This window comes from Acipenser ruthenus, chromosome 8 (genome assembly GCF_902713425.1).
Source record: "Acipenser ruthenus chromosome 8, fAciRut3.2 maternal haplotype, whole genome shotgun sequence".
Taxonomy (NCBI): Eukaryota; Metazoa; Chordata; class Actinopteri; order Acipenseriformes; family Acipenseridae; genus Acipenser; species Acipenser ruthenus.
The window spans coordinates 32,464,981-32,534,901 of NC_081196.1; the positions used below are offsets into that span (position 1 = coordinate 32,464,981).

The 69,921-nt window shown below is 41.0% G+C and overlaps 1 protein-coding gene and 2 long non-coding RNA genes across 4 annotated transcripts in view; all 3 read right to left on the reverse strand.

Annotated features, from left to right (window-relative positions):
- Window positions 1-10,260: 10,260 nt before the first annotated feature.
- On the reverse strand, window positions 10,261-11,743 carry LOC131737760 (uncharacterized). 2 transcript variants are annotated; one of them, XR_009329359.1, is made up of 3 exons: window positions 11,653-11,743; window positions 11,116-11,227; window positions 10,261-10,629 (listed from the first exon to the last, which is right to left on the reverse strand). It is a non-coding gene; the product is annotated as an uncharacterized LOC131737760 (long non-coding RNA). The 2 variants fall into 2 exon arrangements; XR_009329360.1 differs by lacking the exon at window positions 11,653-11,743 and adding an exon at window positions 11,477-11,590.
- A 1,276-nt stretch (window positions 11,744-13,019) lies between these two features.
- On the reverse strand, window positions 13,020-13,889 carry LOC131737864 (uncharacterized). The gene is made up of 3 exons (XR_009329441.1): window positions 13,733-13,889; window positions 13,418-13,458; window positions 13,020-13,179 (listed from the first exon to the last, which is right to left on the reverse strand). It is a non-coding gene; the product is annotated as an uncharacterized LOC131737864 (long non-coding RNA).
- Window positions 13,890-66,290: 52,401 nt separating this feature from the next.
- LOC117406685 (large ribosomal subunit protein mL39-like) overlaps window positions 66,291-69,921 on the reverse strand; it is an 11,587-nt gene continuing 7,956 nt past the window's right edge. The window contains exons 8-10 of the mRNA XM_034010944.3: window positions 68,456-68,609; window positions 66,603-66,650; window positions 66,291-66,479 (exon numbers count right to left, since the gene is read on the reverse strand). Coding sequence (XP_033866835.3) covers window positions 66,399-66,479; window positions 66,603-66,650; window positions 68,456-68,609 — 283 coding nt within the window. The 3' untranslated portion in view covers window positions 66,291-66,398. The remainder of the gene's footprint in view (window positions 66,480-66,602; window positions 66,651-68,455; window positions 68,610-69,921) is intronic.

Here is a 69,921-nt window from a genome sequence, read left to right on the forward strand (position 1 = left end):
TGGCTCTGCCCCGCAGAAAAATCGGGCCAGGAAGTGGCCTAGCTGATTAACTTTGAACAGTTCACAAGCGTGATGGGGGCAGAGACCTGGAATTGGATTGCACAGCACCGGACCACCATGCTGGAGGCGGCCATCGACCTGGCCGAGGCCTTTGAAAACGCGGTGTCGCCCTCCTCAGGATCAACCCCTCCCCCTCCCAAGAGTCGGATCCAGCTCCCCAGCCCACCTCCGCCTTCACCGAGACCATCCTTGACACCCGTTCTGGTACATGCCCCGATGGGCCACCTCCCTCCCAAACAGTGGAGGCCGAGGTTGGCCCCTAGCTGGGGTATAACAGGGGGTTCTTCCCCCCTGCTTGCTCAAGGGCATCGGGATAGGTCGGCTCCCTTGGCGTCCTCGCCCCTGGTCTGCTGGAGATGCCACGAGCCAGGTCACATTCAGCGATTCTGTCCTGCAGCGATGGAGTGTGATGTGGCTTCCCACTACCTGGCTCTCGAAGCAGGTAAGTCCTGGGGAAAGGGTCGGGTGGGGCCTTGTGTCATTGATTAAAGATTGGCAATAAGAGTACCCACGCCTTAGTGGACTCAGGGTGTGGGCAAACTATGATTCGGTCTGCTCTCATGGAGGGTACATCTTGGCAGCCGCATGCCCAGGTGGCTATTTCCTGTGTTCATGGAAAAACCAAGGTATATCCGACCACAAAATTATACATGACTGTGGGAAGTCGGACAGACCGCGTAGTCGTGGCTGTCGTGGATAGTCTGCCCTATACCGTCATTTTGGGGAGGGACTGGCCATGTTTCAAACAGCTGTTATTGGGTGAAATAGGGCCAGCCCTGAGTAAGGTAGTAGTTGCAAAGGAGGATCGTATTGGCCAGATCTTTCCGATGCAAGCTGAAGTGTTCTCGTCTCGCTTCCGGCCCTGAAAATTACAATAGGACTGCACCACTCACTCCTCGAAGGTTCAATCACCCCAAGCTCGAGCATGTCCCATACCTCTTTGCGAACGCCACTCCGTTGACTTTCTGGGATCCGGTAAGGTCTCTCTCGTACTGTGACATCTGGTGGAGAGATCATATTCAACAAAGTTATTTATTTATTTATTTATTTATTTATGTATGTATTTATTTTTTAAAAAGGACAACTGCTGTGTGCCAAAAGAATCAAAATAAAGAAGAAAAATGTAATATAGGTACTGTGACAGAGAGCGAATGAATCCTAGTCAACAATCTCCCTCCCGATCTGAGAGAGCGCTGTATAACAAGAACAGAGTGCCTCGTACTGGTTTGTCTGGCAGTTCATTCCAGGGTCAGTCGGAAGCTAGCCATCCAGGAAGGGGGCGGAGACAAAATGCCCGAAGTCTTCGTCTAAAGCGGTACGCTATATGTCAGTCATGGATTGGAGGAGACGTGACTGAACTAGCTATCGCAGGAGGCGTGACTAAGGGTATAATGGGGATGTGGGGATGTGGCGATGTAATCTGTTCCCTTGATGTGGTTTCTGATGGACCCGTTTAGAAAACTGACGTAATTAATTATCGTGAGTGTTTCGTGTTTTGTTTATTTGCTTGTGCTAACTGTTTGTCTTTTGTCACTGTTAGATGGCTAACACAAACCGCGAACTGTCGCTACTAGCCAGCACCAAAACCCTGACTGCACTGCACCCCTATTTCATGAACAGTTGTCTTTCACCCCACCTGCACTCAAGCACTCACTGTCTGGAGAAGTGATCGTGTCTGTGTTGGGTATAATTATAAAGTCGTTATTCTGGGACTAAAACCTTTGTTTTGCACGGAGCGATACACATGGCTGTGTAGAGCCTGTGCTTATTATTTAAGTGTTGTTGACATGCAACCCAGCCAAATAAAGGAGCTGTTTTATTGAACTTTCACTGTCTTCTGTGTTATTCCTGAGCACTGCACCAACTACACCTGCATATGGCAAGCCGCTTTGCTACAGGTACATACAAATGTGAATAATTAATAGAAAATCAATTATCAGTATGTTTCAGACAATAGGTCCTTCATCAGCTAGCTTGTTTTTTTTCTGTTTTATATATATATATATATATATATATATATATATATATATATATATAAAATTGATGGTCTTCAGTGAGTTAAAGGCAAATAATTCCATCTAGGGTTTATGTGACGTCATAAACTACGGGACCATTAGGTCAAGTTGTTTATAAACTCACACAATTAGTATTAGTATCTGTAATAAAAAAGACATTAAATGGGTGTTAAGGTTCAAATTGCAAGTGAATTTAATGAACAATAATAACTTACATTAAGTCATGATAATTCAGGAACAGTGAATTAAACTGGTAGATTAAACTGGTAGATAATGAACTGCAAACAATAACGTATTTTGAAGGAAAATGTGTTTTTTTTTTCAACTCTGTCGCTGTCAGATCTTTACAGAGACAGATTTGTTAAAAGTGTCTAAAAACACAAATTCTGGGTGTTGTCGAGTGATTTAATTTTTGAAAGTCATTGACAGGAATGTCTTAAATTACCTGTTCCTCTCCAGTTTCTCTGAGATACGAATGTACCAGCTTTACATATATATTTTTTTTTTTTATTAACGTATTCTCATTGTGTTGCTTATTAAATCAACATTTCTCTACTGTGGGTGTTGTTGAGTGATTGAAAATGAGAAATTTTGTGTTTGAATTGAAAGTGGTCTTGAGGAGCTGAATGGGTCAAAGTTCAAGTAAATTTTCCTCTAGAGGAATTATAACATTTTGACACCACTACTGTGCTATTATGCCTTTTTTTCGAATGGCTTAGGATGCAAATATAGCCTTCATCCATATATATATATATATATATATATATATATATATATATATATATATATATATATATATATAGTGACAGGGAGCGTGAGGATCTGGGCTGCAAATCTCCCACCCGACCCAAGAGGGCGCTAAACAGAGGTACTTGCACGCCTGTACAGAGACGGGCCGGCTTGGAGAGAGGGGTGGAAAAGGAAGTCGGACATCTTGGTGCAGGGCGGAATGACCATATTAGGGGACAAGATTACTGTGATCAGCTGTGCTGCATTAGACAACTGGCAGGTGTGCTGAGTCGCGCTGATCATGGGGTGGAGTCTCCTAGTATATAAGGGCTGTTATTTTGTAAGTGCAGGGCCTTTGAGGTAATACTAAACCTGGGTTGCTGAGCTGCGTGTTTGTTTGGTTGTTTGTTTTCTACGTGTTTTTGATTTGTTTATCATCAGGACCGGGGTCAGAGTGATCCTTGACGCCAAGGAGCTGCCGCACTACTGCCAGCACTTTTCACCTTGGACATCACACGCCATTGATGGTAGAGTATTTGCACCTGTATAAGTGACTCTGTGACGTCTGTTTCACCCCCACACCCACCGCACCGTCACATTTGGTGTCAGAAGTGGGATTTGAAGAGATCCGACTATCTTGGCGACGCTATTGACAACGCTGGACCAACAGAGGGAGGATGCCGAGCGGAGGAAGGAAGCCCGGGAGGTGAAGAGGCAGGAGGAGCTTGCCGCCCACTACACTTCACTCATCCAGACGATGGCCCAGCTGCCCCAACCTGGCGAAGCGCCAGCGGCGGTAGGGGTAGATGGACTCCCCATAGGTTCGGTCCCCAAGCCGAAGCTGCAGAGAATGCTGCCGGAGGAAGACCCGGAGGCTAGGCCCCTCCGGCTACCCGCCCCCTCGTGGTAGCACAACAGCTGAAAGAACAATCCGACCGGTGGCTCTGCCCCGCAGAAAAATCGGGCCAGGAAGTGGCCTAGCTGATTAACTTTGAACAGTTCACAAGCGTGATGGGGGCAGAGACCTGGAATTGGATTGCACAGCACCGGACCACCATGCTGGAGGCGGCCATCGACCTGGCCGAGGCCTTTGAAAACGCGGTGTCGCCCTCCTCAGGATCAACCCCTCCCCCTCCCAAGAGTCGGATCCAGCTCCCCAGCCCACCTCCGCCTTCACCGAGACCATCCTTGACACCCGTTCTGGTACATGCCCCGATGGGCCACCTCCCTCCCAAACAGTGGAGGCCGAGGTTGGCCCCTAGCTGGGGTATAACAGGGGGTTCTTCCCCCCTGCTTGCTCAAGGGCATCGGGATAGGTCGGCTCCCTTGGCGTCCTCGCCCCTGGTCTGCTGGAGATGCCACGAGCCAGGTCACATTCAGCGATTCTGTCCTGCAGCGATGGAGTGTGATGTGGCTTCCCACTACCTGGCTCTCGAAGCAGGTAAGTCCTGGGGAAAGGGTCGGGTGGGGCCTTGTGTCATTGATTAAAGATTGGCAATAAGAGTACCCACGCCTTAGTGGACTCAGGGTGTGGGCAAACTATGATTCGGTCTGCTCTCATGGAGGGTACATCTTGGCAGCCGCATGCCCAGGTGGCTATTTCCTGTGTTCATGGAAAAACCAAGGTATATCCGACCACAAAATTATACATGACTGTGGGAAGTCGGACAGACCGCGTAGTCGTGGCTGTCGTGGATAGTCTGCCCTATACCGTCATTTTGGGGAGGGACTGGCCATGTTTCAAACAGCTGTTATTGGGTGAAATAGGGCCAGCCCTGAGTAAGGTAGTAGTTGCAAAGGAGGATCGTATTGGCCAGATCTTTCCGATGCAAGCTGAAGTGTTCTCGTCTCGCTTCCGGCCCTGAAAAACAAAACAAGAGCGACAGGCTGAGAAGTGGGAGGGGATAGCAATGAGACAAGGGTGGGGCTTGATTGGAGAAACTTCTGTATCTGTTAAAAGCCGAGGGAAGGGTGTAGGGGTGCAGTGTGACCTGCAGGGCAGGGTTACTGAGAACCCCAGTGCACAGGCTACCATAACCCCGCTCGACATACCGAAGTTCTGGGACCGGGATGTTGACCTGGCGTGGGAACAAAGTAATGACCCCACCTTAGTTAACATCCGGGCGCAGGTTTGGTCTGTCGAGGGGAAGGCTATTGATGATACAAATCCGCTCACATTTCCCCACTATGTCATACCCGGGCAGTTACTGTATAGGGTAACCCAAGCCCTGGGCACAGGTCCTCCTGTAAAACAATTATTGGTTCCTGAGCCTTTTCGAGCTGAGGTGATGCGGTTGGCACATGATATACCTTTTTCGGGGCGCCTCGGTTCTGAAAAGATGCTGGAGCGAATATTGGCTCGGTTTTATTGGCTTGGGGTATGTGGGGAAGTGAGGAAATATGTAGCGGAATGTCCCGAGTGTCAAAAGGTAGCACTGGGTCGAGTTCGCCCTGCCCCGTTGGTCCCACTGCCCTTGGTTAGGGTTCCCTTTGAGCGTATCGCAATGGACATAGTGGGTTGATTCCCTCTGACTCAGGATATACGCATATTTTAGTAGTGGTGGACTACGCGACGCGATATCCTGAGGCAGTACCTTTGAGGTCCACTAGTGCAGCTGCGGTTGCAACTGAATTAGTAAAGATTATGTCAAGAGTAGGGATCCCCAAAGAGATTTTGACCGATCATGGGACTAATTTTATGTCTAAATATCTTGTTCAAGTGTATAAATTACTGCAAATCCGCTCCATCCGCACGTCAGTTTACCATCCGCAGACTGACGGCTTGGTGGAGCGGTTCAATCAGACCTTAAAACAGATGCTGAGGTGGTTTGAGGCGGTTTGTAAACCAAAATTGGGCAAAGCTTCTCCCATACCTTCTGTTTGCAGTGAGAGAGGTGCCACAGAGCTCAACTGGGTTCTCCCCGTTTGAGCTGCTGTACGGAAGACAACCCCGAAGCATTCTCGACCTAATAAGAGAAGGGTGGGAGAAGCCTCAAAATGAAACCAAAAATGTAGTCTGGCACGTAATGCTGTTGAGAGAGCGCCTAGAAATAATTGGCAAACTGGCGCATGATAACTTAAAACAGGCTCAGCATCGTCAGCGAATCGAAACTGTTTGCTAAATGACAGGGCCCATATGAGTTGGTGCGGGCAATGGGACAGGTAAATTATGAGATTCGGCAGCTCGACCGCCGTAATAAAACTGAAATTTACCACATTAATTCCTGTTCATTGCGGGAGATAATGATTTTGGTCATGACATTCATCCCCCTTCGCGGAGGTGGTGGTGGGGGATCAATTAGTTCCCAGTCAAAAGCGAGAGATACAAGGGTTAATTGGGAAGTTCGGTGATGTTTTTTCTGATTTGCCAGGTAGAACGAATATAATCGAACATGCTGTTGTTACTTCCCCAGGTGTGAGGGAGCAAGAGAGACCGTACCGCATCCCTGAAAGTCGGAGGGGGATGGTGAGCCGAGAAGTAGCGGATATGTTAGAGCTTGGAGTCACAGAGCCTTCACGGAGCGAGTGGTGCAGCCCGATTGTCTTCATTGGCAAGAAGGATGGCACCAATCGCTTTTGTGTGGATTTTCGCAAAGTGAATGCATTCTCCAAGTTCGATGCATACCCTATGCCTCGAGTGGATGAGCTCTTGGACCGGATAGGAGGGGTGCGGTTTATCTCCACCCTCGATCTGACGAAGGGATACTGGCAGATTCCCTTAACTCTAAGCTCTTGCAAGAAAACCGCATTTTTGACTCCGGAAGGCTTGTTCCATTTTGTGACCATGCCGTTCGGGCTGCATGGGACTCCAGCAACCTTTCAGAGACTGATGGATCAAGTGCTCAGAAATATGCGGCCGCGTATATTGACGATGTGGTAGTGTTTAGCTCTTCCTGGAAAGAGCATCTTGTTAGACTTACAGCCGTCCTTCAGTCTCTAAGGGAAGCGGGGCTAACAGCCAACCTGAGGAAATGTGCATTTGCCAGACTAGAAACACAATATTTGGGTTATATTATGGGTAATGGTCAGGTGAAGCCGATGGCCTCTAAAGTCCAGGCTTTAGTGGACACTCCGATTCCGAAGACCAAAACCCAGGTGAGATCCCTCCTCGGGTTAGCGGGTTATTACCGTAGGTTCCTCCCCGAGTTCTCCACTATTGCTACCCCGTTAATGGATCTCACTAAGAAGCAGGCTCCAAATTTGGTAAAGTGGTCAGCTGAGTGTCAGGAGGCTTTTGATGTGATAAAAAGGCGTCGGTGTCAAGCTCCTGCACTAATATCTCCTGATTTCAGCAAATAATTTTTCCTCCAGACTGATGCGTCTGATGTAGGTCTGGGAGCGGTCTTGTCCCAGGGTTGATGGAGTAGAACACCCCATCTTGTACATCAGTAAGAAGATGCTCCCTCGGGAGCGTAACTACTCCGTCATCGAGAAGGAGTGTCTGGCTATTAAATGGGCTGTGCACTCCCTCCGGTATTATCTCCTGGGGCATTGTTTCCTCCTTGTCACAGATCACGCTCCGTTGAAGTGGTTAGACACAATGAAGGATAACAACGCTAGGATAACTCGGTGGTATTTGGCGTTGCAATCCTTCAACTTTCGGGTGAAACATTGTGCGTGTAAGGACTGCTGTTAAAAAAAGTTGACAAAACTGGGCTGCTTTATATACAGTGACAACTCTTGCATTTAATTAGTCTAATAACTTAATGTTCATGTTATTTCAATGATCTTGGTTAATAATACTGCAAATTTGCAGAACTGCATTCGATGGTTTGTGTGGACTATACCGTCCTCTTCTTAATTGAAAGGGGTTCCCAATCAGCAATGTCTATTCAGTATCGCTTCCGATCTAACATTGGGTTTTTTAAACCTTGTTTTTTAGGATTTTTTTCGTACACTGGGGTAATTTTAAATAACTAATTTTAGTTTGTTTATATTATAATTGAATTATTGTTACCTGCGACAAACGATAGCCCAGCAGACATTGAAACACTGATTACCAGTACGTTTATGAGCAGATCATATGCAGAATATGACTATTCTAATAAGTATTACCAATTCTCTATTTATGAAACATGATAAGCATAACTTTCCATTAAGGTGTCAAACTGTTAAAAGAAAAACTGCCGATTAATCTGGTGGGTAAAGAAACACCGAAGACTAATCTGGTGGGTTCTGTAAGAAAGTTTTCAATACTTTTTGCAATAATTATTCGGGTATTTGCCCTCAGTTAAAAAACAAAGTAAATGTTTTCTAAAACCAGTTCTTCCATTTTCATGCACTGATTCAAAAATTAAATGTGACCATTTTTGGCAAAGATGGAGGAAAAAATATTCAAGGCATGTGCAAATGAATTTGCATGACTGCGCATGAATTCTGACCACTATTCTTCCGATGACACTATTTGGCACAACACCGGTACATTTTTGTAACACCTAGCCAATAAGGCAAGGGCAATAGCAACTAAAAACCCAGGGAAAGATTATAACCCAGGTACACAAGTTATCTATATGTATTATACACACACCATCACACACTCTTTTGGAAATCAGGTAAGTTGTCACAATGTCCTCTCAATGAAAGCCCACGACACAAGTTTTATAGAAATACAGATACCTTGGTTTTTATTACATTTACAGCTGTACCAGAAAGGGGGGGCTGGCTGGAGACGCAGCTCTGCTCTACCCACAGCAGTGCAACCAAACGAATCAAAATAAACAAGCAAATAAACAAAATAAAATAAACGCTCCTAAACAAAAAGGATAACTACTTCTTAAGTGAATGAATAAATAAATAATCAAAGAAAGAAAACACACTAGACCATACAATTAATCACACACAATTCCAATTCAAAATACTGTAGAGCTAGCAGGAGTGCAACACCAGCCCAACCCACCAGGGAGCGATCTTCCAGAACTGGCAATACAGCTATTATAGAGATAAAAAGGTATACATTTAGCTGCAATTCTAAAACAAAGTTGACAAAAAACAAACTATGTACTAACTTTATTATACACGTTAAAATCAGGAATAAAAAGACAAGAGTTAAAAGAATAACATAAAGACAGTGATAAATGCAATGGCTTTTCTCACAAACAAAGGAACGAGAGGGAGGAATCGCAAGGACAACAGCAGCGGGCTTTAAACAGTACTACTACAAACCACACACACAAACAGGTCAGCCGCCCTGCAGTGAATGGATTAACCTAAATAGCAAAGAAAAAACACAGCCGTCAAACACTTCCAACTTTCAAGTAAGTTTCCTTGTGCAAAACAGCATTTACACAGATTGTCCGACTACAAACAATCTAGTTTTCATAAGACTCACAAAACAAACAGAATCAACATTCTCACTTTCTTTCCTGGACTCCAATGCAGCCCCACCTGTCCTTGCCATTCCTCTCTCTGTACAAAATGAGCTCCTGTTTCTCCTCAATATAGTATATTTATACAGAGAAAACCAATAAAGAATTTAGCAGCCAATTACCTAATCAACCAATAACATAGACCATGTGAGTTAAATATATTAGCACCACGTGCAATGTATAACATGCATCGGGTGCGTCAATTAGTAATCATGAAAGAACCGCTTCAATTCACAGGTAGTTAATGTGTTAGCAGCATCTAGTGCAGTGTGAAAAGATTAATTAACCCGTTCTAGTGCTAGTTTATACATGTATACAAACAATTGTACCAACAAAATGCCCATCTGTTACATTTTTGTGTGCACTCATGGGTATCCTCCAACTGTGTAGATTCTGCTTTATGTCTGTCAATTCTGGTGATTTCTGCTATGCTTGCCGGAGTGCTTTTGATCCCTTTACTTCTCCCACAATTTTTTTTAAAAATACAAATGTATCCATCTTGTTTTACATCATACATCAGTCTCATAGTGTACATTGCCCAAACGTCATTCAGAGTAGTCGATAATTAATTGTGCGTTCCGTGTACTTAGAATAAAATATTCATGACATTAGCAACACGATATTACCGACATTGCACCACGTACTGGTACACTACAATTAATGTTTAACTTTTCAACAGCTTTATACATTACTGATAGTGAACACACAAGCACTTTAGTTTGAAAGAACAATAATAACCTTCATCCCATAAAATAAAATTATCGTGAGTGCTGAGCAGCCGCTAATTCCCCATGGATGCTTGAGCCCTGGGACACCCATGGAGTCAGCGCCTGTGCCTCTGTGTCTCTCTCGTCTCTCAGCGGATACCATACAGTAACAGAAGACCCCTGGGTGTCTTCTTTCAATCTAATTGATGTTAATGATAAATAAATGCTTTGTCAATTTCCCCCCTTTGACCAAAATATCAGTCTTTAAAAATGTAATTGGCATTTTTGAAAGAATGTTACATTTACTTTTCTTTTTTGTTGAAAAAACAAAGACCCTCTAAATCATAAAACCATAAAACGACTCTTACAAAATATTCATGATGTTGCATCAATATAGCTTTATTAGATAGAGAAAGACATAACTGAGTCCACATACGCATCATTAAAGAATTAATAATCACAAAACTTAAATACAATGCTAATTTAACTTTGTGAATGGGGCCTGTACGTGGGGTAACTTGTACCAAATCAAGATGACTAAGATGACAACAAGCCAGAGAAACATCACTGAATCAGCCTCTTACATCATCTTGATTTAAGGTCATTGAAGAAAGTAGCATTGGTGTGTTCAGGAAAATGAAGAAAACAGAAGCAAACACAATGGACCAGGTTCCTTAGTCTAACATCATGCCCTATATGAACAGATGAAGGACTTTTGATCATAACAGTTGATATCATTCCATCGGCTATCATCTGCAAGAAAACAATTATAAAAAATTAGATCGATTTTTTTTTTCCATCACTGCAGTAGTAGAACATGCTCTTGTCTTCACAGATTCAGATAGAGTAGTCTGGCTCTTTTTTGACAGTAGCTGAGATCAGGGCAACTGTGAGGTATCAACTTACATAACAGGTTATCAACAACAAATGCAGTTCCATGTAATCATTAAAAAACGTTAATATTTTTATTGTGCAAATTATCTCCAAATAATAGCAGGCAAAACTTGTCTTCTACAAATGCACTACTGCTTAAAAACAGAGAAGTGACATGCACTGTTTCATATAGAAATATACAGTTTGACAGTATATAATTTGATTTGTTTGAGGGGTGTCTAACTAAATTGGTAACACAGAAGTTTTTTTTAAGGCTTGTTTTTTAGGTGTTTCCAAGTGCCTTGTTCCACCTCTGTGTATCAAAGCTGCATTCATTGACAGTTTAAAACATCTTCCAGGGCTCACCTTTGCGGAATATCTCTATGCAGTTTTCATCTGAACCAACATTATTTGGCTCCCCCAGCATCCAGTTTGTGAATATCCAAGGGGATCCGTCCGTCCACTTAAAGCGATTACCCTACGAGAGACACAGGAACAGTCTGACACCATACAGAAAAACAGTCCACAGACAGTGTCACAATGCCACACTAGGAAAAGCCTTAGAAAGACAAACCAAATTTTACAAAACAAATTGAAAGACTTAATTATCTAAATAAGTGGTGTTTAAAGATAATAAGACTTAATGATCTGACTAAGTGGTGTATAAAGATAATACATTTCATTTTTGCTTTTAATTAAATAGAGGCCTGGTCACCCAAAAACTCACCCTGGCTCTCTTTTTCCTGCTCATTTATCAGAAGCCAATCAGACTGTGAAGCCAGGAACAATTCCAACAGATCTTGAAGGGTTTGCATCTCTTATGCAGCTAATTTCATTTAAGGAAGTCACTGATAAATACTTTTAGTCACAATGTTTGTCATTAATGAATTAAGTTTCTCTTACCATTTCTTATTTCTCAGCAGTGCCCTGTGGGCAGACAGCTACTCGTTTGTAGATTTTGTTCCCTACTTGTCTCTGCTTGTTTAGTATGTTAGTGCTGCAGTTTAATTAAGAGTACAACAAGGTTCTGCAAGGGGGCTACAGGAGCTCCTGATACATAGACAGACAAATGAAAAAAAAAATTAAAAAAGGCTGACCTGGAGTCTTTCCCCACCCATAAAGGTACGAGTGCATTGACCATGCTGATGGCACACCAAGTTAGCAAGCTGGTTATTTATAGATAAACTGGTCAATGCAGCAAGGTGTCCATGAGGCAATCTATCCTGGCAGAAAAGCTTGGGAAAAATAGATTTGTACCTGTATTAGATAAATATACCGTATATGTGTGATGAGATAAGCACTCCCAAAAGCAATATAGAGGCTTAATTCAAATGGCTTTTAGCTGGGACAATTGATTTTTGAAGATCAAAGTAAAATAAAAATGGATCCACATTAATTAATGAATTTGCCTTTTTCTAAAACAAAAAGGCAAATCTCTCCTCTTTAAAATGATCTGAACTTACCTCAGCATCATAGAGTGACTTTTGCGTGGAGAAGAAGCGCTACCTGATTGAGGCTGTAGAAAGAGGCAAGACATACTCAGGGTTTCCAGAGTGACATTTACCCAAATACAGTATCAGGCACTCACCTGGTGCTGCCCATACTCTAATGCCACAATGCCACACAAGGACAATCTCTGAGCTGAACAAACCAAAGAAATTGACAGACTTACTAAAACTGGTGCTAGATTAATATTTGCTTGCAATTAAATCTGTTTCAGAAACCAGATTCTTTTCCGGTTGGAGGAAAAAGGGTAAACTCTCTCTGCGGAACAACCAAAGTTTGGTTCATTTTTAAAAAATATTAAAAGTTGCCCATGTATTAAGTACACATTTTGTAATCATTCCCTATTCCCCCTCTTTTCACACCTTTGGCCATGTTGGATCTGTCCTCATCCACTGCATCTTCAGTGATATCCAGCTCTATCCCATCCTCATCTTCAATATCAGTGTCAGTGATGTCTGGTCATGCAGTATCATCAAAATAAAATGGTTAGTAGTAGTAGTATCAGTAATAGTACTAGTAGTAGTCGTAATAGTAGTTGTATTAATATGATTGACTTGGAGTTGATAATCCTGAAGCAGGGATCTCATATGTGCTTCCCCTTTGAGGTTCATTAGCAGGGCTTCAGGATGGAAGGGGGTCTCAGGGGAGGAAACTGATTTTTCAGCAGGCAATGACTTGTGTTTCTTTCTTACTGTACAGTAAGTATCCCTGGTGTAGGCTGATGTGAACCTTTGTTATTCATTTCTGTAAGCACACATGGAGTCAGCACCTGCATTAGGAATGGATATTAAATCATTAAATAAGTCTCACCACTTGTGGAATCAGAGTCCTCCAAGTCCCCTAAAGCAGTATCCAGAGCACTTACATCGAGTCCAGCATCCTTCTCCATTTGGATCTGAGCTAACCCTGGTGTGGCAGTAAAACCTGAACAACATCATCATCATCATTATCAATTATCAATTATCTATATCACAGATATTCTGTTTTGTTATTTGGTGCTGTTTCAAAAGACACAATAAGATGCTAATCATAAAAGCACAAGTATCTAAGCCAAGTTGACAAACGTTTCCACTAATATATCTGTCAATGTACAATAGAGTCCAATCCACCTGCACTACCCTCCAGTCAGTATAAGGGTGGTGTATACACCAAGAAACCTTACCTGCCACAGCCAGCATCAGTAGGACAGTTATCTTCATCATTCTGAAATAAAGAGCATCCACAGGACTAGGCATTAAGAATTACGAGCATACATACTGTCGATACTGCGCTGATTGATACATTTTCTTCATAAGCTTAAATTATTTTGTAATGAATATATGAGATTGTTACGATTTATGGAACTAACTAAACATCATGTTTTACTGTAAGAGCATGAATTAACTGGATGAAGCAGAATAAACACTAGTTAAAATACAAATCAAAGAAAAATAATAAAAGTGTTAAATAAGATTTTAAAAAATAAAAAAGACCATACCTGATTACAGATCTGCCTTCAGAAGCTTGTGGTGTATTAAGTGTGCATCATTTCGGAGCACTTTTATAGAGCTGTGGAACAGTAACCTGTCCACTGCACATCTGGGACGGCTCATAAACTCTTATCTCTTCAGTGGACAGGTGGCATCCAGGTGCTGATTATTACTGGTGATTATATGGACCCTGGAAGAAAATATCAATAGACCTCAAATAAAAAAAAATGATAATATACAAAATAAATGGCAAATGATTGCACATTGTGTCTGGACAAATAAAGGTATCAGTCATAGAATGATGTGCTATCTACAAAACAGGCCAAATTATAACGGGTCATCTGGCATCTCACAAGTAGGGTTTGCTGTGGCATGGTGAGGTCAATCAACCACAGTCGTCTACTCTGGCCAGGACTGCAACCTGGAAGATCCCGATTGCATGACTCATCCCACACTTCAGTGCCTTTGCTAGGTAAGCCACTGGGGGTCCTATAAAAATATATTTTAATGTATGTTTTAAAAAGGAGCGGCAGCTGTGTACTGTGGGGAAGGGTCTGGTGTGTAAACTATTAAAGGAACAAGGAAGCATTCAGTTATGAACAATGCATGGCTTGATTCCTAGAAAAACAATGTAATAAAATAGCAGACAATAAAAGGAAGCATGCTAAAATGCAAATTAAAGTAAATAGACTTATTGATGACAAGAGAGACAGTATTCAAAATATAGAAATAAATAAATAAATGATAAAACATTTGGGCTCAGCTATCCTTTATAAATGATTATATACAGTCTATAAACATGTTCTTAAAAAAATGTGAGTGTGTGCGTGCGTGTGTGTGTGTGAGTTATAGTGTCTTTTTTCATAAGGAGACTTTGCACTTTAAGTATTACCTCCAAACTGAAGGGGTTACACATGAAGGGGTTTTTAAGTTTGTTATTAAATGGAATTCTAATAAATTGCAGGGGCATCACAGAGTAGTTTAAGTTGTCTGTGTTGCTTTATTAATATTAATTTGTCCTGCATTAACTTTTTAAAATATTATTGTTAATGTATATTGTCAACATTCTTTCAATTTCTGCCTTGACTTCTGCTTGTTTTGCTTGAGGTACTCTATATGGCCTCGTTTTCACTTTGGTGCTGTTATAAAGTCATGTTTCATGACATTGGTTTTTCCCAGCAGAGTGGTAAAGAGATCTCGATTCCTAATCCTAATCCTAACCCTAATTAAACTACGCTTGGGACCTATATTCACTTTTGGAACTGATTGACTGTCAGTTTCAATCACTAAAACCCTGTCTGTCTACAGTACATCTACTCCATCTTCCTACGAACTGGTTGCCGGATTTTGTAGTTCACCGGACTGACTGCTTCTAAAATCTCATAGGTTCCTTGCCAACGTACAAATAGTTTACTCTCGGGTGTGGGCAGCAACAACATGACTCTATCACCAGAAGAGCATGTTCTAACTTGGACCTGCTTAGTATAATCAGTCTTCTGGTACCTTGTACTTTTTCTAAATGTTCCCAGACAATAGGGGTGACCTCCTTAATGTCTAGAACATGATAGACTATATTTTTATTAGGGCTTACCTGACTTTCCCATAGCTCCTAAGCTATATCTAGGATACCTCTGAGCTGCCTACCGTACAATAGTTTAAACTGGGAAAATCCTGTGGACGACTGGGTCACTTCCCTAACAGCAAACATTAAATAAGGTAACAGCATGTCACAGTTTTTCCCATTCCAGTCAATCACCTTTCTCAACATGTGTTTCAAGGTATGGTTGAACGTCTCAACTAACCCATTGGATTGAGGGTGGTAAACTGAGGTTCTGGTGTGTTTTATTCTTAATAGCTCACATAAATCTTTCATGAGCTTTGACCCATGTAAACATTTGTGCAAGCTCCTTGGCTCCTTGCCATATTCCTTAAGGGATTGGCAACCAGGTAACTTGTGGCGTAATTTACCACCACAAGTATATACTCATGTCCCCCGGGCAGATTTTGGTTAGGACCCCACCAAGTCCATGGCTAAGCGCTCAAAGGGAACCTCTATTACTGCTAACAGGGCTCAAAACTTACTACGGGGACTGGTTAACTGGCAGTCTGAGCACGTCAGACAAAATCGCTCTACCTCTTTATACACTCCCAACCAAAATAATCTTTTCAACACCCGCTGGGTGGTTTTCTCCCCAGTTGTGCACCAAATAAATGGCTGTGGGCGAGTCTCATGAATGTGAGCCTGTGACTGTTGTACTACGGTTCTTTCTACCAGTCACCTGATACAACAAATCTTTTTTAATGGTATAATAGTCCCTGTTTCCCCGGTTTCTCCCTGTACATACACACCATTTATCTCAATTACTTTCTGTTTTAAGTTTACGAATGTGGGGTCGTTAGCCTGGTCTTACCAAATTGTGAGTTTGGAACTGCCCACTGATCCATTAACTCCTGTCCTACCCCCTCATTTTCGGCAAGCAGTTGTTCCCATGTTTAATTTATAATGCCCAGGCTCATTGCACTGCGTGCTTACCCCTTTACTAGCACGCTTACTGTGTTCCCCTACCAAAGTTACACCAGTATTTATAGGACCATCCCGGTGTTTATCAGCTCAACGCTCTCTACATGATTTTCGGTCACGAATAACCCAGGGTCAGTAAATCGAGATCCTCTTCGTGGAGTCCATTTCACTCCCTGCTACCCTTTGTTTGGAGCTTGCCAATTTCCCTTGAATTTTAACCAGTTGATCAAACACTGGTAAATCTCTACCCAGTATCACTGGATGTGGCATTTGTGTGACTACTCCCACTCTCATTATACACATCTCCCCTGGTACTTTAACCTTTACTTCGGCTGTAGGATAATACTTTACATCACCATGTATGTACATGATACCGGTCTTAAGATCAGGATTCAAATATTTTGGTTTCACGAAAGTAGGCGAAACCACAGTTACTCCATACCCAAATCAGGGAAGGCCAGGACCTCTTTTCCATTTACTTTTATTTTTCTATATGAATGACCGGCTTCCTATAGCTATATTAACCACACTGACTGCCCCGCTATAATCAGCACCTCCTGTATTACGCTGAATGAGTTCCTGTTCAATCGGACACCTTACCGCAATAAGACCGTATTCAATAGTTCACCCCCTAGTCTGTAAGTCGCTTTAGATAAAAGTGTCTGCTAAATGATTAATTAATAATAATAATAATAATAATAATAATAATAATAATAATAATAATAATAATAATAATAATAATAATTATACCTATAACATCGGGCTTGCCACTCACACTCCCCTTTTTCCCCAGTCCTTTCACAGCGTTACACCATTCTTCAGCGCCCCCTTTCTTACCCCAGCTCTGGAAGTCCCACTCTCTCAGGTTAGGGCATTGCCAACGGATCCTTGCCGTCTGTGGGATGAGTTGACGAATCAGCTCCTCCGCTGCAAGTTGCCATTCTACGAGAGCCACAGAATTGTCCAGAGTATTAGTCCCTGACTGCAACACAAAAACAAACAACACAGCAGCGTTCTGGCTGCATTAACGTCTTCAACATTTAGCTGCGTCCACTTTGTACTGCCAAACTCCTCCCTGTGATCAGTGCGGTGCCACGCTCAATCACCACACGCAACACAGCTGATAACAATAGATTTGTTCCGCAGTCTTAAAGCTCGGCCCTTTCCCCAAGGTGGCTGACTTCAGCATTCAGTTATGAACAATGCATGGCTGAGTCCCTGCAAAACAATGTAATAAAATAGCAGACAGTAAAAAGAAGCATGATAACATGCAAATTAAAGTAAATAGACTTATTAAGTGCTAAAATAATGCACCTTTAACTTTGGCAAGAAAGACAGATTCATTAATTCCTACGATCTTCTGAAACATCATTAAAGAAAACGACAAGAGCTAACGTTATTGAAAATATAAAAATAAATACAAGCTAACACTTTGGGGTTTAGGTATTAATTACAAGTGGTTTTATATAACCTTTAAACATATTAATTATTTGTTATTTTCAAGTCTTCATTTCTGTGCATGATTTCTATCATATAGCAGCAGTATTGTGTTACTACAGAATGCATTGTTTTCTCAAAAGCTTATTTTGCCCTTTACATTTAGAACTGACTTTACTGAAATCCACAAGTGGGCTATTCAGTGTAACTCTAATTAATTCAAATTCCTCCCAATAGTACTCAAAGAAATGAAAGAAGTTATTTACAAGCCGCTAACCAAGATCATGCAACAGTCTCTGTAACACAGGGGTTGTACCGACAGATTGGAAAATTGCAAACTTTCTGTGTCATCTGCAAAATTTGCAGATGACACAAAAATAGGAGGAGTGGCGAACACTGTTGCAGCAGCAGAGGTCATTCAAAATGATCTAGACAGCATTCAGAACTGGGCAGACACATTGCAAATGACATTTAATAGAGAAACGTGTAAGATACTGCATGCAGGCAATAAAAATGTGCATTTTAAATACCATATGGGAGATACTGAAATTAAAGAAGGAATCTATGAAAAAGACCTAAGAGTTTAAAGTAGTTGAAAGGTTTGAATGCATGCATTTTGGTTGTACTGCTGCTGTTGCTGGTGCTGAGCTGATTTGGGGTTGTCCTGGGCCAAACAACCAACCAAATCCAGGCGATCTCTTAGTAGGCTCACATGCTGAACTACATTTTTGGACGAGCGTTTGTGCTTCTCCCACCGCTATCTCAACAGATCGAGGATATCGCGAGGCTGTCGATAATCTGCACTAACTGTGGCTATTGCAGTGGCACTAGTGGACCTCAATGGAATTGCCTATGGGTATTGTGTTGCATAATCTACCCCCGCTAATATATGTGTATACCCAGAATCAGAAGATAGCAAAGGGCCCACTAGTGCCACTGCAATGCGTTCAAAGGGGGTGGAAATAATTGGCAGTGGGAGCAATGGGGCTGGCAGTCTGGGCATGTGGCTAAATATTTCGACACATCATTATGAAGTGCTACCCAATAAAATCGAGCCATTATGTTGGCCCCACACTATGTCCGTGCTTGAGTGCCACATGTCCAGTATATTAAGAGGGGCGGGAGTACCTTCTGCCCTAGATGGCCCAGTAACCTCGCCCTCTCGGTCACACTGCGTTCTGACCTCCTTTGACTGGCATTTGTTACCATCCAAGCGTTCTCCCACCAAACCCAAGCCTTGTCTCATTAATGCTCCTTCCCATTTTCTTCTAGGATGAAAAAGGGGGGGAAAACATTTCAGTTTGAAAGGAAAAACATCACCAATTATTTCCCTTTCTTTCTTTTCTGCCACGATTACGTGTGCAGTCAAGACTGCCATTCTTGGTTTGACCAGTCTTGGCCCAGAATAACTGGGTGTGGTAGCCTTTCCACCACCCCCACTACCACTACGAGGTGATGTTTTATCAGTCCTACCGATAAATATGCTTTTATGGTGAGGTATGTCATTGTGTCTCTATGGGTACAGGAGATAGCCACCTGACCTGGCCAGGTGTCCCAGAACAAGTTGGGGGGACAGATGGGCACACTGGTTAGATATCTGTCCTGTTGCTAGTATGGCAACAGGGCAGGGGCAGCAACTCTACCCCAGCTGGGGGCCAACCTTGGTCTCCATGAAGGGCAGGAAAGGTGGCTCATTTGGTTCGGCGATCTCAGAGGTCTGGATCCCAGTGCCGGTGCTGGTGGTGGTGGGAGAGATAGAGGAGGAGGTGCTCGGCTGCTCTGGTGGATGGGAGCCGTGAGTATCCCTGTCCGTGCGGAGACCAGGGAGTCATCAAAGTCCTCGGCCAGTTTCACGGCTTTTTCCAGGGTGTCGGGGTTGTGGCGCCGTATCCAGGCTTGGGTTTCGGCGCTGACCAGATGGCAAAACTGCTCCACTACCACTGCCTCCCCAATTGCAGTTGGTCTTCTTGGCAGGGGTCAGCCAGTGTACCATGTGGACACACAACCTTTCCGCAACCACCCTGGGGCATGTATCCGGGGATCTTCGGTACTCCCTGAACCGTACCCAGTGAGTCTCCGTGGTGATGTTTAGACGACGGAGAATGGCCAGTTTCACCAGGTCGTAATTGGCGATGTCTGCGTTGCTCAGTGCCTGGTATGCTGCCTGACCCTCCACGATCAGGCAGGGTCCCAGCTGGCTTGCCCAGAACTCCTGCGGCCAAGATGCGGTGGTGGCTAGCCGCTCAAATGCGACCAGGTATGCCTCTGGGTATCCTCCACCGTCATCTTCAGCGCCCAAGCTTTGGGGGCCACCATTGTGGGTTCTGCTGTAGGGTGTGTCATTAGTGCCATCCCTACCTTCTCAAGGAGCGCAATGTATCACTCCTCTCTCCTGCTATCCTCTGCCTCCCGTCTGCTATCCAGCGCCTCCAGCAGCTCTACCAGTGCGTTGCAGTCCATGATTCCACTCTAACACCACGTGTGGCAAAGTGGTTAACAGTGTGCAGGTGCAGGTGCAGGTGATCAATGAACAGACAGACAATTATAATCCAGGGGCAAAGTTGTTTAATGGGTTTGTATGTCCAGTGCCTGATGGCAAAACAAACAGTAAACAATAAATGATGCGTGTATTACTGCAGCGTGTATTACTTATATTGTAATCCCCGGGTCCCGAAATAATAGTCTGTTTATTATACACCCACACGAAACACAAAACACATACACAAGTCCGTTAGTGTGTGAATTAGTGCTCGTGGTGCAAATACAGTTATTTGTGATACAAGTGAAGTGCTGTTCCAGGTATGTGATGGCCCTTGGCGACAGCTCCGGACATGTTAGCCATCTACTAATTACAAGAAACAGTTAGACAAACAAACAAACACTCACGATATGGATATACAAAACACAGGTCCTTCCGGGTTCTTTTTCTCGAACCAAAACAAAGGAACATGTAATGTTGAGAAATGAAATGGTGTGCTAAAGAAATGTACACAGTTATGAGGTTTATCAGAGATTCTGGAGGCAATACATGCCAAGATTCCAACTAAACAATTCAATAAATTACTTCTCTATTTACATATTTCCTAAAGTGATATCAACAGTTGGGTCTTGTTAGCAATTTTTAAATCAATGCTGACAATTATTTTAAACTTATACTTCATTTAATTAAGCATAACCATGAAGGGAACTTTGTATGAGCTTACAAATCCATAAACCATTTCATATTTTCAGTGTTATGGAAAATTCACAGGTTTCCAGTTGATAAATTATTATAATTATAATTATTTTAAATAGTCGCTTCATACTTGGTACAAAACGTCATACTTTAATGACAGTTATTTCATTAAGCTGCATTTTGCTACAGTATAAAAGTCTTATATCTCAGAAACTACCTGAGGTAGTGACTTCCTATTTGCAGAGTTATACAGACCTGCATTTTCAAACTTTAGAATACAGACAGCCACTTGGCAGTTTGTGATTTGTTTGGATTCTGTGTTTGGATTGAGAATAGATGGGTAGCCAGATGGGCTGATAGAGAGCTAGATGGGTAAACTAAGTAAACATTTTTGCCAGGCTGTCTTCCCCTGCATATTTTACAGCACATACAGCTTGTGGTTAAGACTCATACCTGGTGAACGCAGATGGCTCAGTGTCTCATACTGCCACACAGGAGGAAATCATTCTAAATTGTAGCTCTCAGGTTTGATATTCTTGGCTCCAATGCCCTGAAAAAAAATCCCCTTTTTGGAATATGTAGATTTGTGTGTCATATCCAAAAAAAAAAAAGGAAAATATTTTTTCCCCCTGAAACCAACAGCCTGTCATCCCCAGCAACTGAAAATATGAGATTTCATTAAAAACTTTGATACCAAACTCACTAATGGTTGAAGCTTTTGATATCTTGTTTTATCATTTAAAAAATAAATGTATGTGATCTTGTTTTAAGTACGTTCAAGCACATTTTTGTCATCAATGTACAGATGTGTTTTACTGGCACAAATAGAACTGATTTGGTAATTGGGTGTTGGTATATTAATATAAAAAGACATGATCCAATTGCTATTCCATATATGAGATTACCAAAAAAGGATATGTCTTTATTGGCAAAATTTGCCATATCAGATGTATCACTGAATCACTGTATCACTGAATCAGGATGCAACAAAGGGCAACTTATACCTGTTTGTAATCCATGGAGTACTGTCTAACTCACATGCACAGTGTAGGACCATCCATTGTCTCAGAACAGCAGCTTCACAGCGAGGCATACAAACAATCCCATGTGCTGAGGCTGCCTCATTACTCTGCATTTTGAGACACATTTCATGACCAAGGGATGACACCGTCCTGGAAGAGACACTGTGGCCATGACTGCGTGTGAGGACAACTGGATCTTCTACAGAACAGCAAGAGGCATTAGAAACATTTGTTGGATCATAAACTATTTGATTGTACTGCAGCCAGATGGAAAATGCATCTGCCAGTTATGTTTGTATATTAGATTTGTAAGTGCACGCACTAGCACTTTGAAAGTGTTGCCCTGCTGATCCAACAACAATATAATTATTTTTATATTGCATTTAAAAATAAGTAAACAAAACAGCGAAAAGTCTGCACTCAAAATGTCTTTAATTAATGCATTGTCAAGGCAAACCATCTCTTTTCCCTTTGACGATACATTATTATTTAATTATTTCAAAAACATCAACCAATCAGTCTCCTCATTGAGACCCAAAGGGGATAAAGTATCCAATTTATCTATCCAAAACGTTTCTCTTTTCAAAAGTTTGTTATCCAGATCACCTCCTGTATGTCCCAGTGACACATTTTCAGTCCATCGCAAACTGGAAATCGGATGGAGGTGTGTTTGAAAGTGTCTTGAAACGGAAGATGTTTTGTCTTTATGCCTGTCACAAAGACGGCCAGAGTGGGTGGCGTCAGACCAGACAGGAATACACAGACAGAGACGGTGGTGATGATGAGCTGAGTGCAATGGCTGCACTCAGCGTTTATTAACAAATAAAAAGGTTTTAAACGGTACACAAAACAGGACACGGCACTTGCGCCAAAATAAAGAGACAGACAAAACGGACTAACACTAAACAAACGGTGCACGGAGACAAACAAACACGGTGAGAACAAACAACTATTATATTTACTTCTAATGATTTTAACTCTCCTCTCTCTCACCCGTTCTCCTCTTCCGAACACCCAACCCTGAGTGCAAGAAATGTGCGTCTATATATACTATTGTGCTGGGATTCAATTACTAATTAATTATTCACTTGAATCCCAGCACGTGAATTAATTCTGTGCAACCCCGTGCTCACATATTACATTTAACCAGCACGTGAAGTGATTTGTGCTCTCCTCGTGCCTAAATACAAATCTACACTTTTTAAACACACGTGAAACACAGACCCGTTTATATCCCGTGTACCAATCTATACACCAACATTAACATACACACGCAACATACATACACAGAACACACAAATGCACACAGGGGCGGGCACTTTGCCACATATACCCCCCCTTGTGCGCAGCACACATGGCCTCAACGGCCACCTCCCCCCTTAAAAACCCAGCAGTCCAGGACAAAGTCTCGGGCTGGGAAGGGAGGCTTCAGTGAGCCCATGGCTGGCCATGCTGTCAGCACCCCTGCCGGTAGTGGCACGGCTGACAGCCTGTTGGTCCCGTCCTGCAGCGAAAAAGCTGCGGGGGCAGGTGGTCCCCCGACCTCCCCCTTCTTCGTAGCCGGCAGCTCCCTCCTGTGGGGCTCCGGCCACAAGAACTCCTGCAGCGAAACTGCTGCTGGGGAAAGTGGTCTCCAGACCTCCTCTCCCTTCTTCGTGGCCGGCAGCTCCCCTTTCTGGGGCTCCGGCCACCGTACTCCCTGCGGAGGTACGGGCAGCAGAGGCAGCTCCTGCTCCTCTGCTCCGGGCGGTGGCGGAGGCAGAGGCAGCTCCAGCTCCTCTGCTCCTGGCGGTGGTGGAGGCAGAGGCAGCTCCAGCTCCTCTGCTCCTGGCGGTGGTGGAGGCAGAGGCAGCTCCAGCTCCTCTGCTCCTGGCGGTGGTGGAGGCAGAGGCAGCTCCAGCTCCTCTGCTCCTGGCGGTGGTGGAGGCAGAAGCAGCTCCAGCTCCTCTGCTCCTGGCGGTGGTGGAGGCAGAGGCAGCTCCAGCTCCTCTGCTCCTGGCGGTGCTGGCTCCCTCTGCTGTGGCAGCTGGGCATGTGCGCGCCGTGCTGCCTTCAGCAGCATAGCTAGAGGCTGCTGGGGGACACCAGCATCCTGCCCTTCTCCCCCCCAAAAATTTTCAGGGGGTTGAGCCTGTAACTCCTCCCCTTCTGGCTCTTGGGACGGCACCAGCAGGTATTCACCCTCTGCTGGTGGAGGTGGGACCAGCAGGCATTCTCCCTCTGCTGGCAGCTTGGGTCCTACGGCTGTGGAAGCCCCGACTTCCCTCTTTTTGGGCTGTGGACGCACCGACTCCTCCCTTTTGGGCTGTGGACGCACCGACTCCTCCCTTTTGGGCTGTGGACGCACCGACTCCTCCCTTTTGGGCTGTGGACGCACCGACTCCTCCCTTTTGGGCTGTGGACGTTCGGGCTCCACCCACTCAGGCGTAGGACGTTCGGGCTCCTCCCACTCAGGCGTAGGACGTTCGGGCTCCTCCCACTCAGGCATAGGACGTTCGGGCTCCTCCCACTCAGGCGTAGGACGTTCGGGCTCCTCCCACTCAGGCGTAGGACGTTCGGGCTCCTCCCGCTTGGGCTGTGGACGCTCGGGCTCCTCCCATTTGGGCTGTGGACGCTCAGGCTCCTCCCGCTCGGGCTGTGGACGCTCAGGCTCCTCCCATTTGGGCTGTGGACGCTCAGGCTCCTCCCATTTGGGCTGTGGACGCTCAGGCTCCTCCCGCTTGGGCTGTGGACGCTCAGGCTCCTCCCGCTTGGGCTGTGGACGCTCAGGCTCCTCCCGCTTGGGCTGTGGACGCTCAGGCTCCTCCCGCTTGGGCTGTGGACGCTCAGGCTCCTCCCGCTTGGGCTGTGGACGCTCAGGCTCCTCCCCATAACTGCGGAAGGGACAGTGGGCGAACAGGCGATCCTGGTCGCAGAGGAGGCACCCCGACCATGGCTTGTTACATCGCCGTGGATGCCTGGCCCTTAGGCGGCACTCCTCCTCCCTGTCCTTCACCTCTTTATCTGTCTCCCGCTTGGGCTGTGGAGGCAAAACCAGCAGGCATTCACCCTCTGCTGGTGGAGATGGGGACAGCAGGTACTCCTCTGCTGGTGGTCCTGCTACCTGGGCTGCTGTTCCGTTTATCGTTGCCTCCAGGTAGCTGAGGACCAACCCCACACCTTCCTCCCAGGTGCTTACGGTCTGTTCCCTTGCATAAGCCTCCCATCGTTCCCTATCCATAAACCGCAGGAACTGGACGACTACTGGGATAGACTGGGCCTCCAGCCCAGCATTTTCCAGCATCCAGTCCCGCACTTTGATGGCGTCTTCTGCCATTTTTTTTTTTTTTTTTTTTCTTTTTTTAAATCCAAACTGCGGTTCCTGCTCTGGCCTGAGTCCTGGAGGCACTGTCGATCCCACGCAGGACACCACGTGTCACAAAGACGGCCAGAGTGGGTGGCGTCAGACCAGACAGGAATACACAGACAGAGACGGTGGTGATGATGAGCTGAGTGCAATGGCTGCACTCAGCGTTTATTAACAAATAAAAAGGTTTTAAACGGTACACAAAACAGGACACGGCACTTGCGCCAAAATAAAGAGACAGACAAAACGGACTAACACTAAACAAACGGTGCACGGAGACAAACAAACACGGTGAGAACAAACAACTATTATATTTACTTCTAATGATTTTAACTCTCCTCTCTCTCACCCGTTCTCCTCTTCCGAACACCCAACCCTGAGTGCAAGAAATGTGCGTCTATATATACTATTGTGCTGGGATTCAATTACTAATTAATTATTCACTTGAATCCCAGCACGTGAATTAATTCTGTGCAACCCCGTGCTCACATATTACATTTAACCAGCACGTGAAGTGATTTGTGCTCTCCTCGTGCCTAAATACAAATCTACACTTTTTAAACACACGTGAAACACAGACCCGTTTATATCCCGTGTACCAATCTATACACCAACATTAACATACACACGCAACATACATACACAGAACACACAAATGCACACAGGGGCGGGCACTTTGCCACAATGCCTAATTGCACTTTTGTGCTCACTAATTCTAGTTTTTAATTGTCTGATTGTTTTACCTACATAGCCCCAACTACAAGGACATTTTAAAAGATATACGAAATGTGTTGATGTACATGTAATCCTACTCTTTATTTGAAATACATTACCCGTTCAAGGGTGGGAAAATAAATATTATTCTATTAGTCATATCACTACACTCTGCACATTGCCCACATCTATAAAATCATGGTTTCTGTTGAAAAAATGGTTTTGGTGGAATATATTAATCTTTTCTCACCAAATTATCTTTTAAATTCTGGCACCTTTTGTACAAAAATAACGGCGGACTGTATGGTCCCAATCTGGAATCCGACAACAACATATTCCAATGTTTCATAATGATTGTCTTAATATTTTTACTACGTACTGTGTAGTGGAAACAAAAACTGTAGAGAAATATTTTTTATCTTTTTATTTAGATTTTAGTAACAATTTTCTATCCAAATTATCCGCTCTGAAAAAGAGTTAAGAAAGACCAAATCTGTGCAGGGAGTGATGTATACAAAGAATTACTAATACTGTAGTATACATCAAACATATCAATCCATAATTAAGTTATTCAATTTTCCAATAACATCAAATATAACTTAACAGAAACTCCTGACTTTTTTTTTTGACACTCTGTAAATTACAGAACGCAATACAGCCAGGTTTAAGTACTGAGGCTCCAGGCTGAAAGCACTTGAAACCCAAGATTTTGAATAAATGTGTTACAGTCCCACGAGACTAGTATTTGCCTTGAAGCACTGCGGTCTGTTTCAGCACAGCAGTGAGTTTCATTTCCTTGACAATAGGGCATTTCCGCAATGCATTGCAGCAGTGCCAGCTTGAGGGTTACGTTTAACTTTACCTATGAAGGTTTTGTGTTGTTCCGTCTCGTGTGTCTGTTGTCACTACACCATCTAGAATCGAAATGTGAATTAAATGACAGACACAATGCAAATATGATTTTTTATTATTTCTTCTTCTTTGCCTCACCTCATGTCTTTGTCCCGTGGTGACATTTTGATCAGCAGTTCACACAAAGGCATAACGGCCAGTAGTGGTTCAGAAACTCTTTTTACTTTTCTGCACTACTATTTAGGCAGCAGTGTGGAGTAGTGGTTAGGGCTCTGGACTCCTGACCGGAGGGTTGTGGGTTCAATCCCCAGTGGGGGACACTGCTGTTGTACCCTTGAGCAAGGTACTTTACCTAGATTGCTCCAGTAAAAACCCAACTTTATAAATGGGTAATTGTATGTAAAAATAATGTCATATCTGTATAAAGTGAAATAATGTATAATCTTGTAACAATTGTAAGTCGCCCTGGATAAGGGCGTCTGCTAAGAAATAAATAATAATAATTTAGTGTTGTAAATTCCTTTACAACATAGTCATGTTTGTTTTGAAACCTTGTTCACCTGTTCATTAATCATCTGGAGAAAGAGCTGCGTTTACATGCACACATGTGCTTCTTATTATATCAAACTACTTACTTACTCACTAGTAAAACAACTGCAGTTGAATAAGACACAAATGAGGAGAGAACAGAAGGTAGTCATACAGATACAGAGGCAGGCTGTTCCACATATGGTTAAAAAGAGACAGAGACTGACATTTAGAGGTCTAGATATAATCACTATGGTATGTAAGGGTAATAAATGGTTGCAATAGCTGTGTGAAAACTACCTGATAAAAGTATCATATTTCTTATGACAGTAAAGTATGCAAACTAACCACACTGAAGTGGTAAGGAAGTAAGTGTAGAATGTGGTTGTTAGAGATTCACAAGTTTCTAGAGAGGCAGTGATGGAATGTAATTGATGCTTGAAAAATCTGTTTGATATTCAGCCCGTCTGAGTGGAAAACACGTTGCTTCATATAGGTCACAATCCTGTGTGAAAGATTCTGGGTACAGCCACACAGCCTCCAGGAAACCAAGCGGAGAATTACTCATTTACTGTATTGTGCCTAGTAAATGCACCTGCTTCAACAACCCACTGCCCACTTTTATTTTCTTTGAAAGTTATATTTAGAAATAAAGGTGAGAAATAAAAAAAAATTAAACATGTACTCAGAATTAGAACCACAATGATATAAATTATAAGGCATCCACCTTTCATCTTGAATTAATGGTGGCAGTGGTGCTGGAACAATTTTTATAGTGGGTGTGCTGAAAGCCATTCAACAAAACTGTAACCCCTGTATATGATGGAAGCCATGCATTAGGTTAAACGTGTTAATAAAACAAAGACAGCATCAACAGCTGTTTATCTGTTTAAGTAAAAAAAAAAAAAAAAACACTTTAACTACCTTGCTACAATGTTTATAACATGCTTATCATAAAACGTTTAGAACAAACAATTAGAAAATTAGCATATGCTGTTATGATCCAGTTAAATACTTAAAGTTAAACAATGTAGAAATGCCTTGTTTACTTGTAGAAACAGGTTGAACTGTTGTATTTTATTTACAGTTGTTGTAGACATGGACGAGCCCTCACGGTGTAGTTAAGGAGAGCCTGGGTTGTTTTTCCACTGCAGGTCTGAGCCGTGCTACTGACGTCACACGCAACGAAAGACAGTTGTTATTAATTATTGTTATTAATTAACTCAGTTTGCAAAAAGATGCACAAACAAATATTGTTCAAAAATTAATAGATCAATGATACAGCTGTATCTTGTATTGCTATATTTTGTAAATATATTTAGGAATGTCTTTATAATCCACACATATTACTGATTATATCGACTTACTAAAGTTCAGTTAGTTCTGATGAAGGGGGAAAAAAGTAGGTTTTACAAATACATTTAAGGATAGTTGTTGTTTTTCCAAGTTTTTTTTTTTTTTTGGTTTGTTGCATGGCTGCATGACTGCAATGAGAGCCGTAGCTGTATGTATGGTACAGCAGCACAATATTTTATTTGACTATATTTTCGTAAATAAGTTTAGAATTGTTTCATTTTTGCATTTTACTTTCTTTATATTAATATAATATAGGTCAAGGATGAGAAATGTTGTAGAATTTTGTGTTTTTGAGTAAAGTGAGTTAAGTGTACCGTACCTGCAATTTATGTCCATTTGCTTCAAATTGTCAGAAATTCAAGTATAAACTTTTTCCATTTCTGACACACGGCTCCAGATCTTCCTGAACATTCTATCTGCCAACAGAGAAACTAGAGTCTGCACTTCCTCAGCATCCCAAGGCTGTACTTTTCTCTTTCGCTGCCTGCCATGTTTGTTGTTTTTCTTTCTGGAGAGTACTGATGCAACATAATGACAAACATCCTTAACCCTTGGCTCAGCTTGGCTTGCAGCCAGATTAAGATGTCTTGTGAGACTGGAGTTCCCTTTCAATTCGAAGACGACCACCAATGAACATTATGTAGAGGATATGCCTGCCCATTGGGTAGGTATCGCTGAGCTCTCTATACCAGAGCTGCCAATAGGCCTCTTCCTGGGATGATGCACTCGGTCCCGCCCACCGAAGGATTAAAACCGTCATCCCCGAGGAAGCCATTTCTCTTTTTCCTTCTCAAGACGGTACGGTAAGACCTCTGTGTTGAGCTGAACGTGTTGATAGAAAAGAGCTTCTCAAGTCGAATCGAGTCGATTGTATTTCCCTTGCATTCATGCTGAAAGCTGGCTCGCCGCTTTCCCTTTGAAAAGACTGAGCCTTTCACCTTTCTGTCTTTGCTATCTGTCTGTCGTGTGCGAGCGACTGCCTGTGCCGTCACCCGCGAGTGGTTGTCTATTTCTTTCTTGAGAGTACACAGTTCCTCCACGGGGCTAGGCCTTGTCGTATCCCCGCTGTTGAGTGACTCTTCTGTCTATGAAGACAGCTTTCCTCGTGGCTATCACCTCTGCTAAGCGGGTCAGTGAGCTGCAGGCGCTGTCTGTGCACAGCTCCTGTATGTGTATTTGGGAGGATGGCAGCAGGTTGTCTGTGCACCAACCCTGCTTTCCTCCCCAAGGTGATCACAGCCTTCCACATTAATCAGTCTTGGGAATTAGAGTCCTTCCATCCACCACCGTTTGCTTCAACGGAGGATGAGAGATAGAATTTCCTCTGCCTAGTGCGGGCATTGAGATGCTACGTGGATAGGACAAGAGCTCTGCGTCAATCTGACCAGCTCTTTGTCTGTCACGGGGCACAGACCCTAGGACAGCCCCTATCAAAGCAGCGTCTGTCACATTGGATTGTGGACACAGTCTCGACTGCGTATGATGGTGCTGGCTTACCCCCACCTGGCAGGGTAGCCGCACACTCCACTAGAGGGTTGGCTATATCTTGGGCCCTCTTCAGAGGGGCCTCGATGTCCGAAATTTGTACTGCAGCTAGCTGGCTTACGCCACATACTTTCTCCAGGTTCTGCCGCTTTAATGTGGTAGATCTTGCTCTGCCTTCATTAGGCACAAGTTCTTTGATGGTGTAAGCTCACACCGCTAAGCATTGGGTTATGCGGATGTGATGCATCCCTCATATGCTGCCGTTCCTTCTCCCTTGCGATGGCTCTGATATACATTATCCCATACATAATGTTCGTTGGTGGTCGTCTTCGAATTGAAAGGGAACGTTAGGTTACTTACCTTAACCCTGGTTCCCTGAAAGAGAATATGACCACCAATCATGAGGTTGCATCGGTCACCCTCACGGGATCAATGGAAAAACAGAAATGGCTTCCTCAGGATGATGGTTTTAATCCCCCGGTGGGCGGGAACGAATGCATCATCCTAGAAAGGGGCTTATCGGCAGCTCTGGTATAGAGAGCTCAGCGATACCTACCCAATGGGCAGGCATATCCCCTACATAATGTTAGTTGGTGGTCATCTTCTCTTTCAGGGAACCAGAGTTACAGTAAGTAACCTAATGTTCCCTTTCAAGAGGCAAATAAGAAGTGTGGAATTCTTTTGGAATGAAAATAATGAACATGTGACTGGTTGCTTATAAAACCTGCCATTATGTTTTTGTGAACGACAGCCACAAAACTGGTACATCTCTGCGAAAGCACAGGTGTAGCTCCCTTTCAACTGGTGGCATGAAAGGATTAGACAGGTATTTTATAGTAAAGTAAGTAGAGATTGTTACAATGTTAAAATATATCCAGACCACTAGAGAAAGGGTGCGTTGTTAAATTGCTTGCACATGCATGCACCGATATAAAGCGGATTCACCAAACCGTTGTTAAATTCACCAGGAGTTGCTCAACAAACTGTTGTTAAATTCACTGGTGTGTCACCGCTGAAGCAGCGGATTCACCAGTGTTGAGAGTCGGTGAACTGCAGCAAAACCAAAATGGCTGCTCCCACTGTGGAAATTTGTCTTGTACGGAGATACTATTATCAATGTAAATGTAGATTCAGAGATGCCAAGTCTTTTGAAAATGGGTATGGAGTTGTGTATTTGTAATAAATATATAATAGCGCTGATAAACATATTGATAAATTTGCCAACTTATCCAGAGTAGCCGACTGAGCTGGTGACGTACAAAACGTTGATATGAGAGAGAGAACAGATTATTTATTTTTTATTGTGTATGTTATTTGTCCTTATACTTCAAACAAATATGTTACAAAGTTGCAAAAAGTGGGTGAACTATTTGAAAGTGTTTCCATTAACATATTCATATTTTATAAATATTTACAGTTGCAGGCTACCTGCTTTCTACATTTTAATGTAATAACAAGCTAGCGCCTAATTAGTCGGTTAAGATAACTAAACTTTTGTCCCAATAAGCTTTCAGCTCGCATAGGTCAACCACAGCCTTGCATGCCGCAGCAGTAACCTTTCTGTTATTATCAGCTATGTTGATTCACCAAACTGTTGTTAAATTCCCTGCACCGATGAGCTCCAAGTGATGTCACTTCCGACTCAGTGATGCAGAGCACCGATGAATTTAACAACGTGCCCAAAGCTACTACGCTGTATAGCTTTTTGTGTAAACTCAATCTGTGGTGAATGGTAGAGATATCTGTGCGTGAATGTGAGAGCATGAGAGAGTCAGTTGACGCAGGCAGTAGGTAAAGGACAAACACTTGTGGGATTGGGTCGGGTTGCAGGTCTTATTAAAGTGGGTCGGGTCACGGGTAAGAAGACGATGTTGAAGCAGGTTCTGATTTCGGATCTGGTGGGGTCCTGTAGTAGTGGGTCCGTGTCGGAAGCGCATCGTAAAAATCGGACCCGCGCAGGACTCTACAAGAGCTGACACTTGGTCCTCAACCGGACACCAGAACCAATGGGCACAGACGAACAACAACAAATCAGGACAGACAGATAACAGCCAATGGGGAACGGACCAAGGAAGACAGGTAGCGGGTTATACAATACACAGGAATACACACACAAAAGGTAATCAAAGCAGTGGTGGAATACAGCGGGGAGGGGATAACACAGCATGTAAACACAAACAGACAGCGGGGAATACAGTACATAAACACAAATGCATCGATCATTACAATATGGTGCCGCTGAGAACTTAAAAAAAATCATTATATATATTAGCTAAAAGAGCCAGCTGCCCCACTTTTCGATATGTTGTACATATCTTTCTCAAGGGAGCCTGTGTTTGAATCAAAACATTGGAGGTATTTATAGGTTTTTGACGGCATGACAACTACTTGTTATTGTTTACATTCAAATCCATGCTTTATTCTTACATGATGTAATGGTGTTCTATATATTGTGAAATCGTTTTTACTTCTATCTTTGAATCTGTATTTATTCTAATTAACATAAACTTATATTTTTATTATATCATGCAATGCTGGCTCTGAGGATCAGTCTAGATTTGGCCTCCCCAGCGCATCAGCATGCACAACTTTTGAATGAATTTTGTTTATTTATTTAAAAGTTATATATTTATTGAAGTTAATTAGTTCATTCTTTTCTGTTGAGTCCCGCTTGCATAGTTGTGTTAAGTCTATTTATCCATTTACTTTCTTTTATTCTTCTATATGTCGCATTGTCTAATTTGAGCTGTTCTAATACTACAAACTTTACATCATTTCAAAAAGTAGGAACAGACCTGCAAGGAATTTGTGTGGAACCTCGTGACAAAGGTCTACTATGCTTATCCCGGGCTCCAAGAAGCAGAGTACCTCGAGCTGGTCCGCCAACAATTCCTTGTAGGAATAAAGCCTCGAGCATTGAAAGACCGCTTCGCTAGAGAGCCCTATATGTTCCTGGAAGAGGCTGTCAAAGAAGCGTTTGTGTGGGATATAATTAAATGGATAATTGTTTAATTGTGCAGATCTATTGATTAATTAGAAAATTAAATTTCTTGACTTCTGTTAATGAAATATTTTTTAACTGAATTAATTTTCTTGTATTTTTTTGTATTTTTTGTATTGACTTGAACTATTTTGCATTTAGGACATGTAAAAGGAAAAATAATATAAAAAAGAGAAAAATTGAAGATGTGAAACAATTTACTTATATTTAATGGTCAATTGGGGAGTGTCCCAATTACCATTTAAAAAATATAGTATAAAATAAAACTGTGTTTTGAATCACCTTAATTGCCTTGATTAAGGCTAAACACAGAAATTATATATTTTTCAGAGGTCTCTATGCATCTCGGATTTGACATAATGGATTTTAAATAATAAGGAACCTGATTTTTTAAATGATTCTTCATGGTCCCTCAATTTTTTCTGGTTTATATGTGCCTACAGGAAATGAAAGTTTAAGCAGAGAGGGTGATGCGCTTATTTACTATTGACTGAAGTGAGACCTAACATTTAGATTCTGACTTTGAGGAATCACCATGTAAACTTCCTCCAGAGAGCATTAACTCATCTCTAGCAGGAGAGGAAACACGATGGACAGATCTGGTTTATTTTTACCCAACCCCCATTCGGATTTACATAAATTATGTCCCCCAGTCACCAATCAGCTGAGGCTAGAAGACATAAATAACGACTTTCCCTAAACATCCTGCATCTGCCACCATTTACTAATTAAATAAATCAGACGGGGACAAACTAAGGTACCACTTTACAGTAAGTGACTAGCTATGCTGTAACTACATTCTAAAAACAAAGTAACATGTGGAAAATACAGTGTATTTACGAATGAGACAAGTTGTTGCATTATAACAATCATACCATATATGTAATTACTTTGTTACTACAGAGTAGGTCACAATCCTAGTGTTATCAAATAACATACTGCTGTAGCAATGTACGTTTATATACACTTTATGTGTGTAATATATATATATATATATATATATATATATATATATATATATATATATATATATATATATATATATATAACCTGAAATGGTACAAAGGTAAGCGGTAAACTGCCAGAGGTTAAAAAAAAAGTTTAGGATACCAAAAACTGAAAAATAATGTACATTTCAGAGTTATACAAAAAGGCCTTTTTCAGGGAACAAGTAATGGGTTAACAACTTACAGCTGTTCTGCAGCAATGGAAGTAAATTAAGCCTTGAAAGTTGATGCTAACAATTCCTACAGGTGTCCCAGCTTTTGTTGATTACTTACAAACCCTCTGTCTGTATAAAAGCAGTGTTGGAACAGATTGTGTTACTACACCCTCTTAAGCATTATTTGGACAGTATTGTACTGCAGGAAGTAGTATATTGCTCTCATAATGGCGAGAAAAAGGCAATTAACAAAGGAAGACAGACAGACCATTATAACCCTTAAAAGTGTAGGTCTTTCCTTTAGAGAAATTGCAAAGAAAGCCAAGGTGTCAGTGAGTACAGTTTCCTACACCATCAAAAGGCACTTGGAAACTGGAGGAAACGCTGACAGGAAGAGGTCTGGCAGACCCAAAGCCACAACAGAATCAGAAGACAAGTTTCTGAGAGTCAACAGCTTGCGTGATAGGCGGCTCACAGGACAACAGCTTCAAGCACAGCTTAACACTGGTCAAAGTAAGCAAGTCTCAGTTTCAACTGTGAAGAGAAGACTTCGAGCTGCAGGTTTGACAGGTCGAGTGGCAGTAAGAAAGCCATTGCTAAGATGGCAAAATAAGAAAAAGAGGCTTGCCTGGGCCATGAAGCACCGCCAGTGGACTACTGAAGACTGGAAGAAGGTCTTATGGACCGATGAATCAAAATTTGAAATCTTCGGTTTATCACGCAGGGTTTTTGTATGCCGTCGAGTAGACGAAAGGATGGTTCCTCAGTGTGTGACACCAACTGTCAAACATGGAGGAGGAAGCGTGATGGTCTGGGGCTCTTTTGCTGGATCCATAGTCGGCGACTTGTACAGAGTGAGTGGCACCCTGAACCAAAACTGCTACCACAGCATTTTGCAGCGCCATGCAATACCCTCTGGTATACGCCTAGTTGGTCAGGGGTTCATCCTACAGCAAGATAAACACCCAAAACATACCTCCAGGCTATGTCAGAACTACCTTAGAAGAAAAGAACAAGACGGTAGGCTTCAAATCATGGAATGGCCAGCACAGTCTCCAGACTTAAACCCCATCGAGCTGGTTTGGGATGAACTGGACAGAAAGGTGAAAGCAAAGCAACCTACAAGTGCAACACATTTGTGGGAACTTCTGCAACAGTGTTGGGAAGAACTGTCCAAACAATATTTGATTTCCATTGTAGAAAGAATGTCACGAGTGTGTTCGGCTGTTATATCTGCAAAAGGTGGCTACTTTGATGAGTCAAAAATTTAGATTAAATTTTGTTAAACAAAACGATTCCATGATTTCTTTTTTATCTCCAATTGTTTATTTGTTCTATGCTTTAATTTCAGAGTACATTGAGACATTAAACTGCGTAAATTTCAATAAAAACTGGAAAAATGGAGGTGTTCTAAAACTTTTGACCGGTAGTGTATATATATATATATATATATATATATATATATATATATATATATATATATATATATACTGTATGTAGTGAAAGATGCTCGCTACACAGGCTGTTCTCTGGTTCTTTTCCAGCACTAGTGAGTGATGCACACACCAGGAAAATTGATTTTTAAACGCTCGGTAGCGCACTTTTTATGCTGAACACATGAAAATAAACAAAACAAAAACTTACCTCCACTTTGGAGCGCTGACCACACACAGCAGGAACCTAGCTAAATAAACAGGACAGCTAAGCTGTTTACCTGTTAAAATTAACGCACAGAGTTACTAAACAAAAAAATATGTTCACACAGTGCCTTTGAAATGACACACAGTCGGACTCTTCACACAGCAGCCTTTAGCAGACTGACTGCTCTCCTTAAATATTGGCAGTTGGTTCTAATTTACAATAACGAGCCAACTGCCAAAAAAATAAAACAATTAACAAATAATAATTAAATTAAGGCTTTTCAGCCTGTGACCTTCTGGGAGGTGTAGTCCTGTGCTCCCAAGGACTACACATTCTCACAATATATATATTGTAAACGAGCGGCACTCACTCGGGTTCGTTGCCCCTTTAAAAACACGACCCAGCACAACAGAAGTAGATTTTTCAAGCGCTAACGCGCTATATTTTAATAAACACAAAAATAAAACAAATACAAAATCAAAATAAACACCTAACTCCTCTTGGAGCACTAACTCAACTTTCAGGAACGCACTGCCTAACACGGGACAGCTAAGCTGTTTTCCCGTCCTTACAAAAACACAGGTTTGTCACCAACCCGCTATCTTACAATATATATATATATATATATATATTTGTTTTTTCTTTTTTATCAGGAGCTCTGCATTGACCCATGCAGTGCTGCAAGCTTAGAATAACAAATTGGCTGGGGCTGGTTCATCTGACCACCCATCATGGTTATAACCCAACTGGTCAGACACCAGGCAAAGCAATGTGGTGACTAGTCAGACTGAACTGTTGTCTTCAGGGTTCGGCAGCTTGCCACATCCACTATTTTTGGTTACTAGAAGTAACAAGATAGCAGGAACAGAGGACAGCCATCTTCTCCTGATAAGAACACAAGAAAAGTTACATCCAACATAACACCATTTTGGCCAATTGAGCACTGCCCCCTGGAAGCTCCCGTTCACGGTCGGCTGTGGAATAGCCTGGACTCGAACTCGCGTCCAGACTATAGAATGCATCCTGCACTCCAAGGGGAGCGCCTTTACTGGATGCGCCACTCGGGAGCCCCGGGAGGGAGATTTATAACCAAGATTCATTCTTTCTCTGTCACACATCACACCGCTCAAAGTGGAGCCGAAGGAACACTCTGCTAAATCTACTTTTCCCATTACTCCCCCCTCCCGGGAAAAATAATGAAGGGCTGCACTGCCAGATACCACCGAGTTATCCAGGCATTGCTGTTTTTCATTGTGCTTAACCACTTGAGTGAGACGTGGTCTGTGACAAGATCAAATGAATGTCCTAGCAGGTAGTATCGTAAAGAGTGAGAAGCCCATTTAATGGCCAAACACTCCTTTTCAACTATGGAGTAGTTGCTCTCCCAGAGGAGCATCTTCTTACTGAGGTACATGATGGGGCGTTCCACTCTGTCTAACTTTTGGGACAAAACCGCCCCCAGACCAACATCCGAAACGTCGGTGTGGAGGATGAATCTCTTGTTAAAATCTGGTGTGATGAGGGTGGGGGCCTGGCACAGTCTCTGCTTGATAGTATCAAATGCCCCCTGACATTCTTCTGACCATTTAATCAAATTTGGAGTAATCTTTTTAGTGAGGTCGACTAAGGGATTGACCACTGTGGCATACTTGGGGATAAATCTTTGGTAATAACCGGCCAACCCAAATAGAAACTTCACCTGGGATTTGGTTTTGGGGATTGCCACGTTCATCAAAGCCTAGACTTTCGTGACAACGGGTTTCACCCGTCCATTTCCCATCATAAATCCCAAATATTGAGTTTCTGGTTGGGCAAACGTACATTTACTCAAGTTGGCTGTCAGCTGGGCTACCCTCAGAGACTGAAGGACGGCCATAATCCTAGCCAGATGCTCTCGCCAGGTGGAGCTGTAAATAACCACATCATCAATATATGCTGCCACATACTCACGATGTGGGTGTAAGACCTGGTCCTCGTCTCTGAAAGGCAGCGGGCGCACCATGTAGCCCAAACAGCATGGTTATAAAGTGGAACAGACCATCAGGAGTTGAAAATGTAGTTTTCTCTCTAGAACTGTGGGTTAAGGGGATCTGCCAATATCTCTTCGTCAGGTCCAAAGTGGAGATGAACCTAGCTGTACCCAGTCTATCGAGGAGCTTGTCGACCCGAGGCATGGGGTAGGCATTGAACTTGGCAATAGCGTTTACCTTACAGAAATCAACGCAGAAGTGGTTGGAGCCATCCTTTTTAGCGACTATCACAATTGGACTGCACCACTCGCTCCTGGAAGATTCAATCACCCCAAGTTCGAGCATCACTCGTACCTCTTTGCTAACACCACCCCGCCGACTTTCTGGCATCCGGTGAGGTCTCTCTCGCACTGTGACACCTGGAAGAGAAATAATAGCATATTCAACAAGGTTAGTTCTACCAGGCAAGTCAGAAGAAACATCATTGAACTCCTTAATTAACTTGTGCAGCTCTCTTTGCTGATCTGGAAGTAACTGTTCCCCCATCGGAATATCTCTGGTGCTAGGGACCTCTAGACAGGGGCCTAAATCATCTTCTACTTTGCCTGGGGCTATGAATAAGGCCTCCCTTGCCTGCCAGAGCTTTAATAAATTAACATGGTAAATTTCCTGTTCATTTCGGTGATCAGGCTGTTTAATTTCATAATTGACCTTTCCTATAGCCCGAATCACCTCATATGACCCCTGCTATTTAGCACACAGTTTCGATTCCGATGTGGGAAGGAGCAACAGTACTTTGTCTCCTGGTCGAAAGGACGAATCCATGCATGTTTATTGTACTGTTGCTCTTGCAGGTGCTGAGCCGATTTTAAATTGTCCTGTGCCAATCGACCAACTAAATCCAGGCGATCTCTAAGTAGGAGCACATGCTTCACTACATTTGTGGACGAGTCTTTGTGCTCCTCCCACCCCTCTCTCACCAGATCGAGGATGCCGCGAGGCTGTCGGCTGTACAAGAGCTCGAAGGGAGAGAACCCTGTCAAGCTCTGCGGCACCTCTCACAGCAAAAAGGAGGTAGGGGAGAAGCGCTGCCCAATGTTTTTGCTCCTGAATTACAAAACGTCTCAGCATCTGCTTCAAAGTCTGATTGAAACGTTCCACCAAACTAGTTCTTTGGCTATCGCAGATGCACTTGTAGACCTCAATGGAAATGCTTCCGGGTATCGTGTTGCATAATCTACCACCACTAACATATGCGTATATACCCGGAATCAGAAGGTAGCAAAGGGCCTACAATGTCCATCGCAGTGCGTTCAAAAGGAGTGGAAATAATTGGCATTGGGACTAAAGGGGTGGGGCGAACTCGACCCGGCGCTACTCACTGGCAGTCTGGGCATGTGGCTACATATTTCAACACATGATTGTAAAGTCCTACCCAATAAAATCGAGTCAATATGCGTTCCTTAGTTTTATCGACTCTGAGGTTTCCTGAAAAAGGGATGTCATGCGCAAGCCTCATGACCTCGGCCCGATAAGACTGGGGAATTATTAATTGTGTTACAGGCTGTCCTGTGCCCGTTGCAGGGTTCACCCTATATAATAATTGCCCTTTTATAATGAAATGTGGATATACCAGCTGCCCAGCACCTTCAACATCCTTACCGGACCTGACCTGCCTCCAAGTGTGCACCAGTGTGGAATCGTTTTTCTGGTCCCACACTAGGTCCACACTTGAGTCCCACATGTCCGGTATATTGAGAGGGGCTGGAGTAGCCTCAGCCCTGGATGTCCCAGTAACCTCGCCCGCTCGGTTACACTGCGTACCAACTCCCTTTGACTGGCATGTGCTACCATCAGAGCATTCTCCCACCAGACCCCAGCCTCGTCTCATTGATGCTCCCTCCCACTAGTCGATCCTTCTCTCTCTTTTTGTTTTTCTAGGGCGAAAAGTTGTGGAAAATATAGCAGCAATGGGTGTAATGGGGTCGATGACTTGGTGTACCATAGCTCTGCCCCTTTCGAGATGGCTAACTTCCACCTAACTCTTGGAATGAATTGTCCGACCATCCAGTCCGGGGCACTCTGTTCCCTTTACGCCACACTCTCACAGGTCGGGAGGGAGATTTATAACCAGGATTCATTCTTTCTCTGTCACAATTAGACAGACCAATCAGTAGCTCTACGAGTGGAGATAGGTAAGGTAGAGGGATGCATCAAGAAATAGTTACTTGCTCATTTGTATTTTCTGATCAAATTAGATAAAGAAATGTGTGCATGGGGTGCAGTAAGGTTTAAAACAGTTTGCCATTTAAATCCCTTTGGATTTCCTTGGCATCGGTCACTTGTGGTGCTCACTTGCTTCTTATCCCTCTATCCAGACCATTATGCATGTCAGAAAGAGTGTGGGTCCCAGCACAGATCTTTGTGGCGCCCCAGCTAGAAGTTAGTCCCCTTACCTGTACTCTCTGTATCCAGGTACATGTACTACTTTGGATTCCATGTATTCCAGAGTTGGTGCATGACTGCTGTATACTTGGTGCAGAGAGTGTGATTCACTGAGCCACCTGCACCTTCCAGTCATTTCAAATAAGTAATTTCAAAATATGTAAATCGGTTTACTCAGGGAAATTTTTTTTGACCTTCTCTGTCTCATCTTACTTGCTGTGAGCAGGGAATGAGTAAGGAAACAGCAATGTTGTGAAACTGAGTCTGAAAAAGAGACGTTGGTGGCAACTTTTGGTAGAACTGTTGAACGATTTGGAGTAGAATTCGGTGCACACACCCTCTTCTAAAATGACGTGTTCATCTCAGAATTAATCGCTGGGTTCTTCACTTGAATACACCACAAATACCTTTTGTTATAAATATTTCAAACTGATTATACAACGGACAGAACTGCTACCACATACTGTCCACCTTTCTTCCTTTAATCTTATTTTCCTTAGCCCAGGAAACTTCCATACACATGTCACAATTTAAAGTTGTGCATATATCTAAAGGGTTGCTTGTCCAATAGTAATTAACTTGTTCAGAACCTTCATTACCACTATAGTACAATATTGACATCAGCATAAGACAATGACTGGTAACACATTTGTGGGCTGAGATGCCAAGCTATTTCTGAGTGCTTAAGCATTATACTTTTGAATGTTAAAAGTATTCCCCTCTGCTTAAAAAACATACATATACATAAATATACAGTATATTATGCACTGTAAACAGACTAATTACTATAAAGTTTATATATATATATATATATATATATATATATATATATATATATATATATATATATATATGGCAACCCGGGGTAAGCTTGCCACTTTTGGGACCTTTTACACTGTTTTCTTGTAAAATAGGAACACTCTGGACCACAGATTAGTTGCAAAAACAGGGCGGTGCCTGTATATTTATTTATGCACACAAAATAAATCATACAAAACAAAAACCTAACTCCTTCCAGGAACTTTATCAAGTTCCAACTATAAGCAAACAACTAAGTGGTTTACCGGTAACCAAAACCAACACATAAGTATTGAAACACAGTAACTTCCTCAGGTCTAACTACACAGGTCTCTTCTCAGGCCTTAGTCTTCACACCACCCCCTGACACGCCTTACAGACCTGTTTAAATACCTGCCTGCTAAATACAGGCAGGTGTACTTAATTACAAAACCATTATACAATTAATTATACAATTACATTGTGGCTGTGCAAAGCAGCCACAAAACACACATACCCTAGTGTGCATTTTTTACACAGTATATATAAAACCACAAGATTCTCTAAACTCCCCACTGTACTGCATTTACAATTATAGGAAAGAATGCTTGAAAAGTCAAAGTGAACATCAGAGACTTACACGTTTCTTTGGGTTCTTATAAAAGGGAAAAATCCCAAAGAATTGGATGGACTTTTTTTCTCATTGAAGAAAACCCCCACCCACAGGTACCCTTTTAAAACAGCTCTGCTTGTCATATTATTCCAACCTAGAAAAAAGAATGACTGGCTCTCGCGCTACAGTAGAATCACAAGCTGAAAGCAGCTGTTACAAGAAGCCTGAGCGCATAACACCTTCCTGTCAGTCTGGTGAGCCTGCCCAATTAACCATTTCTTTCCTCAACATGGGTGCAGCCAGCAGGTCATTTTTAATACTAAGGCTCACCTTTACACGTGTAAACACCTCTGTTTAGATTACTAGTAATACACATTTTAAAAAGCCATAAACTAGAAACTAATGTCAAGCAACAGACAAGTCTGTACCATTTTATCGTTGTATTATTTTTATATTATGTTACACTCACATACTGACTCAAGCTTTTTTCCGCACAAAGACTACCTGTTGATGTATTTTTCTTTACATTCTTGTGTGCCAGCACTGTTGTACAAGTGCTTGTTAAGAGACTACAGGGTCCACAATGCAGCCAAATAAATACTCAGAAGCTGGCATGTGGAATGTTTATTGCAATGTTTGTTTATCATGATGCAGTGTCAACATTTTAGAAAAAGGTAGGTGAAATTAATTGAGTTGTTTCAATGATGGGAGGATACCTAAACTCAAAGATGAATAGCAACAGCACTAAAAATCATTCCTAATATTAATGATGACAGTTGTTGACTTGCTGCGCTGGCGCAACATTGAATCAACAAACTCACCGCCGCTAAAGAGCTGGTGAGCTCACCAATAGAAAAGATAGGAGCATCCACAACAAGCATAACAATGTAAATAACAAAGTTTTTATTGTATATAAATGTGTATGAAAGATATAGATGACAAGCAATTATAATAGTCTAATATATTTTAACTATATAAAATGTTGTAACAAAGGGCTGACTTTGTTATGCGTGTCTATGTTGAACTGTGTATTGCAGTGCAATTGTGTGCAGGACTGTTGAAGACTCCGCAGATGTGCTGTCTGCACAAGTGTGAGATTGATTCTGTCTGCAGCATGATGTTTCACTGTCCGGGACTATGCATGCAATGCGGCACCAGATATGACCCCTACTCAGAGCAGCAAGGGATTCAAGGGATTCGAGGGGTTCAAGGCAGAGGACAGAGTCTGAGCAGATGCTGGGAGTAAGGAAGCTAGTGACAGGCAGAAGGACTCAGGCAGTGCATGTGAGACAGCAGAGAGCACAGTCAGAGCGGGCGATGTCAGAAGGGGAGCCAGCGAAAGGCGGCAAGACCTGGGCAGTGCAGGCCAGACAGAGGAGAGCTGTCCAACAGTCTGCCAAGCCTGGCTATGGGAAGCCTAGCCAGGGAGCAATATGCTGTGGCTGCTCCTTGTCCAGGAGGTGGTAGCCGTTCTCGGGGCAGTAGCAACTGGAGACCGTTGGTGATCCGGCCCCCGGTGGACAAACTGCAGCTGTCCCAGGCCTGCCAATCTGATGGTGCCACCGTGACCAGGACTTTGTGGATGGCCACCAAGTTCCTGGGACACCTATGCCAGGAGCAGCATTATCGGCAGCGGTCTCCCTGTGATGGAGAGCGTGCCAGTGGTGAGTCCAGCAATGGAAAGTGCTGGGGACGAAGTCCAGCGGCAGCAGCTCCAGCCAGCATGTTTGGTCATGGACACTGGGACTCTAGCATCATCAGTGGCAAAGCCAGCCACCAAACTGCCGGAGACAGCCCTGGTGGCAGCCAGCTCACTCCCTGTCAAGGACTGGGGGGAGGGAGGGGGGGCTGTGTAACTAAGGGCTGATGCCAGGACTTTGTTATGTTCACCTGTGTTGAAGTGTGTATTGAAGTGCACTCTGCAAATTGTGTGCTGTGCTGTCCACACAGCAGGATGTTTCAATGTTCGGGCGACCCTACAGAGGCCAGCGAGCTCCACCACTACCCTTCTCCAGCGGATCATCAGCCCGGCCATGACCGATGACCCAGTGGTGCACCGCCGCCAGCTGCCTGCAGACGGGCCTGGCCACTTTGGTGTGCAAACCGGGGGAACTAGCCAACCCCCCGGGGTGACCCTGCAGAAGCCGGCGAGCTCCACCACCAGCTGTCCCAGGCCTGCCAATCTGATGGTGCCACCGTGACCAGGACTTCACGGATGGCCACCAAATTCCTGGGACACCTATGCCAGGAGCAGCATTATCGGCAGCGGTCTCCCCATGATGGAGAGCGCGCCGGTGGTGAGTCCACCAATGGAAAGTGCTGGGGGCGAAGTCCAGCAGCAGCAGCCCCAGCCAGCAGTAGTGGTCATGGACACCAGGACTCTAGCATCATCAGTGGCAAAGCCGGCCACCAACCTGCCAGAGAAATGTCTGTTTTATTTTATATATCAAAACATGGCTTTAGTCATGAATTTGGATCCTGTCGCTCTACATGGGGTGATTATATACATCAATTTAAATTAAAAAAAATAATACCAATGCTACTGAGTTGAAAATGTATTTCCTATTATACATCAATCCCCTATCAAGTATGCAAAGTTTCATTTTTTGTCTCAACAAGGACAACAGGAACAATATTTGTTATACTTTTTGACTGCCCATCTCTCCTGATATACACTGAGTGTACAAAACATTAGGAACACCTTCCTAATATTGAGTTGCACCCACTTTTGCCCTCAGAACAGCCTTAATTCATCGGGGCATGGACTCTACAAGGTGTCGAAAGCGTTCCACAGGGATGCTGGCCCATGTTGACTCCAATGCTTCCCACAGTTGTGTCAAGTTGGCTGGTAGTGGATCTCTACTCCGAATAGCTTGTTCCATCTCATCCCACAGATGCTCAATTGGATTGAGATCTGGTGACTGGGCAGGCCACTGCAGTAAGCTGAATTCACTGTCATGTTCGTGGAACCATTCCTGGACAATCCTAGCCTTGTGGCATGGGGCATTATCCTGCTGAAAAAATCCATTAGCAGATGGATACACTGCTGCCATGAAGGGATGCACCTGATTGGCAATGATGTTCAGATATCCTGTGGCATTCAAACGTTGCTCCACTTTTATCAATGGGCCCAATGTGTGCCATGAAAACACACCCCACACCATCACACCACCACCACCAGCCTGCAATGTTGACACGCGGCATGATGGATACATGTACTCATGTGGTTTTCTCCATACCCTAGTCCTCCCATCAGCGTGAAACAGCAGGAATCGGGATTCATCAGACCAGCCAATGTTTTTCCAATTCTCCAGTGTCTAGTGTTTTCATTCCTTAGCCTACTGCAACCACAGTTTCTTGTGTTTTACTGAAAGAAGTGGAACTCTGTTAGGTTGTCGGCTGCCATACCTCATTCGTGTCAAGGTACGACGAGTTGTGCATTCTTTTATGGGTCTTGCGGCACCAATGTTGTACTGGACTGTCAGTTGACTAACTGTAACCCGTCTGTTGCTCTGCACAATTCGTGTTAGCCACCTTTAGCCTCTTTCATCAATGAGCCGTTTTCAACCACTGGCCTGCCGTTGGCTGGATGTCCTTTGGGTGGTGGACCATCCTTGATACACACGGGAAACTGCTGAGCATGAAAAACCCAGCAGCGTTGCAGTTCTTGACACATTGAAACCGGCGCGCCTGGCACCTACTACCATACCCCGTTCAAAGGCACTTACTGTAAATCTTTTGTCTTGCCCATTTACACTCTGAATGGCACACATACACAATCCATGTCTCAATTGTGTCAAGGCTTAAAAATCCTTCTTCAACCTGTCTCCCCTTCATCTACACTGATTGAAGTGAATTTAACAGGTTACATCAATAAAGGATCATAGCTTTCACCTGGATTCACCTCGTCAGTCTGTTTCATGGAAAGAGCAGGTGTTCCTAATGTTTTGTACACTCAGTGTATGTGTGTGTGTATATATATATATATATATATATATATATATATATATATATATATATATATATATATATATCTATAATGATTTCCATTACCAGAGATTAGATGTTAAAACTTCATGCTGATTTGAACTCGGCTCTCGCCAAGATAAGTACTAACTAAGACGTAGCTTTACAGTAAACTAATGTGATCCATCTGTGTCTCCATCCATTTGCGTTTTCTTCCATATGACGATGTAGATATCCTTCTGCCTGGTGTTGATGGCTGAAGTGTAATGCTGGCTCCAGGGATCAGCTTATTTGCCTCCCTAGCGCATCAGCACCCACAACGGCTGCGATGCTGGCTCCGGGGATCAACCACAGTGCGGTCTCCCCAGCGCATTAGCATGAGAATCGTCTGGATTGAGCTAAGTAGGGTATATCTCTGGGGTCTTCAAGTGGGCACCTTCCATCCTCTGTGTTTCGTCGACTAGCCCATGACACCTCAAGAGGGCTCGACGGTGATTCTGGCGTCCCAGCATCACCTCCCTCCGTCCCCCACTCAACTCAGTCCAGCTTACTTACCCGTACATCAGTGTTTCTTTCTATTGTGCTTGAGATCCCCAACCAGAATCTTTCCGTCTCAACCACAGCCAGTTGCTACTCCTCTCTGCTGCTTCAGATAAGTTCTTCACTATATGTATATAATTGTAATAGTGCTGAAACAAGTGGGATAGTTGTGGCAAGCAATATCTTAGATTTCTCATATATTTTGGTCCTGTATAGGTAGTTTTCCGCTATTACATTGCTCAGCATATCCATCTAATGATCTTAACCTCTTAGACACTTGAAAAACTTCAATTACCAGGAAACCTGGAAGGATATTAGAAACACGTAGTAAAGGACATTTCACACAATCCTACACCAGCACTGAACATATATGCAAGGGTTATTATTTGTAATAAACTTTGTGTTATTATTATTATTATTATTATTATTATTATTATTATTATTATTATTATTATTATTATTATTATTATTATTTACCAGAATACCAAGTATTACAGAAAAAATATATACATCTTTGGGGATTTAATACATTTTTCAGAACATTGACAAGACTCACAAAGCAACATGGGGAAGTTTACTGGATGAGAAATTCTCCTGCCCTACACAGGCACTGCTGGTAAGCTTTTCGTGTTGTCTCTCATGGCCTTGAATGACTGCTGTATTCTAGCCATTTGCATATTCAAGAACAGGGGCATAACACACATTTAGCGATCTGTTCCTTATTAATATTCCAGCACATGTGCGTAACAGTCTTTAATAAACCATGAATGGATGCCGTCATTTTTGGCGTAACTGAGTCACTCTTTCAAAAAGAATTGGAGAATTCATTCATATATACAACTTTTATTTAGTATGATGTGTGCAGTATGCCTATAGCAGGGATTGAAGTGTTATGTGCTTTTTAGGCAAACAAATAAGTTAGATGGGAATCATATCTACAGTAGCATAATAAAATTTCACTTCTAACAATCCTTTGACAAAGTGCCACACAAAAGATTAATCGTAACGCTGAAATCAGTAGGAATACAAGGAAGTACATATAAATGGATATACAGTCAGCACTCGCATATCCGACCGTATACATTTTGACTTCAGTGACTGTTAAACGAGTGTGATGCATATCTGATTATTTAATTTTGGCCCATTCCAACACATTTTCTCAGGGAACACAAAAAAGATACAATGTCAAAAATACATAGCTGAAAGGACTGTGTTTTAAAATAAGTAGGCTTCCATTTAGATGTACTGTAGTTGGTTTTATTGGTACAGTATTATATTTTCAACAGAACTAATTTAATTCAGAATGATATGACTGAAAATATCACTTACCAAAAGAGACGACTGTGGACACGTGGACAGTAATACAGTACATACTTTTAAATCCGGTACATATTCTAGCAGTATGTAAAATTCCCCATTAACGACACAACAGCAAAATGAAATCAAAATGTCACCCACGCACAGAACTGCATAAAACGTAAAAGGCAATGCAATTTAGCAAAAGATTAAATTTAAAAAAAACAGTTTCCAGAATTAAAACAGTATCCAAAGTCAGTATTCAAAATTGCTGAATATAGTGCTCGATAAGGCCTTAATGTCACAGTTCACTTGCAAATGAAAATGCACAAAAGCAACTAAAGATCACAGATTAAAAAATGCATCACAGTATCTAAAACTGTTTAATGATTAACTTTTACATTACCATAGCTTGTCTTTTTCGCTTTGTTTTTGCTGCATTTTCGTCATGTGAAGTTGGAGGAAGCGCTGTGTAACTGCACAATAAAGACAATGATTTGGCATGCGAGAAAAAGGAAAAAAAACACAGGCTGTGACGGATAAACAAGTACTTTGTAACATTGAAGAGATGGGCTTTGTATCAGAAAACTGGTGACAGAGTCGGAAATCATGTGTGACGGGTAAGTGCATTAATTTCTCCGAGTGCTTACTGTAACACAGGAAGCAGATAGTTCTTGTTAGAGGAGAAACTTGTAGTTCTCGGTGGGGTATCATAAAGCTTGACAACACACTCTCAGAAGAAATCCAAAAGACTTTAGACCGCATACAGAACTGGGCAGAAACATCCCGAATTGGAAACAAGTGTTGTATGATACGCCAGTCACAAAAATGTAGGATCCAAATACTGATATGGGTGGAAAACAACTAGAACAGTCCCACAAAGAGAATGACCATGATGTTGTAATATACTCATCACTGTCAGCAATCATACAGTGTAGAAGTAGTCAAAAAGGCAAACAGAAGGCTTAGGTAATTAGTTAAAAGTGTTGAGTACAAACCAAAGGAGGTTAGGATGAGCTTGTACAATGCACTGGTGAGACCATACTTAGAATACTGTTGAATTCTGGTCACCACATTACCAAAAGGACAACCAGAGAGAGCAACCAGACTAATGGTTTAAAAGAATGCGATATGAAGATAGATTGAAGGAACTCAATTATAAGCCATAGAAAAACATATAAATTAGGGAGACTTGATTGAAGTCTTATAATCTTAAAATTAACCCCAACCAACATTTCAAGCACAGCACTGAACCAGGACCAGAGGACACAGCTGGAAATTAATTGGAGATAGTCTTAGGACTGACAATACAAGACATTTCTTTCCACATAAAGTGGTGAGGGTGTGGAATGGGTCTCCTAGCCATATTGTTGATGCTGAATCATTGGAATCCTTAAAGACCAAACTTGACAGTTCACAAGTTTTGAGGTCAATTGGAACTCTTAACCAGACTTTGCTTCCCATTTCTTTTAAAACAGAAATAACAATAACCAAGATTTTAAGAAACATATTCTTTCCACACATTAGTAAAACAGGTTGAGGAAATAAAATGTAAGATATACTGTATCAGAAAGCCTAATACAGGAACAACGGAATAATGCATTATTCAAGAGGGCCTCTGCAATATTCCATGGGAAAAAAGAAGGAAAAGTTATGGAATATGTTATATTGGAATTGAAATTTACATTACTTTATTAATTGGATTGTAAATGCATTTAAACTTGTTTCAGAGGTAGGGGACAGAGTCCATACCAGCAATACATCACAACCCACAGCACTGCACATTACAGGAGCTGTGGCTGTGGAACCAGTGCAAGTGAGTGCATCTTTAATGAAGGGAATTAATCAGCTCACTTGCACATGGCACTGAAACCACAGGACAGAAGTTAGTGGGGGTGCTTCCGCTCTGTACTATAAGAGCCGTGACACCAGACTCCTGGTATTACTGTGAGATAACTTGTACTGGCTTTTTCACTAGGTGACTAAACTCTCTTTCCTTGCAATTTGTATCTGTAAATTATTCTATGAAAAAATCCAGACCTTAGAAATGTACCGCTAGTAGGGACTTTAATCTTGAAGTGCTTTTTCATTCAATCAAGGCTCGCCAACTATTCAGTCCTACAGCTGCCACATGTCAATGGACATAACTCAGGCATTACAGAAAACTGATAAAAAGAATAAAAAAGCCATTCAGGCTTTACTTTTGCGTATTTATACCTTATCCACACAATGTGCAATCACCACCTATAGAAACCATGTGCTTACCTTAACTTCATTTACAATCAAGTTTTCGTAATGATCACACTTTATGGCGCGCTTTATTTATTTTGATCCTTATTTAACTGATATCTGGTTGCTCTAGGACAAAATGACAGACTGGCAGGTGCTGCTGTCGAACATGCCTATTCCTCAGGGCATGCTAATCATCACTTAATCAATTAATCGCATAGCTTAATAACTCCAAAACAAGCTTTATTTCTTAAATACCAGGACAGAGACAGAAAGCTCAGTAAATGCATCCATTCATGTTAAACAGATTTAAGGTGTTTAATGAAAGTACCATAACTTTATTTAATTTAATTTAAATATGTTATTATTCAATAACAAACATTTTAATTGATGTAAGCTTAATAGCCAGTAATATGCATGTGTAATTTTAGACATGTTAAGTCATTCATGATCTTTTATGTAAAGAGTTAGATATCCTACATATCTCGGTCATGCTACAAAAAGGGGACAAACTGGAGTTCCAAAAAATTGAGAAATTGATGTGAATTTTTTTTAGTGAAACAACCAAAATGAAATAAGAAAAAGTCTTATCTGCATATGACATAACTCAGCCGAGCTGAAATTGTAATGTATTTTTTAATATTTTGGTTAAAAAATGTTTTAGCACATAAATCTGTCATTAATGTAACACAACTAAAAACTGTTTATAAAGAGAAATATACATAAAATAGATTAGGCATTACAACATTACACATTAGTGAAAATATTTTTTTCATTTTTCAAATGTATTGACTAATAAAATTATTAGTTTTGGCACTTTTATCAGGTTTTTTACTGATATTTTTAATTAAGAAATATGTTAGCAATGATTAAAAGTATACCAAACTCTTTTATTTTTTTTTAATGAACCCCTTAACCCATTGATAATATAACTTTCACTCCTGCCAATGCTGCTGCAGTTTTATTCACTAAAATAACTATTTTTACGGTAATGACATTACAGTTACAGTATTGACAGCTTCGACAGGGTCGACATTGTCAATACCTTTTAGAATTTAGAATGCTTCAATCAGATCACCACATAGTCTTCTTTGTTCAAGACTGAATAGATTAAATTATTTTAGCCTGTCTGCATATGACATGCCTTTTAAACAAGGAATAATTCTGGTTGCTCTTCTTTGCACTCTTTCTAGAGCAACAATATCCTTTTTGTAGTGAGGTGACCAGAACTGAACACAGTATTCTAGATGAGGTCTTACTAATGCATTGTAAAGTTTTAACATTACTTCCCTTGATTTAAATTCAACACTTTCACTATCCAAGCATTTTGTTGGCCTTTTTTTATAGCTTCCCCACATTGTCTAGATGAAGACATTTCGGAGTCAAAGTAAACTCCTAGGTCTCTTTCATAGATTCTTCAATTTCAGTATCTCCCATGTGGTATTTATAATACATATTTTTATTGCCTGCATGCAGTACCTTACATTTTTCTATATTAAATGTCATTTGCCATATGTCTGCCCAGTTCTGAATGCTGTCTAGATCATTTTGAATGACCTTTCCTGATGCAACAGTGTTTGCCACTCCTCCTACTTTTGTGTCGTCTGAAAAGTTTGCTTACTATACCAGAATCTAAATCATTAATGTTGATTAGGAAGAGCAGAGGACATAATACTGATCCCTGTGGGTCACTATTAGGAAGAGGTACTGTGGTACTCCACTGGTTACCATATGTCAGAGGAAGGGCAGCAAAGTCCTCTTGACACACGGAAAAGAATAGTGTTGGTGCGATACATTCGCTTGCTGCATCGTGTCCGGTGTGTAGAGGCCTTTACTCTAAAAAATGTGTAAATACAGTAAAGCATTAGGATATGCACACTTTATTGTGTGCATATCTATCCTATTGGATTTGGTGTTGTTGAAGACTTACTATCTCGTTATTTTTACTTACTGTTGTTATTTTGACTTAGTATCTTGTTATTTCGACTTATAGTAAGTCGAAATCTCCTTTCATGATCACATGCTCAAAGGGGTGGCCTAAGGCATATTTTCACTAGGGGGCAATACAAAAAATATTTTAAAATACTAGTTCAACATGTTTTAAAATTATTCCATAAAATACATTTGTTTTGATGAGAAAGTATAAGATCTGGAAGTGGGGACACTTTTATAAAAATCACCCTTAAATGTTAATATTGCATAAAAATAATGAAAACAGCAAAATAAATATATGTATATTGCATCCGACAAAACTTTTTTTTTTTTTTTTAATATTTAAATACATTTTACTTTGAGGTGTGGACTCAATTTGTCCCATTTCTGTAGAATGACCCATCTGTTCAAATTTAAGAAGACTGCATTTGTGCATCAGGACAAGGCAACACTTTGTCTAATAGATTAAATTGTCTTGATATGTTGTTATGTTAACTGTGTATTCTGTGTTAGTGGTACTTCGGGACTTTTGGTAAACAACAATATAACAGGCAGTCTGCCTCTAATGCTTCCTTAACCCCTTCAGGTAGGACACAGTCACAGACTACAACTGCCTGAGCAAACCAACTCTTTTGTGCAGTGGTTAAGACACTCGCTTTGGGAACACATGGTTGCAGTTTGTCACATGTTCTTGAAATCCATAACCTCTTTGATCGGTTTCATAGATGCACATGGAGTTGCTTGATGTTGGCAATGTACTTCAGATTTAACAAATCACTACCAGGGGTTGCAACGTGGTTTGGAATCTGTTACATCACATGTCCTGTCAATCACTTATTTATCTATAACTGGACTGTCAAATTGTTAACATGTAAACACGGAAACCAAGCAGATTCATTTGAACTTAAATGCAACGTAATTGCAGTCACCACAAAGATTGCATCTCTGTACACAACATATACCCAACACAGTATAAGATGACTGAAAAAAAAGAAACCTCTTAAAAATAACCTAATACCTGAGTAATGGCTTTCGGAGCGAGTCAGTGTTCTTGTTATCACATATTTAACTTTCTGGGGGAATTCATAAAACTCAGAATATCATCACAATACTTTCATTTATTTATTGTGACAAAACATTCACAGAAAATAACTGACTGATCAGTGTGTGAATGAGAATCCTCTGGTTTTCTATATAATTTTTGCATTTATTTGCTGTAAATTAATTGTTTATGCTTTCTGTCTAATGGAAAACATTTATTTTCACCAATCATGCTTGCCATAGCTATCTCAGTAAGAGCAGCGCCCTCGATGAGCCCTGTTTGCCTGTATAGGCTGATTTGTAAGTTCAGTGCTTTTTTCATAGCGTTACAGACCCATGTTACTTTAACTGTGGGTCATATGCAATAAACTTACTGTCTGCTTTATCATGACAATATTTTATCCACTGATTCACAAAATGGAATTTACTGTCATAAAATAGTCAGGATCACGACATTAGGATAATAGGCCATTTGAGACCAATGTTCTCATTAGCATATTTTTCATCTAATTCATACAGTTGTTTTGTGCCATTCATTGACAGTGGATCATCACTGTTATCTAAGGGACCTCTGAGTCTTTGGAAGGGAGAATTAATTTTTTAACATTTTTTGTATATACTTGCTTGATGTTACACTTGTGCGTGATTCTCAGAACAGAACCTGCCACAGTTTTTTCCAGACTGACACTATTTTCATTCCAAACAATTGAAATGGCTTTCTAATTACTTTATCTTTTAAAACTCTGACTTCCTGGGGAGTAAATATAGGCTTTTGTATCCTCTCATTGGCATCTACAACTTTGTTAGAAGCCATAACGTCATAGACAGTGTCTTAAGTACAGGGCACAGCTTATTTGCATATGGCAAAAGAGCGGTAAGATGAAATCTCTCATGATAAAATTTGTGATGAAAAATAACATCTCAAACCATTGCCTGCTAGTAAAATAACCTGCCAGCAGTTTTATGAATCACATGTAAAATACTACATTTAAATATATAAGATATATAAAATAGACTCCCATGGCATGCTCAGGAGAATACAATATCTCTGTGTATATAAGCCAATGTCCCTCACTATTGAATGCATTCTCAACATTGGATGTCTTTCGATCTAGTTACAGGAGGGGCCCCAAGGCAACAGAACAGTCTGGTCACAGTTGTAATGACGAAAAACACTATGTAAAAATATAGTGTTTTTTATTTAAATAAATAAAAACAGACTTCCTCACTTGCACTGCAGACCCAGTGAGAGAAACCAAGTGTGATAAAAGTCAGTAATTCAGAATAAAAATGAATATAATGTGTGTGCTGTGCAGAGATACTGCCCTCACAGTTTAGCTATAGCAGTTGAATAAAATTTTAAAATGTCATTTAATTTTACATTTCTTGTAGTCTATCCATATCCAATATTACCAATAACCACATTAGCATGGAACCATCAAAACTAATTGAAACAATTTTGCAAAAATAAAAATAAATAAAGATATTTAAAATGTTAATCATCGTCAATGAAAACAAATTTGGACCACCGCAGCACTATGGTTGGAAAAAATGTGCAATGTGACGCAGGAGCTGTGGAAACCTGAGCGGAGTGGGAGTTCAGAATGAGACAAATGGAAAGCCTTTGTCAGGAGGATGAGGTCAAAGGGCATGTATGATCCCAAAACCCGGAAATCACAAGCCTGCATTCTAGTTCTCTTTAGGTAGATGCACCGCCTGCGTGCTGTAGCTTTCCCTCCCACGTGGAATATGTGCATTACTTGTCAGTATATTAATGGACTACATTTTTCTAATTACCAGTCCATCCAATTCAATAGCAGTGATCTTTATTGACCATTTTCAAACACAGGTACTATAACTTATTAATAATAACTTAATGGATTGCTTTCCACTTACATAGTAGGATAAATACCAAGTTAGAAAATATCACTTTATACTGCATTTTTGAATTTTTTCGCAGAAAATACAGTCTAAAAAAGTGTTTTTATCATTCTCCTCCACTACCTAAGAGGCAGTAACAGGTCTATACCATAGGTCTTTTGTTGTTTGTATCTGTATCGGTGCTTTACTTTTAGTTGCTGCTCAACCTGGGCGACCCTTCTGTTAAGGTAACGCAGGTGGTCATCAGGACCTCTCTTCAACACAGATCTGCATGTCTGTACATGCACCCAGAGTATATATATAAAAACCAGAAACAAAGAACCTAGTTATATGTTACTAAATATATATAAATATATTGATAAATATAATAAGAGGCAATTATTGTCCCATATAGTTCAAAATATATGTTTCCCTCTATGGCTACAAATAGAGCAATGTACAGTACTGTGATTCATCCAATATAACATAGTATATAAAGTATTGGCAAAACTACAGTAACTAGGAAACAAAAATAAATGAAAGAAAAAAGAGCACAGAAAACTATATTGTGCGCCAATATATTTAAATATCTTTTTGTTACGCATGTGTTTGGGTTCCAAGATTATATTTTTAGCTGTCTTCTGATTTTTCTAAAAGTGCTGATTAAAACCTCACAAAATCCACGATTTACTATTTTTACAATACAAGCTGTCATTTAATCTTTTCTGGAAACCCTTTTTTTCCTTGTGTTATTGTATTCTGTTTTGACATGCATCCAGGTTTAATAGTGATGCTTGTCTTGGTTTCAGCTGTTTCTTCTCCAACTTTTAATTATTAAAAAAAAAATCTACTATTAAGTCTCTTTTGATTCATTAAATATAGTTTGATACCCATTAAACTTTTAAAAAATATATTTTCTTATAACATTTTGAAACTTACAAATATAAAGACTATGTTAATAAACATTGAACCCCAACCATTGTCCTGGCCTATTATTTTTTAATATTATGTTCATTACAAAATTGTAAAATTATAAAATTAAATACGAATAGATACGAATACAAAAAATAACCCATTTTACAGTCTATAGCATATCCAGTAATACTTCAGCTAAATACTCAGCATGTTCAGCCCGGAATCTCTCACAGTTCATTTTTGGCAATATGGCACCTTTCCATACCTCATATGTTAGAGGATAAGATTGACTCAATTTTTTAAGGATTCCTGTTTTTTTACCGTATTCATGCATTGCTGTCATTAACTGATTGTTCCAGTCCCGTATATATAAGAATAATTATTCTAGGTTGCCATATTATTATTATTATTTATTTATTTCTTAGCAGACGCCCTTATCCAGGGCGACTTACAATCGCAAGCAAATACATTTCAAGTGTTACAATACAAGTAATACAATAATTTTTGTTCAAGTGTGACAAACCACAATTCAATAATACAGCAGATAGTGATAGTTACATCAGGATATGATTAAATAGTGATAGTTACATCAGGATATGATTAAGTACAAAATACTACAGGTTAAACACTTGGCAGATTACAATATTATGAAGTACAGGATTAAATGCAGTAAAATAGGGGGCAGATAAGAGCAAAATAAAGCACATTTAAATGAAGGGTGATAGTTCTACAGGTGCTGTTTGAAGAGGTGAGTCTTAAGGAGGCGCCGGAATGTGGTCAGGGACTGGGCAGTCCTGACATCTGTAGGAAGGTCGTTCCACCACTGCGGAGCGGGCTCTGGAGGCAGGGGAGCGTAGCAGAGGTAGAGCCAGTCTTCTAGTGCAGGCGGAGCGGAGAGGTCGAGTGGGGGTGTAGGGAGAGATGAGGGTCTGGAGGTAGCTGGGTGCAGTCTGGTCAAGGCATCTGTAGGCTAGTACAAGAGTCTTGAACTGGATGCGAGCGGTGATCGGGAGCCAGTGGAGCGAGCGGAGTAGTGGAGTAGCATGGGCGAAGCAAGGCAGAGAGAACACCAGGCGGGCAGCAGAGTTCTGGATGAGCTGGAGCGGACGGTGGCGGACACAGGGAGGCCAGCCAGGAGGGAGTTGCAGTATTATATCAGAGTTGTCAATTATTTTATCTAGAATTGCTCTAATTCCTGCCAAATACATACCAAGTCTAGGACAGCTCCAGAACAAATGCAATAGATTTCCTATTTGAATTGACAACAGAACTGGCAGAAGGCACAGGTGTCATTTTCCATCAAATCAACAGTACGAAGGTCACTCTTGAAATCAGGACTTAAAGGATGTGCTGCAGTAAGAATACCTCTGTTAAGAAAGGGGAACAAGACTAAAAGGCTAAAATATGCACAAGAACACAGAAATTGGACTATGGAACAATGGTCAAAGGTGCTGTGGACTGTTGATGGATGGACAACGACACCTGTGCCTCATGCCAGTTCTGTTGTCAATTCAACACTTGTCTTCTTTCTATCCTTAAGAATATTATTTTCAAGTGTTGCTCATCCTTGTTAGACAGCTTTTTGGGTCTTCCAGTCCTGGGTTTGACAATTACAGATGATGTTTCTCTGTACTTGTTGATTATGCTTCAAATACCACACCTTGAAAATCAAGTGATGCGAGTTATTTCACTCAATGCTTTTCCTTCTTTATGCAAGTCAAGGTTGTTATAATAGTAGAAAACACTGGTGGAGTTTTGAGTAAATTGTTGATGCTCATAATGCATCAGAGTCGAAAAATGCAACATCTCTGAGACTTTTGCACTGCAGTGTACATTATAAGCGAAGTTCTCCACTGCTGGCTATACCATTACAATATTATAAAAACATTTACAAAGTTATATTTACTTTATAACATGACATTTACACCAGTAACAAGCCATTCAAATGTTATTGTAATAAACTGTTATTCCTGATAATAACTTTGAGTTCAATGTATTTAATTATGCCATTGATGCATCTGTGGTCTAAATGTTTTTTTTTTTTTTTTTAAAGATGACGGTTACCTGAAAATTGTAATAGAATCCATATTCTGAAAGAAGCAAACTGTACAAGCTAAATGCACTGCGCTTACACTTTCCATTAAAACCGCTTGTCAGAATCATGTAGGGTTCATGCTGTACAGAGCTTACACTTTCCACTAAAACCACTTGTCAGAATCATGTAGGGTTCATGCTGTACAGGTATCTATGGTTGCCACCTGGCCCCATAATTCCAGAACATTGCGAGACAGAATAGGATTTTGAAGTTGCCTTTAAACTGAAGGAAATCAACACATGAATTGAGCGTGAAACCTTTGCTAAATTGATTTTGTTTATTAATTATCTCGAGGCAGCATCACAATACAATAATAGCTTTTAACAAATTAAATAAATAAATAAGTACCAACATCAATATTTATTTATTTTATTAATAGTTTTTAAAATATATATTTTATAGTTTCTAATAGTATGTCGCCTATTAATACTGACCAGCTGTTCACTATTCCTGACACCAGACAGCGTGAACACCTGATCAGTGTTATTATTTAATTGGGCAAGTCAGTGTAAAATAGGGCTACATATTACTAATTAACAGGATATAAATAACAACTTTTAAATACTGATAACTGAAATACTAATTTCACAAAATAAAAAAGTATCTTGAATAAACCTACACACATGTTTGTTCAAGATGCTTTTTTTATTTTGTAAGATTTGTATTATCACAATGATTCGGATAATTAAGAAGCAGTATAAATGAAGTAAGTGTTTAGTAGTGTTCAGTGTTTATTTCTTTCAGTCTAAAGGCAACTTAAAAACCCTGTCCCGTTCCGAAATTATGGGGCCAGGTAGCAACCCTACAGGTATCAGTAAAAAAAAATCAGATTCTTTTACAAAATATGTAACTTCTGTTGCTGTAAATCTATCAAATTCTCTACCAAGAAGCCTTACGTCAAATGTAATTCATCCCAAAGACAGCAACATGTTTAAATAGTCACTTTTTTGGCTATTGAAGCTCAGCGATGCTTCTGAGAAGACGGGGATTTTGGATGACTCATCCTGACTTATAAAAGAGAGTTGCATGTTTGAGAGCAAACCTTTTACTTATGTGAGTGAAGTTTAGTGGTGGGCACTGAGAGAACCTCCAATCAAGATCCCTTCCCTCATCAGGTTAGGCAAGACTGGGTGCATCAGAGAGAAAGAAGACAAGGGCAGGACGACAGAGAGAGTTTTTGCTGCGGTGGCAGTCTGACTACGCTGCTAACTGTGACTGCAAGAGGAAGTTTGTGGCTGCATTCAGGTAACATGCTTTTTCTTCCTTTTTCTAGTTTAACACAGATAAACATTTCTAGTGCCTCGAAATGTAGTGTAGAGTGTAACCTTAAGAAAACACATTACTGGACTCTCTCTGGGGCCTGTAACACATGAGGTTTAAACAGAGAGCAGAGGGACCAGTGTGGCACAGTGGTAAGAGCCGAGGGACTGGGAGGCAGTGTGGCCTAGTAGAAATGAGTTGAGAGAGGTAGTATAGCCTAGTGGTTAAAGATGAGAAACTGGGAACCCTAGTGTTTAGAATTAAAGGAATGAGACGTAAGCATTATTGCCTAAGTAGAGGTTAGAGCTGAGAATTGGGAGGCAGTGTGACCTAATAGTTAGTGCTGAAGAGCAGTAAGACGGTATGGCCTAGTCGTAACAGATGAGAAACTGTGAGCCTAGTGATTAGAGCTGAAGGACTGGGAGGCTAATTATTTTTATATTAAATTTGCTGGATCCCTGACTCCCCACTATAGAGATTGCTGTGTTCAGCTAATAATCCTAGTAACAAGTGCAAATATTCTAGGTACAACATATATATGCCCTCCACTGTTTAACTTGCCTGCTATCAGACCACTGTACAGAATTGCTACAGACTTGATGCACTAATAATAATTTTTAATAAAGGAAGTTCTACTTTGTTTTATAACAGTATGTAAGCAGTTCATAGAAAGGCCAGGTGATTAGATTGTTGGAGACTGTATTGGCTCACCTCAGTTTAGTGAATGCTAGGTGTGTGGATAATATTACTCTGTTTCAGCTGTAAAGCAGGCAGGGTGGTATGGGGACTATTTTTTAGAAGCTTGTATATGTCTGTTAATAATGTTGTGGGACTAAAAATGTAATCACGTTTTGTGCATACAGTATTCACTTAAACAACATACTTTGCCATGGTAAAACACAATTACATTTATTTAAGTTAGAAATACAAAAAGAAAATCAGACTTTTGTAAAGGTTAAAAGTGCGTAATCAACTACGTGTCAAGAGTGTGCAGGAAACCGATGAAAAGTTCCATTATCTACCGTCCTTTCATGAGTACGGCATTGAGGATATCATCAATGACTGCCACCCACAGGGTTCCTTACATCTGGGGTGATGTCACAGCAGCTTGGGAGGTAGGATTCAGCCTTTACCCTCACACTGATTCCCTTCAGAGGTTAGAATGCTGAGCTGCAGTGTGGAAGACAGTGGGTTTGAGATAAGCAGTTAGAGTTCTGTGTTGCAGTGTGGAAGGTAGGGGTTTTGAATAAGTCAGGAGTGTCTGGGTGAATATTGGAATGGTGTGATAGCCTCAGACTGCTGTGTGCAAGTCAGGTTTAATAAACTAAAATTAAAAGCAGGGAAATGGAAACATCTGATCTCTGGGAGGACCTCAGTATTGACAATGTGGAAAAATAATACATTAAATAAAGATGCCTGTGTGGGGAATGAAACTCCAGGTGCTGAGAGTGAAACTGATATTGAAGAGGAAGTTAAGAAAAATACAATATTTCTGTCAATATTTACTGTGAAGCTAAATTTAGCAAATAACTTTTATTTTTATTCCCCTGTGATAGGAAATTTGAAGTCATCACCCATTCTCTGAGGCATTTTTGACTGACTATGTATTATTGTCTGCTTTCACAGACAGACACCTACTCATGTGGCGAGGGAATATTCAGTGCCTCATGTAAAGCACAAAAGCAATAACATATGACAGGGTGTTCTGCACAAGAAGAACCCAAAGGAATATATATATATATATATATATATATATATATATATATATATATATATATATATATATATATATATATATACACACACTGTTTGTTTGTTTGCTTAAATAGTTTTTTTTTTCTTTTAATCCTTGAGTGATGCAATTAGGAGAGATTCTATAGGCAGATACACTTTAAGTTCAGTTTACTTAGTGCTGGAACTATATTGTGTGAACACTTTTATAGTCAGAGCTGTTGTTTACCTGTCTGACTTACAGTAGACAGTACTGCACCTGAAACGAACAGTAAACAACTGTAAACTTAAAGATAAGGTACACTGAAACTTAGTTTCATAGAAGAGCAGATTGTTTACATAGACTTTTTTATTTGTTCGTCTGACATTAGAGACATAAACTACATGGCTTCAATAAGTGTATGTAGGCCTCTTTGTCCTGACCCCAGCTGCTCAGGAGTAAGACAGTGACCAGTGTTACACACTGCATTCTCAAGCATTCTGCTAAATATAGCAATATTGAAAAGGAAGAGGCTTTTACACATGACTACACACGATAACCTACCAGTTCTGGTGGTGAGATTACAGACAGAGAAAAGAGTATTTGGAAAATACCACACCCCCGAAACTTGTGCAGATGGGCTATTTTAAAGATTTAGTACTTATGTTGTTGTTTCTACCCCCTACTAGCTTGTACTCATATCATGTTTGTTCTAAATATTTCAATATTTCATATTGTATTATTACATAAATTGCTCTGTCAAAAACATGATCTGCTTGGAAATATTGAATGTGTGTGTGTGTGTGAGAGAGAGGGGGGGGGGGGAGTACTTTTTTCATCTGCAGTCTCTTGACAACCAAGAGTCCCTAAGATTAGGGAGACCCCCTGCTACCTACCACGGCATGCAGCAAACTAGATGCAAAGAGCCACCAGATTAAAAAAAAAAAATCCCTTCCTCCTCCATCAACTAGTGTGTGGATTTCTAAAATGAGTTATCCAAACCTGAACAACCCTACGGATCTTGATAATTGTTAATAGCTTTGTTTCATTAACAGTGTTGGAGTGGAGTGATATTTATCTCGATTTAATTAACACATCATCTGCTGAGGATTCGCTGAGTTCATTTAGGACATTTAACTGGGAATTTGTTTCTTTAAATTCCCTCTCCAGGATCCTTTGGGGCTACATGCAAAACATATTCAAACAATGTGATGTACACAAACATGACTAAATGCATTTAAAATCATCATTAATCTCTCTCTCCCCCTGCAGGAACGTCACAGTACTGCAGCAGATGCCTTGTCAAGAAACTCAGGACTGTTTACTCTGGAGCTCCAGTCCGGGGTTAATGCTAATCGTGAAAGGGGTTCTGAGCTGAACAAATGACTCCTGTGGGTTAGCATTAAGCCTGTGCTGGGGGCTGCCTTCCGAGAATCACAGATACAAGGGGAAAAAAGGGGATGAGTGGGAGGATAACATGAGACTGAGTCACAGTGCTGGAAACCCCCTCACTGCCTCCCCCCTAACTGAGAGAGGAAATACATATGCTGCTATATAACACTATATGCACCCAATAAAAAAATTGTAAATGCATTGAAAACGGAGTTGATACAACAGCTCATGCTAAATTCAGAACATAAGGTAGGAAGCACTTGTTTTACACAGGGGGGGTAAATGCATGGAATATTTTACAAAGTGAACATCCCTAAGGGTGCAGGTTTTCAATAATTTTTTATACGTTTCCTTTTTACTTATTTGTATTAAGTCTTGTGTTGAATATAAACAAAAGAACAGTAACTGTAGCTACATTCTGTTTAATGTCTCAGAGGTTATGTGTCTATAATGTGCACTGGAAAACAACATATAATTAAAACAAATATTTTTTGGTTGAAACAAAACATTTCTTATGCACTTTATACACCTGTGTGCAGGAGTGATTACCAAGCCATTACAATGATTTTTCTCACCTCTATACCAGTACCACATTACAGCTTGCTTCTTAGTACCCTGAATCTTCCTTTTGCAAGTCTGCCAAGTGAGACTGGGACCAGGGGGGTGAGGCACAGAAAGTGATTCTACAAGGAAACAGTAGTTCAGACTATAGTGTGGTGGTGTATAATCTGCACTTCCAAATTAAAGTATAAACTGTACAAGTCAGTTCTATAATCTGAGTACAGTACATATTTGTCTATTATTATTCTTTTTGAAGCTTTCAACAAACTACTAGTACTGTCTCTGTAACATTAAAAGAATATGCTCCTACACACTGAACACATACCAGTGTCCAGTGTCTCCTGTTTGACTGGCTGTTTAGAGTTTCAATCAGTGCTTCACAGATTGTATCAATTTCAGAAGGTTGTTACAGTAGCCTACCTCACAGCCAGGGCGACAGATCTGCTGTATACGAATGCAGTTTTTATCTGTTTAGTCTGGTGTTGCCCTATTATGCTTGCTTTGTCCTTGTTGCATTTCCCTATACCCTGTTTGTTGTTTGTTATCACTGGTTCATGAAAGACGCTTTATAGAATCAGGTTGACAGTAGGAGGGATGGGGTGGTTAGGAGAGCGCTTGCTCTGAAAAATGTTAATGCTGTCCATGACTGGGGTTGTGAGTCTGCAGACCCCAGCGTAGCAGCGTTGCCACTTTCAGATGGTTCATGTTCTTCAAGAAAAAGACAAACATCCTTGTGTCACTCCCATTCCAAACATAATTCCAGCTGTCATGTAAGATATACCATTAAATAATAATAAAAAAACAAGATTAAAACACAAACTGTTCTTTTTCTTTCACCTGGAACTTGGACACAGGTTTACTGAGGTATACCATATAAAGTACAGGCAAGTATGGGAAAGTACAGAGAAGTATAGTAAAACATTGTATATGCGTAGTACAGAACAGATACAAATGGTTACACCCATTTAAAAAGAGATGTATAGCATAAGCATAGGAAATGCAAATACACTACACAATGTACTTCTGTGGGTGGATGTGCAGCTCTGCGTAGCGAGTTTCAACAGGTTTCAAAAACAACTCAAAACTTACCAGCAGTGAAACATGAAGCTATGGAGTCTAACTTTCCTATAATGCTGCTGAACTGCACAGTAATTCAGATCAGTGTCAGATTGGTCCACAAAATGACATTACCATTTGCATTTTCATGTCAATCGATAATTGACAATGTGCCCTTCACAGAAAATAATTTGCTGCTTGTCAACAGCTCTTTTCTGTAGCATTGTACTTGAAACATGGCAAAGGAACCAAGCTTCAACAACAGGTTCAATGAGGGAAAATAGCACAACTTTGAGATGAGATTTAAAGATATCCTCTGTGAATAACACAGATGATATTTTTGGTAGAAGTGTCTGTTAAAACAGGACAAGCAAACAAAACAAAGTTGTTATTCATGTAGAACATCATCTAATCTCAGCTCATGAGTTTTCCAGACGACTTGTTGACACTGTCCTTTTGGGTAACCATGTACCCATGGTGCCTCTGGAGAGCGCAAAGTGAATAAACGGAATGAACCTGCGATCTAGCCAACTAAGTGCATTGCTCACTACAATAACACAGGCATGTCAATCAGACCAGAGGTAAAGACGGAGATGCAGTCTATAGAGACCGCTCTGATGAATCAGGGTGTAGATGCAGGGCACAGTCTGACAAGGTCCCAGATATGTCGGGGAGAAAGCATGCACTGAAGCAGCAGAACTGGGATAGAGGGTGGGGATGGGTCCCAGGTGCGGGATAGTGGCAAAGTGGCTTGCAGTGCTCAGGTATAGTTGGTGCAGTGCTCAGGAATAACACACACAAGACAGTGAAAGTTCAATAAAACAGCTCCTTTATTTGGCTGGGTTGCATGTCAACAACACTTGTCACACACTCTTTCGGTGGCATGGCCAATCGCGCGTATTCTCCAATCCGTGACTGAAACGTCGCCTACCACATTAAAGCGATGACTTCTAGTATTGTAGCTCCGCCCCCTTCCTGGATGGCCGGCTTCCGACTGACCCTGAAATGAACTGCCAAACCATCCAGTATGGGGCACACTGTTCCTGTTACAGAGCGCCCTCACAGGTCAGGAGGGAGATTGCTGACTTGGATTAATTCGCTCTCTTGTCACAGGGATTCATCCAAGGACAAATACAACATTGACATATGCAGTTCCATGGAGATGCTTGTGTACCATGGTTAAAGCACAGCAAAGGCAAGCATGGTAAAGCACAGTGAAATATAACAGTGGTCCCTCGCTAATACAGACACTGTTATGCCGTACATTCGGACATGCCGAATAATAACTAATTAAGTGTGATGCTAAGAGACACACAGAGTGAAATAAAACAGATGTTATATACCAGACAGGACAAAAATAAATGGAAGAACAGATATAAGTAGCCTACTAAAGCATAGTTTTACTTACTTTCTTTGCTGTCTGTCTTAGTTTGGCAACACAGGAAGTGCTTTATTAATAATTACAGTATTATTAATCAGTAGCAAGAATAAAATAAAATACAGTAAAACAGGTTCATTACTCAGGCAGACATTCACCCATACTCAATTCAGGTTTCACACACAAGGTAATTATTTTCTGCCTTAAACAAAATCAAACTGCAAAAATATACATCTGCAAAATGATTTTACCCATCAAACATTAACTACTGACATAATGAATTGGATGGCTATTTTTAAACATTATTTTTATTAGATTGTGAACAGAGAATTTTACTGCATCTTACCTTCAATTAAAGCAACACAGTAAGTGACCAGAGTTATGTGACGGCTGCTAGGTCAAGTTTCAGCATAATCTAAAGGCTCAATCATTTTAAGAGCTCCCACTGGCTGCCTATTGCTATCATTTGTTTTTATAAAGGATGCAGAAAGCCACTAGATTACATGATTAAGAGGGCATATAAACTCATACTCTACAAAGTTAAATTAGCTGCGATCGATCAGTTGGAAAAGGGCGTGAAGCTTTCAGAAATACTGCTGGACTCCAATAATTACAATTCTGAATTTGAAGTCTTTAATTGCTTTTTGCAAAGAAAAGGAAGTCTGACTCATGCCAACAGAAAACAAAAGTAGCAGCCACGCATACACTGCAAAAATGTTCTATGTACATTTAAAAAATATATATTTCTGTGAAGTGTGTGCAGTATATGTAGGATAATGTATCTATCATCACGTGTCAATGCGGTACCATGACCTATTTTGTGTTAATTGTGTACGAAGTAGGCTACAGTAAAAAGAAAATGCTCTAAAATTATTTCGTTTCAATTTAAAATAATCTTTTATTATTTTTGCATTGTACAGTAAAGTGTACAGTGCAGCAGCATGATTCATGATTCATTTTGGGTTACCAGTAGCCTATAGTAAAAACGGTTTAATAAGAGAGTACTGCACTCAGGAAACACATCCAAGAACCAAGCCTGGTTTCCTTCTGTATCCTCCAGGTTACATCTCTGTTAATCACCTGAAGCCAGGGATCGAACTCCCAATCCCGTCATTTCAAAACACCTTTTCACAGTTAAACTGAAATCTCACACACCCTTCAAGGGGGCTTTGTCCTGGGTACTTGTAGAGTTTGGTTGCCTAGAGATTACAGGATTTATTGTTATTGGTAGTAGGAGTAGTAAAAAAAAAAATAAATAAATAAATAAACTCTACCGCACAGCTAAGAAATCATTTTTTTGTGTGTTTTATTTATTTTCTGAAGAGAAAAAGCAATGATTACGGTCCTTATAAAATATACAAAATGATAATGTAAGTCCCAGCACAGGTCTGTCTTCTTCATTGACAGGGTGTGCTAAAGCTGGGATTCATGAAGACGCTGGTGCTCACAGCTGCTTGGGACGGAATTCCAACTTCCACCTTGAGAAGACCACAGAGAGACACAGGGTTCAAGGACAGCAAAAGAGAGTGCAGTCCACTGCAGAAACACGTTCAGCTCTTTGGATTTTGCTTTGTGTTATAAGGGTCTGGACGGGTACTTACCAGTCTCTCGGCTCTTTTCCTTATCCTCTCCCAGATTGTATGGAAAGCCTACAAGACAAACAATTAAGTTCCACACAATTAAGTACATAGTGTACATCCCATACTTAGAGAGGGATGGTTCCCAATTACATAGCAGTCCATACCAGTAACAAGTTCAATGGGTCAAATAAAAATCTGGATTTGATCAATCGAAGAAAGTAGTCGGTTATGATCAGTTCATTTATTTTTTTTTTAGCTGTTTTTGACGTCCAGCTGGTTTTCGGTGAAACCGAAATGAAAATTTAAAACAAACAACAAAAAACTGACTGAATTTGTGCAGCCAACATTTTATAAGTAACTTGAACTCAGCAACTGTAAGAGGTGACAACAATTAAAAAGGTCTAATTAAGCAAATTATTAGTTCAATTAAGTGTTTAGTTAAAGTGATTGAGAGCTAAGTTGGAATAAAAAAAAAACAGAAGACACAGGACCAGGTTTGAGACAATGTAGAAAGAATAAAAAAATATTGAGAGACATTAATTTTTCTTAATTTATTATTTTCCTGGTACCCCCATTGTTGCTGTCTTCGTCTGGAAGCAGCAAATCACATTTGAGTATAAAACTGCAGCTCATGATTTTCTAAACTGAAATGATTTAATCAGCATGTTGGCTGAGCACTTAAAAATTGTTTTTGATGAGGAAACATTTCTCATTTAAAATGTCATAGCCCCTTAGGTCACTGTGTGTATAACTGTATCCCAATTATGCACGCAGTGACTTGAGGTTTTCTATCTACAGTATGTATCTACTTTATAATGCAGATACATTTTTTTTCAAAGTTTTGGCAGAGCAACTTCTCAAAGTCTAGAGTTCACACAAACTGTTTTAAAATTTCTAAAAATGTAAATAAAACACCAAAGGGGATATAGAATTATGTCAGCAAAAAACTAAATCTAGAACTCAGGCCCACTGCCAGCCACCAAAAACACAAGCAAAGTTTTCGTTTAGTATGTTGCTTTATTATAGCCTGTTACTAATACATATGGCTCTATGTATACAGCCCTTACACTTAATTCAATCAATATGCCAATTAAATGCAGCAAAAATATAATGAGACAAATTAAACTAATTTAAATATATGCACAGTAAATTAAGCTACCTTAATAAAAATTAACCGACCTGCTCACAGTAGCATCTAATTTGCTTCCAGATATTTGCACCAAGACACCAACTTTTGTGTTTGGCCTAGAGACATTTCAACACCACAACTACATATGAAGCCACAGTTATCCCTGCTGAGGGCTGTCAGAATCAATCTGGCAAATCTTGTCGTAACTTGTCATTTCTGCTACTATATTAAAGTTATTAAGGGATGTTAATATGAACAGTCTACATGAAGAAAAGTATGCAATGAGCCCCAGAAAACATCTCCGGTTTAAGGCTGAGACTCCCAACACTTTTTCATTGCGCAAAATTTCAGTTTCGGTTTGGTTTTATCTTTTGTTAGTATTGTTCGGTTTGGACTTTTATGAAAATGTCGGTTTCAGTTTAGTTTTAGGAAAATCATAACAGTTGCATCTCCAGATCAAACTGCTAAGGGAGTTATTTTCCTCTAATTCTCTCTGCTCTGACACCATCGGAAATAAGGTTGCTATCAACTCCATCTTTACACATAGGATCTCTGCACTAATACAGCTTCTTGTATTACTACAGAGTCTAAGACGACATTTCTATCGGACTTTCAAACTAGGAAGTTCATACAACTATGGTATTCTAATCTGAGGTTGTAGGCTCAGAAACACTATGCTTGGATTATGATAGGAGTCCAGGTTATCCACTGTCCCTCTCCTGTCTTCGTCTGTCCAGCCTCTTACCTGTAGCTGCCGAGGAAGGGAGAGCCCTTGGAATCTGCGCACTTGTCCCCAGGGACCAGGCCCCAGGCTGTGGACCGCAGTTATCTCAAACTGGGAGCAGAACCCTGTCCTGGGAATGTGAGGCCCATCGCTCAAGTCCACAAAGTCTCCGCATCTTAAAGAGAAAAACCCAACAAGCTTGCTCAGATACAGAACCTCTCCATCAGTAAACCTGTAATAAAGTCAAACTGACAAACACTATGAACAGTGCCTTCATCAGTGTACTTCAAACTGACAAACACTATGAACAGTGCCTTCATCAGTGTACTTCAAACTGACAAACACTACGAACAGTGCCTTCATCAGTGTACTTCAAACTGACAAATACTACGAACAGTGCCTTCATTAGTGTTGGGTAGATTCAAACTGACCAACACTACAAACAGTGCCTTCATCAGTGTTGGGTACCTTCAAACTGACCAACACTACGAACAGTGCCTTCATTAGTGTTGGGTAGATTCAAACTGACCAACACTACGAACAGTGCCTTCATTAGTGTTGGGTAGCTTAAAATATATAACACTTTTACAATCATTCTGTTGTTCCAATATTGATTTTTAATAATCATTCTTTCTCTTTATCAGAATCTACCTGGAATTATCTGAGCCTGCAGAATCCTAGTTGAAGACTCCTTTAGGATACTTCCTGATTTCAAAGAAATTGCATAATGCTGTGACCTTTAAACTCTACTGGCCCCACCTACTTCACATTATTACCATACCCAGGTAACACAAAAGGACAAGGAATCTACAAACTCAACATAATATCAGGCAGATTATGGTAAAGAGGAAAAATAATAATGTTGGAGCAACAGAACTCTGGATTTACACAATCATAAAAGGAAACATTTTAAATATAAAAAATGGTGTATGAAGGCATGTTTGAATCTATCCTTATATGCAGCTACCCTGTCAGCTGGATCGAAATCTGACTTTCTGCTGCCACTCGGTGGCACATAATATTCACTGCACCTGAAATTTCTTACCAGTACAGCAATATACACAAGAGAGCAGCTATCTGTCTATTTAATGTAATCAAATGTCACAGAATACAATACAATATGTTTTTATATAGCGCTTTTCATAAAGTTATCACAAAGAGATAAACAATCAAGAATAAATAAATCCAATCAATTATCAGTATTAGATTAGGCGGCTCCAATTGGATACGGGCTTCTACAAGAAGCTACAAGTTTTGTAAACCCTATTTTGCATAGCAGTCTTATATAGCAGCAGTGTGGAGTAGTGGTTAGGGCTCTGGACTCTTGACCGGAGGGTCGTGGGTTCCATCCCAGGTGGGGGACATTGCTGCTGTACCTTTGAGCAAGGTACTTTACCTAGATTGCTCCAGTAAAATCCCAGCTGTATAAATGGGTAATTGTATGTAAAAATAATGTGTAAAAATAATGTAATTGTATGTAAAAATAA